Below are 62,911 nucleotides of genomic sequence, written 5' to 3' on the forward strand. Positions count from 1 at the left end.
TCTGGACGAATCAAATGTTCCAAACACTTTTCCTTGCACGGATTACGAACCACTGTGCTCCACCAATATGTGGTGGGAGGAATTGGCTTCTCTTCTTATTATTTTATTACTTTCCTTCTTATAAACGAACATATATTTACTACTGTGACGAGGACGAGAATACTCTCAATTCCGTGCTTTAAATAAGACAACTCGAAGGTCAATTTGATTCACAACATTTAATTATTACACATCCGATGCTTGAATATACTAGACTTAACCCCATATATATACTTCTTTTCTACATCTACTGTTCAATGTTTCCTACACTATTGTCATTACACTGTTCCCTAACTCTACACTTGTACACGTCCTCTCACTACAAATTCTCAACCCCGACTGCCTAGATTCAACTGTCTCCTAACCCTCATTGTCCTCACTTCTTTGTCTTGTCCTTCCAGTCTAACCTAATTTGCATGTCGCCACAGTTCTGGAGTACCTGATTAAAATGTCAGACCCTGCTAATAAACTACCCCCATTACGGTCACCCAGGCCAACTAGTTACGTGTCTGCTACACCTACCCCCCACAATGATGTCGCCCGTAATTACAATCTAATTCTAACCCGTGCTTCGTCGATCGTCTCCGTCACGTACACTGTCTATCCTACACCTGCATCTACGCCACCACAGGCATCCCTGTCTAACTGATTTATCTATTGTGTATGGTTGGGTTATGGTGTTGTTTATTAATAGGTGACTTCGGGCATTTGTATAAATGATTTATATCCAGGTTGTAAAATAATGTCCTATGTTGTTGGCTGCTATTGTTCTGTGTAGATATTTGTGTGCTACTCTATCGAATGCCTTTTCTTGATCTAAGCTAAGTATGAATGCTTGTGTGTTTTGGTCTTGTGTGTATTGAATAATATCTCTGATTTTGTGGTTGTGTATGTTTCTGCCTGTGATGCTACACTGCTGATCTGTGTGTACTTGTTTGTGTAAGAATGGTTCTAATTTAGCTACATGTATTTTTGTAAATATTTTGTAATCTGTGTTTAAAAGGGAGATGGGTCTGTAATTTTTGGTGAATTTGTGATCTGTTCCTGGTTTGCCTATTAGTGTAATGTATGAAGTGTTAAAATTTTCATGTGCTTGTTCTAGTGTGTGCATTTCGCTAAAGGTGTGAAGGAGTAGGGGGCTTAAGTCTGTCGTGAAGGTTTTGTAGAATTCCGCTGTCAAACCATCAGGTCCGGGTGATTTATTGTCGTTTAATTTCTTGATGGCATTTTTTACCTCGTATAGCTGTATGGGTGTGTCTAATTTGTTTCTGTCGCAGTCTGGTAGGGGTTTAGTATAATTCAGGTATTTGTTTTGTCTGTCTGTGTCGGTCGCTTCGTATTTGTACAGTCGTTTATAGTAGTCCGTGAAAATTTATTTGATTTGTTTTGGGTCAGTGGTCTCTGTGTTGTTCTCGTCAGTGATGCGTTTGATTTGTTTTGCTTTCTGAATGCCTTGTTCTATTATTATGTTGTGGTGTGTTGGGTTTTCTGATCCTAACTGGTCTATCCTACTTCTAATCATTGCCCCCCTGTATTTGTATTCCTGTATTTCTGCTAATTCTCTTTCTAGTGTATCTAATTGTTCTATGTTAGTGTTTGTTTCCTTGAGCTTTTGGATCTGTGTTTGTATGTATTTTTCCTTGTAGTTTCTGACTTGGTTGATACTTTTAGCAATTGGTATTGTGTTGTGTTTAATGTCTGTTTTAAGGTCTTCCCAGTGTTGTATTCTGTTTGTTTTAGGTGTGGATTGGGTGTAAAAATTAATGATGTCTCTAATTGTCCTAGTGTATTGGTCATTGGCTAGAAGTGAGTTGTTTAATTTCCAATATGTTTTCCTATCATTAGTCTGTTGATTGTTGTTGAATGATACGAGTACTGCTGCGTGATCACTGAAATGTAGTGTATTAAAAACATGCTGTACTTTGTGGATTTTCATTTCTCGCGGTTGATAAATTCTGTCTAATCTAGATTTTGTGTTATGTCCTTTGTTTGTATGGGTGAATTGGGTTTTTCCTGGGTGGTGTGCCCTAAATGTGTCTATTAAGTTGAAGTGGCTTTTTATGTTATTTATGATGTCTGTGCTAGGTTTATCTTTTCTCATTCGGCTAGTCTGTCTATTTTCCGGTCCTGTAGTGTCTTGTCTGTCCTCTATGTTGTTGAAGTCACCTGCTGGTATAATATTTTGTTGCCTGTAGTTTGTCGTCAGTATTTTTTCCAGGTCTGTAAAGAAGGGTTCGTCCTTTGTGCTGCTGTTTGGGCCGTGTATGTTTACTATTGATATTTCTGTGTTTCGTTGTGTGAGTGTTACTATGTTTAGTTTTCCTTTTCTGACTGTGTATGTATCTGTTATGTTGAAATCTTCATTTATGATGAGTGTTGATGTTCCGCTGCCTATATTTTGTGTGCTTAGGCTGTGGTGTGCTTGTATTGTTCCTAATCTGCGTGTGTATTTGTCTGCTTGATATAGGCTTTGGAAATTTGTTTCTTGTAGTGTGAGAATGTCTATGTTGTATGTGTGGATGAGGTGTCTAATGTACTTTTCCTTGTTGTGTGTGCCGCGTATGTTTAGTGTAAGTAGTGTTATTGTTTCCATGGGTTTTGTTTGGCCTCGGATGTCTCACCTGTTTTGGTTTGCTTGTGATTGTCTGGGCTGTTGGCTTCTTCGTTAATTCTTTTTGTTGATGATCTTTCCTGATATATGAATGTTTTCTGCCCATGGTCACTTTGGCTTTGTTTCTTATCACTGTAGAAGCGTAATTGCAGAGTCGTTGTCTCTGGTTTATTTGTTTCTTTTCTCTGTCGTTTCTTCTCTTTTTTTTTTCTTTTTCTTGCTGGTTGCTTGTACCCATGGTTCCTCTCCTGCTTGGCCGTCTTCCTTTTGTGTTTTTTCTTCTTCTTCTTCGTGTGTAGTCTCAGTGTCTCTGTCCTCGTCTTCTTCACTGGTGTAGCTTCCTTCTGTGCTGTAATCTTCGATTTCCACAAACCTTCCCTTTCCGTCTATCTCAATGTTATCTCTCTCCCTTATGAATTGACTTCTACATGCCGCAGGCCCATGTTTAGTAGTGCCACAAAGAGGGCAGACTGTTCTTCTTCCATTTATTTGTAACAGTAGAGTGTGACTTTCACCGCCTAATTCTACATCTAGGAAGTGGGGGAGGTCTTCTGTTTTTGAAATTGGCTGGAAGTCGATCAACCACCGTTATCGGTTCCTCTGCTACGCTTATTGATTTTAGTATGTCAATGACTATTTGGGATGTGTAGGTTGGTGGCACCCATTTTAACTGTCCTCTTAGCCCTTTTTTGTCGACGTGTGTTAGCAGAATACTGGCGCAAAGGCTGGTATTGTGTGCTATTTCTCTAAGATGCAGAGATTTGTATAACAGTTCTGATTTAAGTGTCGTATACCATTCCGTGGGCTTCCCTAGGTTATATACATTCACAATCTGATCTTCTTGTAATTTTAACTCTGTACACAAATTCTCTTCTATTAGAGTTTCATCAATCCTAATGTTTTTTTTACCTTTTATCACACATCGGAGTGTGTTTGGGGGGTGTTTCCCCAGGGGTGTTGCGATCTTTATTTGTATTCTGCGGAACAGAGTTCCACTCACACTGTGTGTTTCACTGTTGGAAGTTGCGGTGGTCTGCCTGACCTGTTTCAACATTTTTTCCACTTCCTTGAACCTCTCTTGGACTTTTATTACTTCTGTTTCTAGTTCCATTTCGAATAACAGTTTCTGAGCCCCGTGGGGGCACGTTTGTATCCCACGAAAAACAGTAGTTAGGCACAATACACAAATGTCACAAACATTTTTAACTTTTTACAGTTTTTATGCAGGACTGTTCGTAATAATCCAATATTGAATTTTTTTTTCCTGTGTTGATGAACAATTTTTTTTTTTTTTTTTTTTTTTTAGGGTTAATTTTTTTTAATGAGGTAGATTATACAAAAGCTAAAATGTCTAGCTGCAGTGTTATGCTTAAACAAACCCACCCTATTGCACAACCCCTTAGCAAAAATGAAATCATTTTTTCCCTTTCTTAAATGCTACTAGCTAAAACGTATGCAATAGGGTGGTCACTGCATTAACATAAAATATGTCCACAGTGTGGGCACTCTTTAGCGACTTGGTCACTTGGGCTAAAGGTAACAGCTTTTCTGTTACTCAAATTACTGCCATCATCCTGTCTTCCACGTCTTTGGCGCAATTTCATATCATCTCTTTCTCTTAATCCGCCACTCCTTTTTTCTTGACAAGCTGAACTGCTTTCAACTTCTTCCGCTGGGCTTGATGCAGGCCTCTCCTCCTCACTTTTTATTATCTCCTCAATAAACAAACGTTTTTCATCCAGGGCAGTGAGAAGGGTGTTTAAAGTATCACTCTGTGCCTGTGCAGATGTGACAAAATTTCTGCTGGACTTGTCCAAGAAATAGATGGTGTTTTCTAGCAATATAGACCTTTCTAAGACAGCATCCCTTGTATATTCAGAGAATTCATCCTTCAGCTCAGTTAAAGCCGTAACCATGCTTTGGCACTGTCTGTCCACCAGTAAAGCTGTTGTTTGTTTCTTAGCGACTGCTAACAGCTCTGACTGCTAACAGCTCTGACGTGTCAGCATGGTTTGTATCTGAACCTATAGATATATAAGACTCCACTTTTCACCCAAACTGCATGATCAACTCTGCCATCCATGATTGACAATTTATCTTGCATGAGAATGCTATGATTGTAGATCCAACCCATAGGTAATGACATAAGCAAGCTCTACACCAAATTTTAAGTACTTTACTTATGGTTTCACAAAATTATTTACAAAAAATGTAGAAATGTAATAAAATATTAATAATTTTTTTTTTTAAATTGTTGCTATACATATATTCCTCAAATTAAATGCTGTATTATATCTAAAGAAACATTTCAGGGTTTAAAAATTTCAGTTTTGGGATTGAGTTTTAGGATATGATTCACTTAAAAAATGAGTGACACCCCTAAAAATTGTCTGCTTTTTTGTGGTTTAATTAAATTTAATTTGACATGTTTATATTCAATGGTTATGCATGTTGAAATTTATATGAAAAATAGCAGGGAATTTCTTTGAATAGCAGGGAATTTTCTGGTCAAAAAATTGTGGGAACCCTGGTTTCTGTAATTCTGTTAGAACTATCTTCTAATAGAAGTTCTATAGAAGTTCTATAACTGAGCTCACGTCTAACATTAAATTGTCCATCTTTTTCTGTGGATCACACGTTTCTGTCCACTGGTTCGCTATATGAATGTGTTTTGGGCTGATGGCTTCTTACTTGTGTTCTATGATTCATGTCATTCTCAACTTGAAATTGTTTGACACCTCTGATGTTGCCTAGGATGAGATCGTGTGGACCATATCTGAAAATGGCAGCTGCTACTTTTCTTGTTGCTGCTGGCGTACTGATCTGAATCATGGCTGTTGGCCAAATATATGTCATGCCTCGTGAACTCTGGAACATGTTCTGCCTGTATATTGGTGTCTTCTAACAAAGGAGCTTCTAACCGCCATTTTTGAGCATTGTGTGTTACTTATAGATCGTGCAAATCTGTTGTTAATCATGGCTGTAAATGTGTCTTTCCTGTTGCTGGCTTCACTGAAAGATGTAATGTATGCTGTTCTATAGAATGGTCTACTGTATCGACGTCTATTATGTAAGCCCTGCTAGGGGGGGGGGATCACTAAAATCTATCTACCCTTCCCTAGGCTTATCTATTACTGTCCGGTCCGTGCAAGTCCGGTTACCCAGACTGGTTAATCCTTAACCTTAGTCTAAATTTAAAAAACAAAAAAAAACTTTAACAATTTAATAAAATTTATTGTACACATTGAACCAATGATAAAATTGAATAAAAAAAGAATAGATAAAAAAACTACTGACACAAAACCAAACAATTTACACACAACAACCAGAACTTAAAACAGAATGTAACAAAACAATTTATATACAACAAAACAGAAACAGAGCTCAATGAAACAAAACACCCAATTTCGGACCACCGTCCATACACCACATAAATGTGACACAGAAACTCTTCATCACACACTGGCCTCGACATTCCAGCAGAATGTCCCTCCCTGTCCACACACCACATTCACGAACAAAAAAACCAATACTACGCACAAGAAAATAGTCCCTAATGCAATAATAAGTAATATTCAGGACTTAAAGCAAAGTGGAGCCACACTCCTTAAACAACGACACACTAGATCCCCTTGTTTTGATCCAACACGTATTCACCCTTTTGTAATAAAATAATTAAATAACTCCCCAGCCCCTTACAATTATACTGTACATTCTGCTGTAGTCTATCATAATATAATTTCCTACAATTAACTTTTATGTGACCAAACACCCAATTACGGACCACCGTCCATACACCACATAAATGTGACACAGAAGCTCTTCAACACACAGGCCTCGACATTCCAGCAGAATGTCCCTCCCATCGTTGAAACGATAAAGAGGTACGTTCTACCATAGATCTGTCAGTCGAATGAACCTGTGCTTTCACTATTTATTTACAAGATTTAGTTACTACACTGTTCTTTCCAGCACAGAAGTTCAGCATACGATTCTCTTTACCAAGTCGGGTTTATATGAGTCTTCATAGCACAGTCTTTGAGGCTAACTGTTGTTGTTTCGCTGCTCCATCAAATGTTATGCCTGCTATATCTTAATACTTGATTACATATACGGCATCACCCCAAGACTACTAGAACAAGACTCCTTTCTAACTTCTTCCCCGGGAACAACAAACTAAAACTAAAACATCACTTTCTTGCATACCGCTCTTTGCGTACCGCGTCACACTTTCACTGGTTCAATATATGGCCGCATCATCAATCATGCCACCAATTTGCCTAGTGAAACATACAGCATAACACCTACTATCTTTTTTGGAGCTTAATAAGTTCCAAAAGGTTACCTTTATTTAATTTAATTTCTCCTAAGCCTTGAGATGCATGATGGCCCCTAATCCCAGTTTTCCCAAATATAGAACTGCATACTTTCTAGTATTACTCTTTTTTTTTAATTTCCATATTTTTCTACTGTTAAAATGTCACATATTATTGTTCTGTCTTTATAAAGTGGAATTTTGTAATCTTGTGATTTTCAGAGTTTTCATGTTTGTCAATTTTGTCGGGACATTTTGCAAAGTTCTAACAACCCAATTTTGGATCACCCCAAGTGTCTGACTTATGTTTAAAAAGCCAACAAGCAAAACAAATCATATTATTTGCCTTGAACGAATATACTAGTCAGTGTCGTATTATTTTCTGACCCCATATCGTTATTTTCCTTTACCAATAGGCACTAAAATGGTGTGACCAGTTACATTTGTGGGAAAAATCTTTAAAGATATCTTTGAGACTTGGTTGACAAGGATAAAACTCTAGATCCGGTGTTACGTGTGTATCACAAAACAAAAATAAAAAAAGATTTGTAGGATTTTCCAGATTTGTATAAATAGCATTAAGTTTGACTTGCTCTGTTTTTTGTCAGCATCGTCTTCTAAAATCTCTATGGACTATACCTTAATGTCTTGAGTCTCGACAACTTGATTCTGCATATGAGATGATGTGGTTGCCTGTATATTTAGTGCTCGGGTACTTTCAGACACGTTGACTCCTGGTTGTGTTGTTGAAGTTGTTGCAGCTTGAAAAATATGTCTGCAATTTGGCCCATTTGGATGATGCTTTTTGGCAACCTGAAATGTCTTTCAATTTCTTCCTCTCCCACCCTCAATTTCCTTTCTTTATTGGTTTTCTTTTCATTTAATAACCTTAACTAACGAATACTAAGTGCCACTGTTGTCTTGGTCGCAATATATTTAGTTTGACACACCAAAGAATTTAAATGGGGCAATTACCTTTTGATATTTACTCACTATTCAAAACTAATAATTAGCCGATAATCAGCTATGCGATCAGTGTGGGTTTAAGTTTTTTTTTTTAAATACAAAATATGCCTTAGTCATATTTAATCTAGTAAAATAAATATTGGCAGTTTTTAGCAGAAAATTGAAAGTCCTGTTGCACCAAGAAGACCATCCCTTGGAAACCATCTGACAATTCTCCACTTTATTTAGTTAAACCCAGTCTTAAAAGTAAAAATCACTAGTTGAAATGTAGCAGCATAAGTATTATAACCACATACATATTATCAGTTTATGTCGAATATAATTTTAAAAACACATGAATTAATAATAAACCAATGTTATTAATAAAAAAAAACTTAATAATTTAATAATAACACCCTTTAGTGTGAGCTACAAGAAATAAAATAAAATCAAAGCTTAATAATTGACATGGTTACAAATATTCACTTCTTTTAAGGCGATTTTCTTTGACTTTTATCCTCTTCTGTTTTCTCCTCTCTTTTTCTTTTTCTTGGATTGACTTCACCTTGTGTTGATGTACCAGATTGTGGTGGAACATCCTGATCAGTAGTATTGGAAAGACGTGCCATTGTCTGTGATCTTGTGGAATATCCTGTCTGATTCTGTACTTGTTGTTGAACCAGTGTTTTCTTTAGTGGCCAGCCAATTCCGAAAGTCCTTTTTGATTTCGTCTAGAAATGATCCATACGATCTGAACTGACCCATTCCACTATGCCCCAACAACCCAACCTGAGCATCAGAACCTCTCACTGAAAATTTAACCCTGAGGTTCGGTCCAAAGGCAAACCCTAAATGACACTGCTGGCAAACGTTAGTGAGTGTGCAAATCACCTGTTGCCTATTGTTGGACTTTTCCATCAAAAGAGTAACAGGCGAGCCATCATATGGAGAATTACAAATATTTACTTCTTTGAAGGCGATTTTCTTTGACTTTTACCCTCTTGTTTTCTCCTCTTTTTCTTTTTCTTAAATTGACTTCACCTTGTGTTGATGTACCAGATTGTGGTGGAACATCCTGATCAGTAGTATTGGAAAGACGTGCCATTGTCTGTGATCTTGTGGAATATCCTGTCTGATTCTGTACTTGTTGTTGAACCAGTGTTTTCTTTAGTGGCCAGCCAATTCCGAAAGTCCTTTTTGATTTCGTCTAGAAATGATCCATACGATCTGAACTGACCCATTCCACTATGCCCCAACAACCCAACCTGAGCATCAGAACCTCTCACTGAAAATTTAACCCTGAGGTTCTGTCCAAAGGCAAACCCTAAATGACACTGCTGGCAAACATTAGTGAGTGTGCAAATCACCTGTTGCCTATTGTTGGACTTTTCCATCAAAAGAGTAACAGGCGAGCCATCATATGGAGGATTACAAATATTCACTTCTTTGAAGGCGATTTTCTTTGACTTTAACCCTCTTGTTTTCTCCTCTTTTTCTTTTTCTTGGATTGACTTCACCTTGTGTTGATGTACCAGATTGTGGTGGAACATCCTGATCAGTAGTATTGGAAAGACGTGCCATTGTCTGTGATCTTGTGGAATATCCTGTCTGATTCTGTACTTGTTGTTGAACCAGTGTTTTCTTAAGTGGCCAGCCAATTCCGAAAGTCCTTTTTGATTTCGTCTAGAAATGATCCATACGATCTGAACTGACCCATTCCACTATGCCCCAACAACCCAACCTGAGCATCAGAACCTCTCACTGAAAATTTAACCCTGAGGTTCGGTCCAAAGGCAAACCCTAAATGACACTGCTGGCAAACGTTAGTGAGTGTGCAAATCACCTGTTGCCTATTGTTGGACTTTTCCATCAAAAGAGTAACAGGCGAGCCATCATATGGAGAATTACAAATATTCACTTCTTTGAAGGCGATTTTCTTTGACTTTTACCCTCTTGTTTTCTCCTCTTTTTCTTTTTCTTGGATTGACTTCACCTTGTGTTGATGTACCAGATTGTGGTGGAACATCCTGATCAGTAGTATTGGAAAGACGTGCCATTGTCTGTGATCTTGTGGAATATCCTGTCTGATTCTGTACTTGTTTTTGAACCAGTGTTTTCTTTAGTGGCCAGCCAATTCCGAAAGTCCTTTTTGATTTCGTCTAGAAATGATCCATACGATCTGAACTGACCCATTCCACTATGCCCCAACAACCCAACCTGAGCATCAGAACCTCTCACTGAAAATTTAACCCTGAGGTTCTGTCCAAAGGCAAACCCTAAATGACACTGCTGGCAAACATTAGTGAGTGTGCAAATCACCTGTTGCCTATTGTTGGACTTTTCCATCAAAAGAGTAACAGGCGAGCCATCATATGGAGGATTACAAATATTCACTTCTTTGAAGGCGATTTTCTTTGACTTTTACCCTCTTGTTTTCTCCTCTTTTTCTTTTTCTTGTATTGACTTCACCTTGTGTTGATGTACCAGATTGTGGTGGAACATCCTGATCAGTAGTATTGGAAAGACGTGCCATTGTCTGTGATCTTGTGGAATATCCTGTCTGATTCTGTACTTGTTGTTGAACCAGTGTTTTCTTAAGTGGCCAGCCAATTCCGAAAGTCCTTTTTGATTTCGTCTAGAAATGATCCATACGATCTGAACTGACCCATTCCACTATGCCCCAACAACCCAACCTGAGCATCAGAACCTCTCACTGAAAATTTAACCCTGAGGTTCTGTCCAAAGGCAAACCCTAAATGACACTGCTGGCAAACATTAGTGAGTGTGCAAATCACCTGTTGCCTATTGTTGGACTTTTCCATCAAAAGAGTAACAGGCGAGCCATCATATGGAGAATTACACTTCTTTGAAGGCGATTTTCTTTGACTTTTACCCTCTTGTTTTCTCCTCTCTTTTTCTTGGATTGACTTCACCTTGTGTTGATGTACCAGATTGTGGTGGAACATCCTGATCAGTAGTATTGGAAAGACGTGCCATTGTCTGTGATCTTGTGGAATATCCTGTCTGATTCTGTACTTGTTGTTGAACCAGTGTTTTCTTTAGTGGCCAGCCAATTCCGAAAGTCCTTTTTGATTTCGTCTAGAAATGATCCATACGATCTGAACTGACCCATGCCACTATGCCCCAACAACCCAACCTGAGCATCAGAACCTCTCACTGAAAATTTAACCCTGAGGTTCGGTCCAAAGGCAAACCCTAAATGACACTGCTGGCAAACGTTAGTGAGTGTGCAAATCACCTGTTGCCTATTGTTGGACTTTTCCATCAAAAGAGTAACAGGCGAGCCATCATATGGAGAATTTAAATCGATGACGGCTGAAACCAGGTAACATCCTATGGCACCTGTTTTTAAATTCCTGGGATTTTGAACAGTGACGTTCAACAATGTAAGGGGCATAGCATCAGCATGGTACAACACCATACTGGAGGGCTGTCAGCTACTGTAGGACAGCTATTCTTGTGTGCAGACTTACTGTACGGGATTCTAGATTCTAGATCTAAATGGATTCTAAATTCTACGTCTGAACATAATTTGACTACATTAGTTTGTTTTGTAAAAATCAGTTTTATTTTATCTCTACTATCATCATCATCACTCCTTTTTGGCCCCTGGGGAGCAAAGGGCTGCAACCACACATCTCCAGCGGACACGGTTTTGGGCTGCTCCTCTAATCTGTGCCCATGAGAGCCCAGCTGTTTTCGCCTCCTCCTCAACCGTTCTCTTCCATGTTTTCCTTGGCCGGCCCACCCTCCTTTTCCCCTGGAGATTCCAGTCCAATGCATGTTTTGCGATGTTTTCTTTTTCTTTTCTTAACAAGTGTCCGATCCATCCCCATTTACGGGCCTTAACCCATTCAATCCCGGCCACTCCGAAATATTATACTCTGAAATCCCAGCCAAAGGGGAATAACTCCGCACTTTACACTGGTTGGTTCAGGAAAAAATTGATAGCAACTCTATCTTACACCATAAATACAAGAAATAAAGTGCATTGTATTAAGTATTGAATGCTCCACATGAAAGATTATCATTGGATAATTTTGTTTTGCATTAATTTATGTGCCAGTCAATCAAATGATGTAATGACAGAAAAAATTGAAGTAAAAAGTCACATAAACCTTTAAAGAACATTTTTGTTATAGATTATTGTGGAATATAGCAAAGCAATGTCCTTTACACAAATGTACTTTGCAGAGGAGGCATCCATTAGAGGTTTCTATGGGCCTATTTGTGGGGGTCTTTCTTTTAGACCTAGAACACTCGTAGCATGTTTTTTTCCTGCCGAACATTCTGTTTGGCTGATGTTTTGTGTTGTCCAGTGTGGTTGTGCCAGTGGCTGCAGGGATGTCAGTTGCTGCACGTTGCCGAACAGAAGATCCAGCCATGAGCTGATGACAAAGATCAAGGCGAAACTCTAGGTGTGTCTTAGGTTTCTGCCCAGGATGTCTCTGCATAAACTGTTTTTTATAAATTATGTAAGAGTTTATTGTGGCAACCTGAAGTAAAAACCACACCAGAGACCTCCACCATTTCCTGCTTCTCCTGCCAATGGGATAGTATGATCTCAGTTGATCATGTAGATCTACACCACCCATACCCTTGTTGTATGTGAATACTGGTGTAGGTATCTGCACATCCACACGTCCACCAGCAGTGGTTCGCTGTGTTGTTGACATAGTGGGTTGTGCATTTGTAGATAAAACCTGCACTGGCCTCTTGTCATGAAAAAAGCAAGCAACTAGGTTTCCTATTTGTCGAAACCGGACTCCAGTTTCAGTTGCTGACTTTTTTAGCTTGAGGTTTTTAAATTCTTTAGGCCAACCTTTTCGTGAGGGTCTAATGGTCGCACACGAGTAAGTGTCTCTCTGAAGCAAGTCCTCAGCTAACTTGACACTTGTGAAATAGTTGTCATAGTAAAAATGGTGGTACTTGTCTAGGAAAGGCTCACCCATTTTAAAAACAACATGATAACTCAGTCCATTGGGCATTTTCACATTTGATTTCCCCATGTACACATCAAAGTTATACAAATAACCAGAATGTGGATCAGCAGCGCACCACAACTTGATACCCCAGGGACTTGGCTTATTTTTTATGTACTGTTTGAACACAAGCCTTCCAGTGTAGGCTACCATTGCTTCATCAATAGAAATATCCTTCTCTGGCTTCAAACTTTTAAGAGAATTATTGAGGACAGTGTCAAAGAGTGGTCGGACTTTGAAAATAGGATCATGTCCAACAGTCCCCCGAGGTATAAATACAGCGTTGTTGTTCAGGTGAAAATACTTAGCAATTGCTACGTATCGATTCCTTGACATAACTTTGGACACTGCTGGAACATTTAGTAGGTCATTTGTAGACCAATAGAGTTTATAATGGGGCAACTGATGAATGCCAAACATAAAGTTTATGTACATGAACAGTTTGATGTCTGCAATATCCACAGGCTTCCATGTTGTATCTGGTTTTATAAGAGCTCGTTCCAATGCATAGCGGTTTGTTTCAGTAACACAGTGTCCATAAAACTCTTCAGGAATAAATACTGAAAAGTAATCAAATGCTGTGAAAGAATCATCAGCATTTATTGTAGTACAAGGTCCAACATGTTCAACGAAATCGTGAAGCTGTACCTCAGTCAAAATCGTTGACCAGTCTCGATCACCATCTTCATTGAATTGTTCATTCCTTCTTGGCCTAGTGCCCTCACCATCACTACTAGAACTAGCATCATCATCACTAAAATGCACATTCCCACTTTCTTCATCATTTATTAATTCATAGTCTACATCAGACTCTTCATCGTTATCAAACTGATCAATATCCTCATCCAAATGAGAGGGTCCAGCGCCATCATTTATCAAACTTGTAAGAAAATTGAAAGCCATTTTTTAAAACTACGATATCTCCGAGATGGATCAATGTAATTGAAATTAAATTTTTTAGTAATCTCCCCTGGCCTCGTCTAGTCTCGCAGACGTGAGATTTCGTTTTTATAGGCTACAGTTCCGTAGCTGTTTATCAACGCCTGAGCCGTGTATTTTGCGGCCGGATTTGGCCGTTGCGGGATTGACGCGGTAGCGGCCGGATACGGCCGTTATGGGATTGAATGGGTTAATATCATTCTCTATTGGCTGTTGTTTTAAAATTTGCCACAGGTCTTTGTTTGGTATTTTGTCTCGCTATCTTATTTTGAGTATATGTCGTAAGCATTTGTTTACGAACGCCTGTAGCCTATCAGTATTTGTCTTCGTAACCCTCCAGGTCTCCGAGCCATAGAGTAGCACTGCCTTAATATTCGTGTTGAAAATCCCAATTTTGCTCCGGAAAAGACTCCTTAATCCCTAGTCGGTCAAAAGAATATGAACCATAAAAGCTTTGTATAAGTAATGGTGTCTCGTGTTATGATTATTTGTATGTTTTTTATTTATATTATTAATTTTAAATACATTTCCTTTTTATAAAATGTCATTCTTTAGTAAGTACTTTATAAAAAAAATAACAATTGAGAGAAATAATTGCTTTTTAATTTATTTTGGTACAAATCTATTAAAAGGAGCTTATGAGCGCACCCCTATTTGACTATTTGAAAAAGTAAAATAATTCATGGAAGTGGCTTGAACGTTTGCTTATCTTTGATAAGTTTGATTGTAGGAGAAAGAGGTTCGGCTTTCAGAGTGGTTTAAAAAAAACAAAGGGAAAAAGAATATACAAGTGCGTGGGGTGGTGTCTATAGAATAAAGATAATCCAACCGCAGCTACGGTAATCTTTTTTACAAAACAATCATCAAGTCAAAAATGCAAGAAAATTTTTTTTTTAACTATAAAAAAATTATTATTGTCAGCCGTGGGCCCCTAAATGGCGTGGGCCCCTCCGCATAGCGGGGTCTGGCAGCACTGTAGTTCCGCCCCTGACTCAAAATGAAGCTTTATTGTCTAAATATTTTATCATATAATTGTATGTATTATTAGAATAACCTTGATACATAACTACTTTTCCGATAATATTATTGGGGAAAACAGCGGCTTAGAAAAAAAAGTTTGATTCCAACCTTCACTAGATATTCAAAATCCTAAAAAAGATAAAAAAGATTTTAGATGAAAAAATTTAAATTTTTCCAGAAAGTTGACTTACAGTCCCCTTTTAATAACATGATAATTTCACATGAAATCATGTTATTAAGCCATGAAAAAAAACCAAAACTTTTTCACCTCTACAACACAGAAACACATTAGATTTCACACAATGAATTTGGCAGCTTCCCTTAAAGCTCTCAATCTTGCTCTGCTGGCCTAATCCCTTTACTGAGACATCATCATAGTCACCAGCAGTAACATCTTACATCAGAAGATGGTCTGTGAATGTCTTGCTCTTTTGGGGTAGTATATATTTCCGTACCACCAACATTATCATCATTAATTAATCTGTGGGGAACGGCATGAATTTATCAATGTATCAGCTACTTTATTTCTAAAATTGAAAAAAAATCCAAGATTTCCTTTCTTAGTGTGACATTTCTTATCTCTACATTTGGGTACTCCAACCATTGACCAGAGTAGAATCCTGACCAGAAACTTCCTTGTTTTAGCCTTTATTCTGTGCATAGATAATCAACAAACCATTTTGCTTATTCCTTCTATGTATTCATTGCCCATTTTGACACACTTAAGCCTGTCAACTCAAGTGAAATCTTGTTTGGCTCCACTCCATCAACGTAATTGGTCTTTATTGTCCACTTTAACCAAGTTAGATGTTAATGTAACCTAACAGTGTTTGTGAATTGATAAATGTTAGCTTCTAGTGTAAATGTTTCAAATAAAACAGGTGAAAAATATTGTGTAAATTATTGGGATGGTATATTGAAGCCATGGCTTAGAACTTTGAATTTCTCATTAGTATTCTTAAGCTTGTGCATTAATAAGTTGTCTAAATGCATCTAACACAACAAAACCATTCTTCATGTTGCATGCATTCACTCAGAGTTCATTGAAAATCAAAGATGACGTTATCAACATGCACATTATGTGCAAGTAGTAAGTTCCGTCCTTTGTCATTATATTCTTAGATAATATGTGCTTTGACTTTATACTGTATGTGATTTACACTTAAACTTGTAATTTAAATGCATTGATTCTTTTCCTATAGCTATATTAGCATAGGTGGATCAAGTGGCACCTAGTATCCCAAAATATTTGGAAGAATGTATTAAAAATGTCATTTTGCTGTACTAAATACTTTTTCAAAAAGTGCACAGTATTCTGACAGTTAACTATTGATTTGTAAGTGCAACTTTTTGCACCCTCATTTGCACACAGTTACTAGTTTTTAAATATTGTAAATACAAGTTATCATATTTTTTATTAACCACAACACTTGAATAGTGTGAGGATGTAAAAAATCTCATAAATTGTCAGCCATCTTTATATTTGAGAAAAATGTATCTGTATAGATATATATGTCAATAAATCAAATTTTTAAGTACCAGTACTTAATTTGCAATAAAATGAACCTGTTTACTTTATTGGTTCATGAACAAAACATGTATTTAAAAAAATTGTTTGACACAATAAACAAACCTAAATTGTTTTGATTTGTTTGTTATTTTAATCATTCATTGATCTTGATCTAAAAACAGCATTTCAAAAACTATCCCAACAAACATCCAAGTGGTAACTATTTTAAGGATTTTTTTCTACTTTAATAAAAAAATATTTTTTTTGGTTTCTCATTTGAAGACAAAGAAAACTCACTAATGTGATATCTTTAAATCAGTAAACCAACCAGACTATAAGTAAACAATTTTTCCTATGTTAACCCATTATAGAATCCATTTCTCTTCCATCCATTTCCTCCTTGCTCTCCGTAGTGTCCATCCTTGTTTCTTTGCCAATCATAATAACATGCTTATAGTTTGGCATACCACACCTATCTTCATTGTGCTGACGCTCTGTGTAGTCAGTTATAACCTGCCAATGTTGATATAGCTATATGTTAACTACTGCTAACACAAAGTTCTACTACATGGCTAAATTCTTATATATATCTCAAATATCTGTATAGGCAAGTCTTGCCTTAGGTTGTTCTTGTCACCTGCTCATGTCTGTTCATGATTTGTTCTTCGTATATATGATGATAATGTCTCACCTGTATATGAATGTCTCACCTTATTGGTCATGTGTTTGATCATGTTTACATTATTAATTATTGATTTTATGTCTGATCATCGTACCTTTTAGTTAATATCTCACTTTATTGGTGGTAGGTCTGATCATGTCTCACTTTTTAGTGAAATTCTCACCTTTTTGTGAATGTCTGATCATCTCTCAACTTTTTAAAATGTCTCACCTTTTTAAATGTCTCACCTTTTTTGAATGTCTCACAAGTTTGTGAATGTCACCTTTTTGTGAACATCTCACCTTTTTGAGAATGTCTCACCATTTAGTTTGTACGTCTGGTCATGTCTCACCTTTCTGTGAATGCCTCACCAGTTTTTTTTAATGTCTCACCTTATTGGTTGTACGTCTGATCATGTCTCACCTTATTGGTTGTACGTCTGATCATGTCTCACCTTATTGGTTGTACGTCTGATCATGTCTCACCTTATTGGTTGTACGTCTGATCATGTCTCACCTTATTATTGTCTCACCTTATTGGTTGTACGTCTGATCACGTCTCACCTTATTGGTTGTACGTCTGATCATGTCTCACCTTATTATTGTCTCACCTTATTGGTTGTACGTCTGATCACGTCTCACCTTATTGGTTGTACGTCTGATCATGTCTCACCTTATTGGTTGTACGTCTGATCATGTCTCACCTTATTGGTTGTACGTCTGATCATGTCCCACGAGAACTTGACGTCCTCTGAGTCCGTGTACCGCCCAGCGACGACAAACCTCAGCCAAAACTTGTACCCGATCCTGGCGCCGGTCATCTTTATCACAGCCGTTTTGTTGATCTGCTTGAGGATCTCGTAGTTGATGTCGTTGTTGTCAGGGCGCTGTAAAGAGTGGACACACGAGCTGGTAACATTCATAACATGTAAATGGTTGTACAAAGTGTTTCTTACAGGCGACTAATCCCCCCCCCCCCCCCCCCCGAACATAATAGAATTTATATAGAAAATACACTTTTTACCAGTGAGTGTGTCATCCCCCCCCCTTCCACAAATAATTAGTTCTCCCCCATCCCCCCCCCCCCCCCACGGAGAAAAAAAGTCTGCCTGAAAGAAACACTGGTTATACAACGGATAAAGTAGAAGTGCCATACAGTAGTTTAATGAACCTTTCAATAGTCGAGTGCTAGGGCAACACATGTGATTCTAAGATGACCTGAACTATCACCGAGGTTACCTTACAACGAAATGGTATGACACCGAACATGACGTCACCCAGTATTTCAAAGCGGTGATCTTCTCCAATCAGTTTTTCCAGCTCTTTTGCTCTTCTCACATCCTTTAGAAATAAAAAAAAATACAACAAAACTTTATAATAATAATCTTTTAAATGCACTAAACTGAAATTATAATTTAAAAACTCTTTATTAAAGCATTAGTCGCTTAAAAAAACTAATTAAGCGATTTTTACGAGCGACTAATAATATTAAAGAAAGCTACTTTTTAAATTTTATTTTCCTTGCATTTAAAACTAAATAAAAGCTTATAAAATTAAATCGCGTAAAAGTAAATGAATACAAAACTGATGTTACATAGCTGACTGTACAATCTACAAGATTTGGGATATTTGAGTCAAAAGCTGAGTCGTCGGGGGACCGGGTGACACCATTTAGGGGGGCGACACCAAGGCAAAAAATATGGCCTATACTTTTTTTCTTTGTGGGGGGGGGGGGGGGGGATGACACCATGAGGTGCCGCACCGGGTGACACCCGACCTAGCAACGCCACTGGTCAAAAGTAAAAGTATACTCTGTGTCTCAACGTCGCCGCTTAGCAGTGGTTTAGTTTGTACATTTTAAAAATAGAAATGATAGGTTAATACTAATGGGTATGCCCCGCAAACTGATACTTTTGCAAACTCATTTCACAAATACTTCTTCTTCTTCGTTCTTAATTGAGAATATAGTGGAGGATTTAGACAAGTCCAACTTCGTGAACAAACCGGACTGTGTTCTTCAGATCAGCAGGTTCCCCATATAATTTTTCCCTGAGTGGGGTGAGCAGGGGCCAGTGTCTATACAAAGAACATTCCTGAAGGACGTTCTCCGTATTTTCCGGGGCCTTGCCACAAGGGCACATTTCGCCACACCCAACCTTTAGTTTTTTATGCATGTGTTGATTTAGTCTGTTATGGCCTGTTCTAAGTCGAAAGATTATGTATTGTTGTTTTCGTGTCAAATTATAATATTCATCATCTATATTGTAGTGAGGGTGTGTGTCAGACCACATTTGTGTTTGTTTGTTTTTTATTATTCTTTTTTATTTCTTTTGGGTGTAGCAAGATTTCCGGTTGTTTTTTCTTTCCTCCAATTTTTGCCAGCTGGTCCGCAATCTCATTACCCTGGATCTGGCAGTGGCCCGGGATCCACTGCAGCACAATTCTGCTGCAGGTATTTTTTAGCCTCTCTAGTGGTCCTAAGCGATTGAGTATAGGACTAGATTTTTTAGGGATTGCAGGACAGATTTGGCATCTGTAAGAAATACTATCTGTACTATTTGGAGATTCAGGGTGTTTTGACAGGAGGTTTGCTGCATGCTCTAAAGCTTCCTTTTCTGCCATAAAATTGTCGGATAGGCTGCCTGTGGCTATTGACTTTTCCAGGCTTTCTCCGCTTGGCCATTCAATAAGGACGCCAGCCCCGCCATTTTTTGTGGCATCTTCAGCTGAGCCATCTGTGAATACTCTAATCCAGGTATTGCCGGGGTACTGATCCTTAATGTGTTTATTTGTTATTTTCTTAAGTTCTTCTAGATCATAGTCAGATTTTTTTTCTATGGTGTCTATTGAGTCACTTTTTTTTTTTTTTTACAGGTAGTCATACAAATTTAATGGCATAGAAAATTTCACATATTATCTCAAAAATGGATCTGGTCGATTCTTTCTCATGACAAATTCAATCTTTCTGCGCATTTCAGAATCATAAATTCTCCGACATCTTTCATAGGTCAGGCGACTTCTTTTAAGAAATGGTTTCTCATATCTTTCTTTTCTTTTGACATCAGAGAAAAAATGTTCCTTTCTCAGAATATTATCCAAAAGTCTGTATGCTGGTTCTATGTCATTATTTTTTACAAGTACAGTTCTTGCTATAAAGCGCAAATGATTTGAGGTCATTTTAAAAATATTTGTCAGGCCTAGTTTAGATGGGGAAGGTTGAAGAAAATGACAGTTATCTTTCCTTTTCATAGACACGAATGGTTAGATGACAGTGGGAAATCCAAGGCGGGGAGATGTTTTGAGTTTTGATTGCTTCAGGAATGGTGTTTTCGATTTTATATTTCTTTTTTAGATTCTTTGCTTCTTTGATGAAACATGTTTTCACAAATACAATTTCGTATTTATTTTAATTCGTAATATACATTTATTTTTGTAAAGCATTGTGTTATGTATAGGCTCACTCATGATATATTAGATTATAACCTCTCTGGGATGTCCATGACACCAACCCAAGGAAAAGGTTGGTGTGAACTACGCGTTACTGTGACACACAGCATATTGTTTTCTTACCTCCCTTATTTTCTGCTGCAGTCCCTTGACGCCATACAGTTTAAATACGACCCAGAGTTTCATGGCTCGAAATCGTCGTGTCATTGGCAGACTCCACGACTAGAATTAGAAAACCGCAAGTTATTTTAATTGCGTGTGGAAGGGGTGAAGGGTTGTGAGACAGTCACAACTAGATTACTTGCTGAGTTGCCGAGAATGAGCAGTCACAATGCCAAAAGAAATACAACAAAAGGCTTGGGTTAACACAACAAGGGAAGAGATAAACAGAAGAGAAAGCAGACAATAATAAAACTACAATAAAAACTTTAACAATTACAAGCTTTTAATTGCGGTAATTACTAATAAAAAGAGATTAAACACACATTTTCTTAAAGCTAAATGTTTTTTCATGAAAGGAATGATGAATTTTATGTCACTCCAATAATATTTATATCTTTATGCATTAATACAATTGGCCAGCACTATTTTTGTTCCCCCCATTAAAGCTTACTATAATTTTAATAATTAATTTAATATCTGAGTAAATAGTGCATTAGATGGGAATGACGGTGCTTTAATAATAGATCGAATTCAAGTTACAAGATTTGACCACAAGCTTACCCGCACGTAAACATTGCAAACTGAACTAAATACCCGAAAATTAAAAGCTTGTTATTATTAAAACTAACGCGAGCACATAGACAATGGTAATTTTTCAAGTGAAAATGTTACATAATAATTTAATAATAGACAAGGTTAAACCATCATATTAAGCATGAGCGTTTGATAATGAATTCGTTTTCTACGACCGAAAATGAGACAATTTACATGCAGGGTCTCACCCTGTAATCAGCCATGATGTTTTTATCGTCTGCTGGTATGTACAGTGGACCCTCAGGATCTTCACAAGCAAACGTCTGCGTCAGATGTGACGTTTTCTTCACCCTAAGACATGATTAAGCTTAGTTTTATTAAAGGGCGCCATCGTATCAGAAGGCAGTGTTTCTTCCTTACTTTTTTTCCTCGGATGGGGGGGGGGGGGGGGGGCGGACTCGGGACACTGGTAAAATTACATATTTTCTCTATAAAATCTATTTCGTTCGGGGGCGGTACACGTGTCCCCCCCCCTCCCCAGAAGAGATGCCTGAAAGAAACTGCCAGAAGGTTGTACATTAGGTTCCATGTAAAAGAATATTTCTTTTTCACTTCCTTATTTTAATACATTGCCAGATTTAGAAGAAAATGTTTTAACTTTTTACTTTCCAGTATACAGAGTATATAGGAAGTATTGTAATTGTGCACACAAATCATATGAAATTTTGACAGTTTTCATCGTTTGACACCTCAGTACTTCATCATATACGGATATATATCTGCAGATGTATAAAAAATCTCAGCGTCCTATGCGTAATCGAGTCGGAAAAACTGGGCTTTGCAATTCTGTCCGTATATCTGTGTGTATGTGTGTCTATAAACACGATAACTTGAGTACCGATAGAGCTAGGTTGATGAAAATTCATAAACAAGTATTATACCAAATTTGTAGTTCTGCATCAACTTTTCAGCGATTTCCGGTAACCGGAAGTGGAACTTATTCTACATTTGGTTTTTCAAAAGCCTATAACTTGACTACTATTTCAGATAGATAAACAAAATGTAACAATTAAGTAAAAGATCTAATTCTCTGCCTTTTGTCGGATTCTGAGTAACTTCCGTTAACCGGAAGTAATAATTTACGCTATTTCCGATTTCTCAAAAAATGAATGTGAATTTATAAAGTACTAATAGTATTCCGCACTATTATACACGGATTGTTTGGCGTTTACTTGGTGCCCAATTCTTTTTTTCTACGAGATTTTATTCTATTTTAAAAAGTTTAAGTAATTAAAATCCATGTCTATATCCCGAGGTACAATCCCCCGTAGTGTTATATAACAATATTCGAGAAACTTTAGGGGAGATCACTCCCGGTTTATTTCTGTTGTTGTCTTGTGCGTGACTAGCTATACATGAACATTATCAATGAAGTGACCACACCAAAGTGACAGAAAGCCTGATACAATAACATTCATAGTGATTAAAGGAAGGCAACATGGCCGCTACCTACCAGAGACATGCGCAGTCCATGTGTACCGGCATCCATTTGTGAGCGGACATGGAGAACGAGTCGGCGTACTGAGGAGGATATGATGGGAGAACATTCGTTAAAATTTATGTTGCTGGGAGGGGAGGACGGTGTTTCATCCAGGCATCTCTTCTGGGGGGCTTAACCCCCCCCCCCCGAAGATAGTCTACCGCCCCACCCCCAACGAAAACCAAATTTATATAGAAAACATACTTTTAAGTGTCCGCCCTACCCCTCCCCCCCCCCCCCGAAATATATTCAAGTGCCCACCTTCCCGGAGAAAAAAGTCTGGAAGAAACACTGGGTGAGGAAGGGGTGGGGAGGGTGTATGGCCTCACACCCGTGGCGTTAACAACCTAAGGGGTCGAGAAAGAAAAAAAAGCGTCTGAAACTGTTTGAAGTCTTTTTTTTTCTTTCTTAGTTGACAATTTTTTTTAAAGAAAATATCCTGCTTTAAAAAAATAAAAATATTTGGACTTAAAATTAATTAAGGAAACCCCATTAACTATAGTACTACTGAACATCATTTTGTAGGCTAGAACTACAATAAGCAAGTTCGAAATTAAACTCCACCACATTTTTCAAAAGATCTTCCAGGTACTGAAATTAATAGTGAAACACCAGCCTGATTGTGTCATTCGTTTAAAGAACACCTCAGTGCGCTGTTGCCACAGCTAGCGACCGTCCATTGGTCACCCGTTTTTAGATCAAACAACTTACATCTATGGCGTGTAGCAGGGGACTGGTACTCAGGTTATTGACCACTGGTCACGTGGGGCACACCATTTTAAAATTAAGCAACTTACATCTATACCGTGCAGCAAGGGCTGGTACTCTCGACAAATGAAGGAACTTCCGGCATACCCCGACTCGATGTGGAACCAAATCTTTGGAGACTCCGCGTCCACTAGAGGGGAATATGAACACATTGTCAGCATGAAGTAACCATTGGACCTTGGGGTCATCCATATATGACGTCACGATTATTGGACGATTTTTACCCCCTCCCCTCCGTCACACATAGTCACAAAAAGCCAGCCCTCCCCCTAAAATGACGTCACACCTCAGCCTACAACCCCCCCCCCCCTCATCACACACCATCACAAAATCATGGACCCAGCTCCCCCCACGAATGTGACGTCATTTATGGACGACCCCCTTATCAACATAAAGTAACCATTGGACATTGTCAACATAAAGTAACTCTTGGATATTGTCAGTGTAAAGTAACCATTGAACATCGTCATCATAAAGTAACCATTGGACATTGTAAACATAAAGTAACTCTTGGATATTGTCAGTGTAAAGTAACCATTGAACATCGTCATCATAAAGTAACCATTGGACATTGTAAACATAAAGTAACTTTTGGATATTGTCAGCGTAAAGTAACCATTGAACCGTGTCAACATAAAGTAACCCTTGGATGTTGTCAACATAAAGTAACCCTTGGATATTGACAGCGTAAAGTAACCATTGGACCTTGTTAATATAAAGTAACCATTGGATATTGTCAACATAAAGTAACCCTTGGATATTGTCAACATAAAGTAACCATTGGACCTTGTTAATATAAAGAAACCCTTGGATGTTGTCAACATAAAGTAACCATTGGACCTTGTTAATATAAAGAAACCCTTGGATGTTGTCAACATAAAGTAACCATTGGATATTGTCAGCGTAATGTAACCATTGGACCTTGTTAATATAAAGTAACCATTGGATATTGTCAACATAAAGTAACTATTAAAAATTGTCAACATAAAGTAACTATTAAAAATTGTCAACATAAAGTAACTATTGAACATTGTCCGCATAAAGTAATAACTGGGGTAGATTCTACTCATGTTAACTAGAGCTATAGTTATCTACTAATTATTAAATGTCGCAGTATGCCAGAAAAAAATGACACTAATTCAATATCTAAATAGCCTAACATTTATAATAATTTATGTTCATAAAACACTAATAGTATCAAGCTACTTAAGTCCTTGACTAAACTATCCCAACAGCTAGAAGCTAGCAATGTCTTACGTATTGGCCCAATTTTTCCGATTTGATCAACAGAAGTACAGGCAATGGTCCCTACAGTGGCTATAACCTGTAGGGATAGAAAACAAAGTTTAGGCCTAAACAACTTATTTTTCGTTATTTTTCTCATTACGCGTTTCATTGTTTGCTTATTTAAATCTGCCCATTATTTTCTGCATTATATCCACATTATGTAAGCCTTTGTTATTTGTTATTTTTTTTTTTAAACTGTTAGTAGTGTTAAGCATCAGATGATAGGGGTCATCAATAAATGGCGTCACGCTTTATTTGACGATTTTTACCCCCCCCCCCTCCCCTCCGTCACACATCGTCACAAAAAGCCAGACCCCCCCCCTAAAATGACTTCACACCTTAGCCTACAAACCCTCTCAAAATCGCAGTTGAATTTTTCTTAAAACATCGATATTTTTCAAAAATCTTGTCTGAACTCTGTATTTTAATCAATTCCTATTGCACTTTATTAAAAGTTGTCTAAAACGCGAAATAACGTCTAAAATTCGTTTTCTAACATTGCTTTTTTATAATGCAAAAGTGTGACGTCGCATCATCTGCCCCCCCCCCCCCTCCCCCTCGTCACACACTCACAAAATTACGGACCCCCCTCCCCCTGTGAGTGTGACGTCATTTATGAACGACCCCATAAGTAAATCTAAATATTATTGTAACCAAATATTAATAATATAAAATTTATTAATAATGATTCGATCTATATATCAATATTTTTACTTAAAAGTTACACTTAAACTATTATTAGTAGGCCAATCGGTGTAGTATAGTTTAAAATAGAAATATAAAAAAAAACTTTTAATAAGGGAAATAACTAGGATTCCCTACCAGAAAAGGGTGATATCCCTTGCCCTTATCTTTCTCCACAGCGAACCTCAAAGTGTCGCCGTGCATAATACCCTGTCTGTCAGTCCAAAGGCGCTTGAGGTTGACTCCAGCTATTTCACACACTCGCTCCATGCTAGGGTGTGCCTAGAGATCAAACGTCTTGTTAGTATTTTCATTATTAGTATTATTATTAATACCCATGGACGTAAAGGTCATTTAAGTGTCAACAACCATCAACCTTCACAATGTCTGGACTTTCCGAACTACTCCAATTTCAACCTCGACCTACAAGCTCAGAACAGTAGACCATGAACTTTTCCGACTACTCATGTTTCGACATTGACCTACCTTCTCAAAGCAGTAAACCATGAGCTTTGCTGGCCACACCGATTTCGACCTTGACCTACCTGCTCAGAGCAGTAGACCATGAACTTCTGCAAGAGCTCCGCCTCTGTCTGTTCCGGGAAGCTGAGCTTCAGCCTCTCCAACATGACCCTCTTGGCAGCCACAGTCACCGTGAGAAGGGCATCCGTCGTGGTGTTCTGTGTACAAGGCAAAATTTGTGTACGTATTTCTTTAATGGGCGTAGCTAGAGGCAGAGGCGTAGCAGGGGGGGGGGGCGGGGGGTGCGGACCGCACCGGGTGACACCATTTAGGGGGTGACACCATTTAGGGGGGTGACACCGTTTAGGGGAGTGACACCAAGGCAAAAAATAGCAAAATATACAGAGAAAAATTTGAGGGGGGTGCAAATCGAAAGTTTGAGGAGGGGGGGGGGGTGCAAATCGAAAATTTGTCCCTGGGAAGGGTCGCTACGCCTCTGGGGGGGGGGGGGGTGGTGACACCATTAAGTGCCGCACCGGGTGATACCCGACCTCGCTACGCCACTGGCTAAAGGGGGTGCTTTGGGGCGTTTACTCCCCATACTATTCTTTTTTAACAGATCATTATGTATAAGCATAAAAACAGCACCGAAGCGTTCTACTAATCCTTTTTTACTTTCTCGTATATACGAAGTATAGAGAAAGTCTTGTAATCGTGCAAAAAAAAAATCGAGATTTTTACAAATCTCGACGTTTTACACCTCACTGATACGGAAAAACATAATTTTGCAATCTTGTCCGTATGTCTGTGTGTCTGTCTGTGTGTCTGTCTGTCTGTCCGTGTGTAAACACGATAACTTGAGTACCGTTACAGCAAGGTTGATGAAATTTCATATATAAGTATTTTATCAAAATCGTAGATCCGTATCAACTTTTGAGCGATTTCCGATAACCGGAAGTGGTACTTTTCCTACTTTGAATTTTTCAAAAGCCTATAACTTGAGTACTATTTCAGATAGATAAATGAAATTTCACATGTAAGTAAAAGATCTAATTCTCTACCTTTTGTTAAATTTTGAGTAATTTCCGTTGACTGAAAGTAGTAATTTACGCTACTTCCGATTTCTCAAAAAACTAATGTAAATTTTAAAAGTACTAATAATATTGCGCACTATTATGCGCTTTTTTATTTGGCGTTCACTTGGTGTGCAATTAATTTGTCTACTAGATTTTATTCTATTTTTAAAACTTTAAGTATTTAAAATGGATTAAAAATAATGTCTATAGCCCGAGTTCCCATCCCCTGTTATTTTATATAAGAATATTCGAGAAAGTTTAGGGGAGATCACTCCCGGTTTATTTTAAATAAATAATTGGACACATTTTTATTAGTCATTTAAAGATAATAATTTGATAAACATGCTTTATTAAACGTATAGACAAAGATTTTAGTTTAGTAAATTCGGTTAATATTGGCTAAGGTTTAGAACAAGAAGCAGGCCCCCCTCCCCCTCACCTGAATAATTCCTCCACCACCGGACGCCGAACCTTTGCCGAAGAAATGAAAGTCTTTGGGCAGATCCATGAGGTGGGCCAGCCAGTTCATGATAACCATCTCAAGCTCTGTGGCCGCTGGGCAGTCTGCCTATAGTCAGGACACATTTCATACTTAATGTATAGGTGGGTGTAGGGCCAGGACACATTTCATACTTAATGTATAGGTGGGTGTAGGGCTAGTCTGCCTATAGACAGAACACATTTCATACTTAATGTATAGGTGGGTGTAGGGCCAGTCTGCCTATAGACAGGACACATTTCATACTTAATGTATAGGCGGGTGTAGGGCTAGTCTGTCTATAGCCAGGACACATTTCATACTTAATGTATAGGTGGGTGTAGGGCTAGTTTGCCTAGAAGCTTGGAGACATTTCACCAATAAGATATAGATCTAGTTAGGTGTATGCCCAGTCTGCTTACAAGCCATGAAGCCTAAATGTAAATTAACATGATGCAAAAGAATATGACAGTTCTATTTCTGTTTGGGGATTGACTTTCCCACCTGTCCATTGAATGAGAATGTACCTCCGTGCTCAGGGACTCTGGATTTAAATACCCGTGTGTCCATAGACTGACTAATCAGTGTGTCCTACGGACTGAAGATGTACACACTAGCCCAGGTATTGACCTACCCGTGTGTCCCAGGGACTGACCCGCGTGACCCAGGGACTGACCCGCGTGTCCCAGGGACTGACCCGTGTGTCCCAGGGACTGACCCGCGTGTCCCAGGGACTGACCCGTGTGTCCCAGGGACTGACTTACCCATGTGTCCAAGGGACTGTAGATGTACACACTCGCCCAGAGACTGACCTACCCATGTGTCCCATGGACTAACTTAGTCCCACGGACTGACTCACCCACGTAAAGCCGACACACCCTAGACCGTCACACAGCATACTGCCCAGTAGACTGGCGTAGGATCCCCCGGCTGGCAGCAGAGAGTGGTGTTTGGGACTTTGCCATTGAGGGATCTGCACGGGATGGACAAATGTATTACTTAACTCGAGCTGTCGGGCTAATGTTCATGTACAGCTAGACAGGCACTAGACAAATATTGGTTGCAGTGGGGGGGGGGGGGGGGGGGGGGGGGCACACACGACACTTGAAAATTTCACGGTGGATGGACTAAATTTTCCGGAGCACTAGTAAAAGTATTTATTTTCTATATAAGTTCTATATTTCGTTCGGGTGGTGGGGGGGGGGGGGGGTAGACGAGCTTGAGCAGTGCCCTTCCCCCTCCCCCACTCCGAAAAGATATATGAAAGAAGCACTGATTGGAGGTTTTGTTTATATGATTATATTTTTGGTTGTTAATGAGTAATAAAAACTAGAAGCATAGGTTTTAAAGAGATACAAAATGTTGTAAAACTAGAAGCATAGGTTTTTAAGATATACAAAATGTTGCAAAACTAGAAGCATAGGTTTTAAAGAGATACAAAATGTTGTAAAACTAGAAGCATAGGTTTTTAAGATATACAAAATGTTGCAAAACTAGAAGCATAGGTTTTAAAGAGATACAAAATGTTGTAAAACTAGAAGCATAGGTTTTTAAGATATACAAAATGTTGTAAAACAGCATCAATGTATCTTACAATGAGCGTAAGATCTGTATCATTTAATAACACGTGGCCAAAATTGCGTGCATCCAATTAAGGATAGTCACGTGTGTTAAGTTTTAATTAACCTGTATAGAAAAGTAAAAAAAAAAATACCTACCCCTGGAAAAATAAGTTCCCTGATGTCTTTGTAGACATCGTCCATGTTGACGGCTTCTTTTGGGGGAATTTTTGGCATTTTCTTGAACAGAAATCCCTGGATGGCCGAGTGGTTCACCTGATGAAATTGTGTAAAGGTTGAGAGTACTTGCAAGATTTCTAATCAACATTATATCAACTACCCTCTAGCTGGGTAAAGGACTTACCACCTAGGTGGTCTACCATATTCCAACCACTGGTTATTCACCTACCCAGATACCACACTACTTGTGTGAAGTAACAATCTACTGGCTTCTGCTACATGAGTACAATAGCCACAGTATGAGTAGCCCATGAGTAACCAAATAGCCACACTATGGGGAGCTTTAACCAGAGTAGCAAAATAGCCACATCATTGATAGCTATAACCAGATTAATGTTTCCAGAGTTTCTTTCAAACATTCTGCTTGGGAGGTGGGGGTGTCATTCGAAACTTCTAGGAGGAGCAAGGGAGTGAATTTTTAAAATGTTTTTAAAAAAATTTAATATTAATATTTTTTTTACTTCTTGCGCAGGGGGTGTGGTGGGCAGGGTACGTGCCCTAATTACTGTACTTAATTAGTTCTCTAAGATAATTTTTATTTTTATTTAGTTTAAGCATCATATTATCTTATTAAACCTGTCCCCTGCATCAGGCTTAGCATTCGGCAAATGGGATTCAAATTAAATAAGCTTTCTAAAGTAAAGTTCCCTTTTCAAGTCTGAAGGGCAAGTGAAGTAGAGTTCACCTGTTTCTGTGACCTCGACATATAAAGAGATAGTGTGGTCAGCACTACGCCCAGCCGCCTTTACTTTTCCAAACGTGAGTTAGGTACCCATCTACTAGCTTGAACCCGGATTCGAACTCCAGACTTACGGGTTAGCAGTCCAGCTCTCTACCACTCAGTCCCCTAAATAAACTTTCTGCCAATATTAAAACCTGCCTACAGTTACTGCCCATTCCACTACGTCACTCACCGGCCTGTCCCTTGAACCTTCCAAATAATCAGCGATAAAATCGACCAACTCCTTCCCGCGCTTTCTGAACTCAGCAGGCGAGAGATCAGCAGACGGAAGAGCAGACGACGGCCCCGCGTGTTTTTTCTTTTTCTTCTTTTTCTTTTCTTTCCCGGCCGACTGAAAATATTGTGCGGCCTGCACAATTGATAAAATCCACAGTTAACAATGAACTAGAGTAAGTAATACTACTGTAATACCTCAAATAAAACGCAATCAGAGTTTCTTCCAGGCATCCCCCCCCCCGTAGAAAGTCTACCCGCCCCCCCCCCCCCCCCCCAACGAAATTAAATTTATATAGAAATTATATACTTTTAACAGTGTTTCGCCCCCCCCCCCCCCCCCCCAAAGAAAGTCTACCCCCCCCCCCCCGAAAATTTCAAGTGCCCCCCCCTCCCGGAGAAAAAAGTCTGGAAGAAAGATTATATCATTTGATACAACACGCATGTGTAATTGTAATTTTAAAAGTGAAGTATTAGACTAAAGGCGAACTTTGAGATGAGATATGACAAAAGTTTCTGTACAAATTTGTGGCTCTCCGTAAGTAGTTAGGTTTATTAGCTCAAAGACCGAATTTCTTGTGTTTGATACCTCATAATAAACGTTGCTAAATACTTTTAGCCCCCCTCCTCACCCCACTAAATTACCTCTGGTAGACCCTTCTCCTCACCGAAATACATTTGCTAGACCACCTCCACTGAATCAACTTTAGTACCCCCCTCACTAAATAATCCGTGGAAGCCACCCACCCCCTCTACTCACTAAAATACATTTGCGAGCTTCCCCCCCCCCCTCCATCTAAATAAATTAACTTTCCTAACCCCACCCCCTTTCCCCCACCAAACGGATTTACCGTTGCTCCTCCGCCTCAATTAATTAACTCTCCAAGCCCCCACCCCTCCCCTACCGTCCCAACTGATTTACCTTTGCTGCCCCCCCACCCCCCCCCCCCCCCAAACTGACTGACCTCTGCCCCTCTCCAGGTGTTACGACTGACCTGTGCGAGTCCAACTTTGGAGCGACTCATGAGGTCCTCATCGTCCCCGTCAGACGACTCGCTGCTCTCGTTCTCGTCGGAGAAAAAGTCCTCGATGGTGGCCCGCCCCTCCTCGGTCTCGTTCTCCACCGACCGTATGGTCCCACGATGGTCGTTATTCTACAAAATAAACGTACGATGGTCGTTATTCTACAAAATAAACGTACGATGGTCGTTATTCTACAAAATAAACGTACGATGGTCGTTATTCTAAAAAATAAACGTACGATGGTCGTTATTCTACAAAATAAACGTACGATGGTTGTTATTCTACACAATAAACGTACGATGGTCGTTATTCTAAAAAATAAACGTACGGCCCAAAGATGGTAGTTATTCTACACAATAAACGTACGATGGTCGTTATTCTAAAAAATAAACGTACGGTCCAACGATGGTTGTTATTCTACACAATAAACGTACGATGGTCGTTATTCTAAAAAATAAACGTACGGTCCAACGATGGTTGTTATTCTACACAATAAACGTACGATGGTCGTTATTCTAAAAAATAAACGTACGGTCCAACGATGGTAGTTATTCTACACAATAAACGTACTATGGTCGTTATTCTAAAAAATAAACGTACGGTCCAACGATGGTAGTTATTCTACAAAATAAACGTACGATGGTCGTTATTCTACAAAATAAACGTACGATGGTCGTTATTCTACAAAATAAACGTACGATGGTTGTTATTCTACACAATAAACGTACGATGGTCGTTATTCTACAAAATAAACGTACGATGGTCGTTATTCTACAAAATAAACGTACGATGGTCGTTATTCTACAAAATAAACGTACGATGGTCGTTATTCTACAAAACAAACGTACGATGGTCGTTATTCTACAAAATAAACGTACGATGGTCGTTATTCTACAAAAGAAACGTACGAGGTCTTTATTCTACAAAATAAACGTACGATGGTCGTTATTCTACAAAATAAACGTACGGTCCAACGATGGTAGTTATTCTACACAATAAACGTACTATGGTCGTTATTCTAAAAAATAAACGTACGGTCCAACGATGGTAGTTATTCTACAAAATAAACGTACGATGGTCGTTATTCTACAAAATAAACGTACGATGGTCGTTATTCTACAAAATAAACGTACGATGGTTGTTATTCTACACAATAAACGTACGATGGTCGTAACGCACGATGGTCGTTATTCTACAAAATAAACGTACGATGGTCGTTATTCTACAAAATAAACGTACGATGGTCGTTATTCTACAAAACAAAACGTACGATGGTCGTTATTCTACAAAATAAACGTACGATGGTCGTTATTCTACAAAAGAAACGTACGAGGTCTTTATTCTACAAAATAAACGTACGATGGTCGTTATTCTACAAAATAAGACGATACGATGGTCGTTATTCTACAAAATAAACGTACGATGGTCGTTATTCTACAAAATAAACGTACGATGGTAGTTATTCTACAAAAAAAACGTACGATGGTCGTTATTCTACAAAATAAACGTACGATGGTAGTTATTCTACAAAATAAACGTACGATGGTCGTTATTCTACAAAATAAACGTACCGATGGTCGGTATCTTATTCTACAAAATAAACGTACGATGGTCGTTATTCTACAAAATAAACGTACGATGGTCGTTATTCTACAAAAAAACGTACGATGGTCGTTATTCTACAAAATAAACGTACGATGGTCGTTATTCTACAAAATAAACGTACGATGGTCGTTATTCTACAAAATAAACGTACGATGGTCGTTATTCTACAAAATAAACGTACGATGGTCGTTATTCTACAAAATAAACGTACGATGGTCGTTATTCTACAAAATAAACGTACGATGGTCGTTATTCTACAAAATAAACGTACGATGGTCGTTATTCTAAAAAATAAACGTACGATGGTCGTTTATTCTACAAAATAAACGTACGGTCCACGATGGTCGTTATTCTACAAAATAAACGTACGAGGTCGTTATTCTACAAAATAAACGTACGATGGTCGTTATTCTACACAGTGGCGTAGCGAGGGTCGGGTGTCACCCGTTGCGGCACTTAATGGTTTCACCCCCCCCCCCCCCAGAGGCGTAGCGACTCTTCCTGGTGACAAACTTGTTTGCACTCCCCCCTCCCCCCTTAAACGTTCGATTTGCACCCCTCCTCCCCTCAAACTTTCCATTTGCACCCCCCCCCCCCCCCCCCCCTCAAATTTTTCTCTCTATATTTTTTTTGCCTTGGTGTCACCCCCTAAATGGTGTCACCCGGTGCGGTCCGCACCCCCCCTTCCTCGCTACGCCTCTGATTCTACAAATTAAACGTACGATGGTCGTTATTCTACAAATAAACGTACGATGGTCGTTATTCTACAAAACAAACGTACGATGGTCGTTATTCTACAAAAGAAACGTACGATGGTAGTTATTCTACAAAATAAACGTACGATGGTCGTTATTCTAAAAAATATACGTACGATGGTCGTTATTAAAATAAACGTATGATGGTCGTTATTCTATAAAATAAACGTACGATGGTCGTTATTCTACAAAATAAACGTACGATGGTCGTTATTCTCCAAAATAAACGTTACGATGGTCGTTATTCTACAAAATAAACGTACGATGGTCGTTAATCTACAAAATAAACGTACGTTGGTCGTTATTCTACAAAATAAACGTACGATGGTCGTTATTCTACAAAATAAACGCACGATGGTCGTTTTCTACAAAATAAACGTACGATGGTCGTTATTCTACAAAATAAACGTACTGTCCCAACGTGATTGGTAACCTATAGAATAAACCATCCAGCCTGTCTTGTTTCGATGTAAAAACTTGAATTTTCAATAATTTAAAAATACTGTAGTCTCATCCAATAATTAAGGACAAAGAACAGAACAACTAGAAATACTACATGACGGTTGGGGGTTAGTCCATAAATGACGCCACACTTCTAAGGAGAGGGGTCGAAGTTTTGTTACTTTGTGTAATAATAAGAGAAGGGAGGGGAGGGTGGGTAGGAAATCGGCAAAAAAGCGTGGCGTCATATGAATGACCCCCTATACAATATGTAATGTAGTTTTTGAGAGAGAGAGAGAGAGAGAGAGAGAGGTAAGAGAAATTTTCTACATTCTACGACCCTGAGAGTTAGGTGTATAAATAGAGACATAGTCCTAAAACAGCATAAAGAATCTCACAAACACGTATGTATAATCTCAAGTGCAAATGGACAGGAACATCTTTGCTACCAAAATCCACTGACTGACAGTACCCCAGGCTCACCTGTTGAATCTTTAACTCCATTGGTGCGATGTATAGTGTGTAGCAAAATCTAAACTTGTTCAATCGTGGCTGCAACTAGTCACTTGATACATTCCACACCTTAAATAAATAGACATTACACGTTCTTTAGGCCAGACTTTAAAAAAGATATCACACTATCTTGAGGCCAGACTTTAAAAAAGATATCACACTTTCTTCAGGCCGGACTTTAAAATAAATAGATATCACACTATCTTGAGGCCAGATTTAAAATAAATAGATATCACACTATCTTGAGGCCAGATTTAAAATAAATGGATATCACACTTTCTTGAGGCCAGATTTAAAATAAATAGATATCACACTTTCTTGATGCCAGATTTAAAATAAATAGATATCACACTATCTTGAGGCCAGATTTAAAATAAATAGATATCACACTATCTTGAGGCCAGATTTAAAATAAATAGATATCACACTATCTTGAGGCCAGATTTAAAATAAATAGATATCACACTATCTTGAGGCCAGATTTAAAATAAATAGATATAACACTATCTTGAGGCCAGATTTAAAATAAATAGATATCACATTATCTTGAGGCCAGATTTAAAATAAATAGATATCACACTATCTTGAGGCCAGATTTAAAATAAATAGATATCACACTATCTTGAGGCCAGATTTAAAATAAATAGATATCACACTATCTTGAGGCCAGATTTAAAATAAATAGATATCACACTATCTTGAGGCCAGATTTAAAATAAATAGATATCACACTATCTTGAGGCCAGATTTAAAATAAATAGATATCACACTATCTTGAGGCCAGATTTAAAATAAATAGATATCACACTATCTTGAGGCCAGATTTAAAATAAATAGATATCACACTATCTTGAGGCCAGATTTAAAATAAATAGATATCACACTATCTTGAGGCCAGATTTAAAATAAATAGATATCACACTATCTTGAGGCCAGATTTAAAATAAATAGATATCACACTATCTTGAGGCCAGATTTAAAATAAATAGATATCACACTATCTTGAGGCCAAATTTAAAATAAATAGATATCACACTATCTTGAGGCCAGACTCAGATATCTGTTTCTTAATGCCAGACCTAAAAAAATCGATAACACTTTCTTCAGACAAAAAAAAACACACCTATATCACACTTTCTTTAGACCAGACCTAAAATAAAACGATATCACTCTTTCTTCATGCTAGACAATAACGAAAATGTAAATGTCACACTTTTTAAAGGCCAGATATAATAAAAACCGCTATCACACTTTCTTAAGGCCAGACCTCATTAAAAAAAAACCTAAAAGAAGCGATATCACTCTTTCCTGAGGTTAATAAAATCTTTAAAAAATATTAATTTCAAATTGTATAGTTGTTTGCCTCTCTAACAAACAATGGTAAAAAAACAGGGGTGTAATGATTTTATATTTGACATCTATTTAAATATATTAGTCGAATATGTTTAAATCACTAGATCTAACAATTTTGTTTTGTCTAACATTAATCTAGAAAATAGAATAATGCTTAAAGCTAAATCTAAAGCAGTGGTTCTTAACCTTTTTGGAGGTACCAAAAAGCACCAGTTACATATGTAGTGTTTCTTACAGACTTTTTTTCTCCAGGGGGGGGGGGGCACTTGAAATTTTCGGAGGGGGCGGACACTGTTAAAAGTATATATTTTCTATATAAATTATATAAATTTCATTTCGTTCGGGGGGGGGGGGGGAGATACCTGGAAGAAACTCTGTTCATATGCGTATTCACTGAACACTTATATAATCCATAATGACAAAATCCGATTCTGAATCATAGGAGTCGGGGGGGGGGGGGGGGGGGAGGCATCGAGACATCCGCCGATCCACTGAGAATGTCTCACCAAACCCCTTGGGTTCTATGGAACCCAGGTTAAGAAGCACTGATCTAAAGTTTTATTTGTACTTTATTTGTAACAAACTTGCCGATATGTGTTTATGAGAAACCTTTCTGAATCTACATCCGGTCTCTTGTTTATTGTTTATTCATGCCAGCATGTGCCTAAACACTGTTGTGGGAATTCCCGATTTCATGCGATTTTTTTCAAGTTTTGAAATAAAACAAAATGCTGGTGAGTTGTCTATAAACGCTATTAGTCAAGAGAAAAGTGTGTGTTTGTGTGTGTGGGTTTTGGAAAGGCGGTTAAGGGGGTATTATATTTCTTTTGGCATTGAATTTCTGAATTTCATCCACAAAGAAAGAATGTTCACTTTTCTCGGGGGGGGGGGGGGGGGGGAGGGAAGAAAGGGAAGGGGTAGGGTGGGGACGGGGAGTGGAGAGGAGAGGAGGGGAAGGGGATGGTACGGGGCGCTTGAAACTTCTGAGGAAGGGTGTACTTGTGGGGGAGGGGGTGCTGGATTTTGGTTAAAGTATATATTTATATATACATTATTTTATTTTACTATTTCATCTGAGAGAGCCATGCGTGCTCAGCCTCCCCCCCCCCTTCCAACCCCGGAGAGATGCATGAAAGTAACTGCTGTAAAGAAATATGACTCAGCATAATGTATTGTAAGGGACAACCTCGCCCAGCGGTAGAGCACTAGACTGCTAACCCGAGAATCTCGAGTTGAATGCGGGTTCAAGCCAGCAGAATTTCCCTGAGTCCACTCAACTCTGATGGGTACCTAACTTAAGTTAGGAACACTAAAGGCGGCTGGGCATAGTGCTGACCACACTATCCCTTCTTTGGCCGAGGTTACTGAAACATGAACTCGTCTCCATGTGCCTTGGGCAACAACGGGGAAAAATGATGATGATGTATTGTATTTTTTTAAAAGCAAACATTTCAAAGGGTGCACGAATTTCACTCTATGCTGTATGTCTGTATGCTGTATGAAAATGGACATATAAGTCTACATACCTTTTTTTTTTACAACACGTCAAAAAAAAAAAAAAAAAAAAAAAAACCACAACGATGTTTAGCAGATTAAAGCAGATTTAATAAAACAAGAAATTTCCCCCCACATTTTAAGATAAAAAGTGCTGGATTATATATATATATATGTATGTAATGAGACCAAATAAGCTTAGGAGTTCCCTGAGGTCTAAACAACGACCAAATGTGAACATTCAGCATAAAGATAAACAATATTAAAATACATAAACATTTGTGATATAAAATATACTTAATATAAGTATAAATTATGAGAAAAAACATTTGACAAAATTGTATAAGAAAGCAGTTTATAAGAAGCATAAATGTGTAAGATAAAAATGTATAATAAACTTTATTGTAAACAATTTACATGAAATATTTATACATAAGATAATAAGTTATTAGACGCATAAATATATAAGACAGTATTTTGGGAGATAACATTTAGTATAAGGAAAACAACATCATTACCGGAACTGAAAACTTCAAATGTTTGAAAAATTCAAGAAGTCAAAATTGACAAGCCATTATAAAACCTGCTAAAACCCATATCACAGCAAGTGGACTTGATGTATGAAGAAAGAAGATTTTACAAACAATATCTTACAATACAAAATAGATGGATTATGAGTTGGGTAAAATAGAGAGAGGCTAGAACTGTATGGAGAATTCTTTGACGAAAACCTACTGCTAGCTTAGGGGGAGACTTTAATAGCTATGGCCAAGTAGGACGACAGACTTTTATAGCTATGGCCTAGTAAGACGACAGACTTCTGCTACTAGGTATAATAGGATGACAGGCTATTAGCTACTACTATGGTGTAGTTGAACGACAGACTTTTGAAGCTGTGGCCTAGAAGGACGACAGATTTCTGAATCTGTGGTCTATTAGGACGATAGACTTCTACAGCTATGGCCTAGTAGGACGACAGACTTCAACTTCTAGCGTAGTTGAACGACAGACTAATGACTACTACTAAATCTAGTCATACTTAAACTTACACAAACTTTCCTAATGTAAAACTAAACGACTCTACTTCAACTACCGTGACTTGGATTTCAGGTTAGCTTTAATATGAACATGCAGAGGTCACAGAAACAGGTGAACTCTACTTCACTTGCCCCATGGACCGTCAACTTCGAAAAGAGAACTTTACTACAATATGACCATGGTTAGGATCTCACGTGAAAGAAGTACAACAAACATCTCACCAATCAAACTCTGTTTCAAATACCATCTTAAGATACATTTACTTGGTCAAATTAACATTGTTATCTCTACTTATCTGTTGAATATACATCTACATCTGTAGGACCAGACGTATATGTTCTTATCACATACGTTTTAATTTGGCAGATAAAATATTCATGTAAAAAGGATTTACTGTTATTTTTTTAAAATCACAACGTCCTTAAGTTTTCTAATGGAGTGATTGCATATTTTTATATATAGATAACATGTTTGTGTTTAAAATAAAATGTGTTGCCTACGTGATTTAATAGTCAAAAGATGAAAAAATCAATAAATACGACAACACAAATTGTCGGTTCGAAGATCGAACGTTCAGTCAAGCAAAGTAATTCAAAGATCAAACAATCATACACATACCAAATGTTAAGAAGGAATAACAACCAGTCGAACAATCCTGTTTCAGAGTACGTACGCGTAATTGAAAAACCCTCAGGATCAAGTTATTTTGTTTCAAATTACGAACATCTAATCGAAAACCCTCCAGAATCTGGTTATCCTGCTTCGGAGTACGTACACTTAGTTGAGCAACCTTCTAGGATCAGATTATCCTGCTTCGGAGTACGAACACTTAGTCGAACAATCAACAGGATCAGGTTATCCTGCTTCGGAGTTCGAACAACACTCCAGGATCATGTTATCCTGCTTCAGAGTACGAACACCTAGTCAAACAAGCCTCCAGGTTCCGGTCTATCCACCAGTGACCTATCCGACTCCAGATCCCTCTGAGAACGAACAAACTTGTACCCAAGTTTCGAATACAAGTGCCCACAGTTTCTATCCGTGACCTTAACGCTGGCAAACCCCGCCCCGTAGCGCCAACGGTTCATGGCCAGGGTCGAGTTATTCTTCACAATGCTGTAAGCCTTTTGTGTCTGTTTAACATCCGCTGTGGAGTTTGTGATGTTGCGTATGTAATCCAAGACCGCCTCGTTCAGATCGAGGCCCAGGAACTCGTAGATTCTCCGGGTGTAGTTGTAAGGGTCCATGGCGCCTTCCTCGTACCGAATGGCCTTGACCCGACCTGGGTACAGCGCTGACAGACGTTCTGCTTGGCTCAGGTCTTCCTCCAGGACCTTGCAGTGTCCAGTAGAGACGTTGTGGACCTCAGTTTTCCAGTCAAAGTCCCGGAACACTTGAGACTGGGAGTACAGGGTCGCCCGCGGGTCTCTGGAATAGAAATACATAAATAGATGGTACATAAATAGATGGAACATAAATAGATGGAACATAAATAAATAAATAGATGGAATATAAATTCATAAATAGATGGTACATAAATAAATAAATAGATGGAATATAAATTCATAAATAGATGGAACTTAAATAGATGGAGCATAAATAGATGGAACATAAATAAATGGAACATACATAAATAAATAGATGTAACATAAATCAATAAATAGATGGAACACAAATAAATAAATTGATGGAATACAAATAGATACATAGATGGAACATAAATAAATGCACAAGTGGAACACAAATAAAGCAGGAATGAGCTCCCCTAAACTTTCTTGTGTAGTATTATTTAACATCCAGTGTTATGATGACAATGCCAGTGAAATCGGGATATAGAAATACATATTTTTTTGGCAAATCAGCTCGTTTTGTTTTAGAATAACTCAAAGAGTCGAAAAGTTCTTAGAAAGTTTTTTAAGGAAAATATGCGATAACATTATCGAATTCTAACGGTTTTTGAGAAATAGGATATGCTTTAAAATTTCCATTCAGGATCTGAATTCTTCAAAATGTTGATGATAGAAATCTCCAAATAAGAGCTATTACCTCTATGTGAAATTTCATCCACCAAACTTAAACGGTATTTAAGTTATCGGTATTTTAGAAACTGGAAAGTTGACACTTCCGGATGTCGGAGGTCACTTAGAAATTTAAAATAATCGAAGTATAAAATCTTAATCTAATCTTTTAGATTTCGTCCACCCAATTGAAAAAGCACTTACGCTATCGAGTTCCCATGGAAATTGAGTAAAGTACCACTTAAAAACGTTTCAATATTGATAGAAAGCTGAACAAACAATCTCATAATCATCAGTGTTCCCTCTAAGCTGCGCGGCTGCGCGGCCGCGCAGTACTTTAAAATGTGCCGCGCAGACATTTTCTGACCCCGCGCACAGATTATCAGAACGTCGGGCTAGCCTGATTCACAAGGAAAATTGTGGCCAGTGGTTTGAATTAAGCGACATTTTTAGTGCCTGTTTTGTTAAACGAACAGTCTTTGTGTTTTGGGGTATAAACATTGACTGGAGGGAGGGGGTGACCTCGGTTGTCATAGCACAGGTCTAGTTTATGACTTAACTCTCACCTGAGCGGGGCTGTGTGACACTCCCATTGCTTGATTTAATGGTTTAGCCGAAAACTGACCGGAGCTGACATCTAATACCTGCATTGTATTGTGAATTGAAGCTGACCCTGCAAGTTTTTTTAATCGTCGCTTGCCCCCGCCCCTCCCCCCCCCCTCCTCCTCATCTTGAAACTTTGACGATTAAGCCAAGTCAGATTCAAGTTTTACGTTGCTTAAGGTGGATGTTTTTGCTGTGTTTGGTTTAAAGATTTATATATTATATATCCGATTCTTGGGATTATTACGTGCATGTGGATCGAAATGTTTTAGTACGCACACACTGCTTTGGTAAATCAGAAATAAATGTCCACAACTGTGTGCTATTTGAAAATGTTGGGGAAAAATGTGTGTAACAAGCAGTACAACAATGTGGCACAAAAAAAAAAGCGATAGATTCGTTTAAACTGGAATGGCTCAAAGTTAAAGTAACAACCGATACGCCAGATCAAAGAATGTTTCGGTTGAATTAGAAAGCATCTACAAATATTCCGATGAGATTGGACTGAAGTGTAAGTTCTGTGCTGCTACTACTTGTAACAAAAGCAACAAGAGCAACGAATTGGTCACAGGAACGGATAATGTTCTTCTTACCATAAGGATGAACGCCTCGATGCTGTCGGTACAACTGATTCATAACCACATGGGGAAGTATGTTTCTATACCAGACAGTTGGCGAAGTAAGAAATACGCCTTTGAGTTTGTTCAAGTAATCAACGAGGTTGTTGTAAAGAACATACTGACAGAACTTCGAGCAACATCATTCCACACGCTTATAGTTAATGGCATAACAGTACATAAAATGCTAATCCTTTATTTTAAATTTCGTCCAGTCAATTCTGTATTCTACAAAATCGTATTTAGTGGAATAACTCAGCTCTGAAAACAGCCGTAATAAAGCACTACACTGAACATTAAAACCAAGAAAAGTGTGAGTTAAACGAAAGAATCGACACAAGGCAAACCACACAGTACAGCCAATCAGTCTGCGACCATTTAATGTTAGGTTTCCAGGAGATGAACTGCAGTTTTGGATATCTTATTTTATTCTACAGGTTTAAAAAAATGCATTTGAGTTTGGCGTCAAAGATATCAAACAACTGTGCGTAAAGTACAAAGACCGGTTACGTACAACAAATGATCAGTTAATTACCACCCAATACAACGACTCCAAATTTCGATAAAGTGAAAAGACTCAAATCTGTTTCTGTAAATTATATGTCTGAATATGCAAGATTTGTCAAACAAAGAACAATTTAGCTCACTTGCAAAGTTAAGTGACATTATTGTACCTTCCAAGCATGCAGTGCTGTTTACGAACAAGGTTTTAGCCTTATTAACATAATAAAAGTGCAAGCACGAAATAGACTTGAAGCCACACATTTGGAGAATCTAATGCAAATTAAATTATATCTCAATGCTGAAGAGGATGTGGATTTAAACAAAGCATATAAGGTGTGGAAGCAATGCAAGGCTAGACGCGAGAAATTGCAATAAATGCCCCTGAAAGGTTAGCTAATATTTGTTTTTAAGTCCGCTTTATTAAATGTTGCATATGTTAAACTATTGTGTTTGTATTACCGTTATGGTATTAGCATTATTACCATAAGCCTGTCTTACTTAACACAGTAAGTCGACCATATAACTTGTTGTCTAAGTATAACTCTGAAAGTTTTTATTATTTATTTTTTATTTTGATGGTATTCGTATCTCCATTTAATTGCATACGTTCCATTAGTCACACATATTATTCCATTAATTTATCAAAATGCATGCCTTCATTACTCTGCTTAATTGCAAGCCTAAACATACATATAAACTGGCCCTAGTCATTTTTAGCACCGCGCACACAACATATTTTTTGCACACACACTCTTGGTCCTTAGAGGGAACATTGATAATCATATGAACTTTTGTTCATCTAATTTAAACTTCCGGAAATTGCTCAAAAATTGAAAGAAATTAACACACTATACTAAAGTTATGAAATTTCTTTAATCTAACTGAAATGTTACTCAGTTATCGTGTTTACATACACAGACAGACAGAAGATATTGCAAAACAAAGTTTTCCGAAAACATCGGACGCTTGCCTGCGAACCTGATAGTCTCGAGTTCGAATCCAAGTGAGTAGAACGTTTATCCAGCTCTGATGGGTACCTAACTCATGTTAGTGAAAGTAAAGGCGACTGGGTATAGCGTTGACCACACTATCCCTTCATATAACGGGGTCTCATCAGCTTTCACTTTACCTGAGTCAGGTACCCATCAAAGCTGAGTTGACTCAGGGACGTATTTGGCCAGAATCAAAACTCGAGACTTACGGGTTAGCAGCCCGAGCACACCAAAACTTTGAATGAAATGAAACTTTTTCATTTGTTTTTCTTACCGGACCAAAAACAGAAGTTTAAAATTTGGACTGTTCTCCAGGAACCACTCGGCCCACTTGGCGCGGAATCGGATGGTTTTTACAAAAGTTGTCTTGTGGTTCTGGCAGGTTTTTAAAAAGTGGAGGAAACAGGCAAGGTGGAGGACGCCATCTTTCTGAAACAAATATTTTTGACATTTCATTTAGCGCTTGCTAATTAATTTATATACTATTTTTGAAAAATGGCATGTTATATAGCAAAATATCACTAATACACAATATTCTACAGGCCTACTAGATTTTACATTTGGATTTAAGTCAACAGTTTAGAATTAGGTTCATGTTTATGTTAAGCCATATACGTATTATTATATTATTCAACGAGTGTAAAACAAATAAACAATTTTACAAAAAAATTTTTTTGGACGTAAACGCAAGTAGAACATATGAACAATTTTACATCTAAACTAATGAACAATAATTTCACAACTAACTTTTGCACGTATTTAACGAACAACTTTACAACTAAACAACTTTACAAGTAACTTTTGCACGCAATTAACGAACAAATTTGCTTATAGAATTAATGAACAGTTTTACAACTAAACTAATGAACAGTTTTACAACTAACTTTTGCACAAAACTAACGAACAAATTTGTATATAGAATTAATGAACAACTTTACAACTAAATTTTGCACGTAACCAACGAACACATTTGCATAAACAGTTAATGAACAATTTTACAACTAATTTTTGCATTGCACGCAACTAACGAACACATTTGCTTATAGAATTAATGAACAGTTTTACAAATAAACTAATGAACAGTTTTACAACTAACTTTTGCACGCAAATAACGAGCAAATTTGCATATAGAATTAATGAGCAACTTTACAACTAAACTGATGAACAACTTTACAACTAATTTTTGCACGTAACTAACGAACAAATTTGCATATAGAATTAATTAACAAGTTTACAACTAACTTTTGCATTGCACGCAACTAACTGAAATTTGCATACAGCATTAATGAGCAACTTTACAACTAAACTAATGAACAACTTTTCAACTAACTTTTGCACGTAAACACACGTAGAAATCTTTAGTGGCGTCACTGTTCTTGTGCTGGGCGTTGTCTAAAGCATAGATATCTTCCAGTTGAAATTTACAGTTTAGGAATGCATTGATTATGGCCCTTGATTCTAGCTCTTTGTCATTTCTGAAATGTACACGAATACAATAATGAAGAATAATCGCTAATATGAATATTTTTTAAATAAAATGGGATGGTTAACCGTATCAAAATCTCTACTGGTTCGTATTATGTTATTTGTTTTCTGTAAATAATATTTTTGGTGATAGTTACAGTTAGGAAGATATAATGGGGAGGTAACTAAAATTTGATAATATAATATTTAAAATAAATACATTTGATACAAGTTAAAAGAGAACGATGAATTAGGAAATAGTGAGTAAATAAAGTAAATTATTAAAAACATGCTGTTAAAATTTAAATACCTTTTTTTCAAGAACATATCTTTTAGTCTAAATTCTAGGAAACGCTCAATTATTGTGTATTACTATTAGAATTATACCGTTTTAGAGCTTTGGAAATCTTTTAGGTTTTAGAACGGTAGTTAAACGGCTGATGTACAACCAAAAAGAATCGGCAGGTATTTTTCTGCTGTGTGGCTGTTGATGTGTGACTGTTGTGTGACTGTTGTGTGACTGTTGTGTGACTGTTGATGTGTGACTATTGATGTGTGACTGTTGATGCGTGACTGTTGATGTCTGACTGTTGATGTGTGGCTGTTGATGTGTGACTGTTGTGTGACTGTTGATGTGTGACTGTTGATGTGTGACTGTTGATGTGTGACTGTTGATGTGTGACTGTTGATGTGTGACTGTTGTGTGACTGTTGATGTGTGACTGTTGATGTGTGACTGTTGATGTGTGACTGTTGATGCGTGACTGTTGATGTGTGACTGTTGATGCGTGACTCTTGTGTGACTCTTGTTGTTGTGTGACTGTTGATGTGTCACTGTTAATATGTGACCCTAGTGTCACTGTTTTCCGACTGTCCAAATCACACCAAGCGACCGCCACCTTTGTGATAAACGAAAAAGCACAATGGCCTTCACCTTTACGACTAACAACAACCTTCACCTTAATTCTAACGTTAAAAAGACAGCTTCCAGAAAATAATTAAACAATGAAGCACAAACACAATAAATTTATAATAGAAAGTAATTTCAAATGTGATTTTAAAAAAAAAGTATTGTATAAAAATGAATGAATCAGTTTAAACTTTATCATAACAAAATTTTCTTTAACATTCTTGTCTTAAAGTGTAAACAGAAAACTTGGTTACCCGTTTAAATTATACACTACAATTTTTCATTCCGTTTTTCTTATATTTATTTTCCCCAAATATTTTGCCTGAACAGGCAGTTTAAATCAAATGTAGATCTAGTTATTGACATTTTAAAGCCAATTTTATATTGCTTTAATTAACCTGTAGTAGTTTTTACTGATTTAAATGAAATATTTTCTGTAAATAAAACATTTTTTTTCCCGAAACGATATTGTAAACTCCACTTCAACAGAGTTTTTACATGGAGTGTCAAATCCCCACCCCCCCCCCCCCCCACCCCCAACAATGATGCAAACTGGAAAAGTCTAGCAGTCTAAAATGTAAACTAGAAGCGACAACGAATTTTACTTAGCAAATGTACGTAGTCGGTGCCATCCCCTGCTGAGGAAAGTTTACAATTGGAGTTAAAGTAAGTTTAGAAGTTTACAATTGGAATTAAAGTAAGTTTAGAGGTTTACAATTGGAATCAAAGTAATTTTAGAATTTTCAATTTTAATTAAAGTAACTTTAGAAGTTTACAATTTGAATTAAAGTAACTTTAGAAGTTTACAATTTGAATTAAAGTAACTTTAGAAGTTTACAATTTGAATTAAAGTAACTTTAGAAGTTTACAATTTGAATTAAAAAAACATTATAAGTTTATAATTAGAATTAAAGCAACTTTAAAAGATTACAATTGGAATTAAAGTAAGATTAGAAGTTTACAATTTGAATTAAAGTAACTTTAGAAATTTACAATTTTAATCAAAGTAACTTTAGAAGTTTCCAATTTGATTTAAAGTAACATTATAAGTTTACGATTTAAATTAATGTAACTTTAGAAGTTTACAATTTTAATTAATGTAACTTTAGAAGTTTACAATTTGAATTTAAGTAACATTAGGCTGTAAAATAAAAGTAACATTCCTGAACTTAAAGCAGTGTTTCTTTCTGACATTTTTCTCCGTGGGGTGAGGGTACTTGAAACTTTTGGGGTATACTGGGGGTGAAAGTGGGACTTAAATTTCCCGGGGAGGGCGGATAGTGGTTAAAGTATATACTATGTATAAAAATTTCGTTCGCGGGGGGGAGGGTATGTTAGACTGAAAGAAACACTGACCTAAGTAGTCGATAATGTTTAACTTTTGTCTTAAAATACAGAAACCACCATCTTTTCAAATATAAAAATATGCACACATTTAATAATTTACTAAAGACGTTTTCATGTTTTAAATATTCTTTAGCGTTTTGCCACAAAAATTTGGGTCCATAAGAAACCACCTTTCCTCCCGTTTAGTAAACACAGGACTTAATAATAAAGCTAAGACTAGATCATGTGTCTATAGAATTTAACGTAAGCTACATTTAATAAACATTCGATCAATTTTCAATTAAACATATTGCTAACACACCACAAGTCAGCAATGGCGTCACTAGGTCGGGTGTCACCCGGTGCGGTAACTGAGGGTGTCACACCACCCCACAACAACAAATTTGCATTTTCGGTTTGGTCCCCTAATATTTTTTATTGAACTGGATAAAACATTGTTTTGACAGTAAATTTTACTATTTTGTTTGTCGTAGTGCCACCCTTTAAATGGTGTTACCCGATGTGGACGCCCCCCCCCCCCCTCCGCCTTGTGACGCCACTGCATGAAGGTGTTACATTAACACATCACGTAGTAATGCACGTAGTAATACATTATTTTAGTTAGTTACATCTGGGTTAGCATTTATATAAATGTATCAATAGTATAGGATGGTTTTTACCTCCCTTATGTATAAGCACTACTTACACGAAAGCTCTCACTTACATGAAAGTCCCACACACATGAAAGCCCCACTTATACGAAAGCCCTACTTACACGAAATCCCCACTTACACGAAAGCCCCACTTACACGAAAGCCCCACTTACATGAAAGCCCAACTTACATGAATGCCCCAACCCCCATTCACACGAACCCCACTTATATGAAAGCCCAACTTACACGAAAGCCCCCCCCCCCACTTACACAAAAGCCCCCCATTTACACGAACCTCCCACTTACAAGGAAGCTCCACTTACATGAAAGCCCAACTTACATGAAATCCCCACTCACATGAAAGCCCCACTTTTACGAAAGCCCCACTTACACGAGAGCCACACTTAAACGAAAGCCCCCACTTACACGGAAGCTCCACTTACATAAAAGCCCCATTTACACAAAAGCCCTACTTACACGTAAGTCCTACTTACACAAAAGCCCCACTTACACGAAAGCCCCACTTACACGAAAGCCCCACTTACACAAAGCCCCCCCCACTTACACGAAAGGCTTTCTCTGTTCAGCCTCTATCTGCCTCATAACGACATACAAAGGTTCAAAGGTGAAGAAAACATCGGGGTGGTGGCTAATGAGGGCAGAGGTGAAGGACGAGCCGCTCCGGCCGTAGGTCATCAGCAAGACTTGGAGTTTGGGTGGCCCCACGCTCACAGTTGACCCGCTGGGGGTGGGGGATGACGTCATTGGGTGCGGCGATGACGTGTTTTCTATGTAGATAATTTTGTAGGTCAGCCCTGGAGGAAAAAAACATTTATTTTGAAATCAGGGCTTTGGAGGAGGTAGGGCAAGTATGGAGTCATAATTTTTTGAGCGTGGAGCCAGTGTTTCTTCCAGGCATATCTGAAAGTCTACCCCCACCCCCCAGAACGAAATGGAATTTATATAGAAAATATATACTTTTACCAGTGTCCGCCCTCCCCCCCCCCCCTTGGAAATTTTAGTCCGCCTCCTCCTAAAATTTCAAGTGCCCCCCCTCCCCCACCTCGGAGAAAAAAGTCTGGAAGAGACATTGAGTGGAGCGTTGGGGAAATGACAAGAATAAGTTATGACAAGAGTGAGTTGTGGCAAGAGTGAGTTGTGGCAAGAGTGAGTTGTGACAAGAGTGAGTTATGGCAAAAGTGAGTTGTGACAAGAGTGAGTTATGACAAGAGTAAGTTATGACAAGAGTGAGTTGTGACAAGAGTGAGTTGTGGCAAGAGTGAGTTGTGACAAGAGTGGGTTGTGACTAGAGTGAGTTGTGGCAAGAGTGAGTTGTGGCAAGAGTGAGTTGTGACAAGAGTGAGTTATGGCAAAAGTGAGTTGTGACAAGAGTGAGTTATGACAAAAGTGGGTTGTGACAAAAGTGGGTTGTGACAAGAGTGGGTTGTGACAAGAGTGAGTTGTGACAAGAGTGAGTTGTGACAAGAGTGAGTTCTGGCAAGAGAGGGTTGTGACAAGAGTGAGTTCTGGCAAGAGAGGGTTGTGACAAGAGTGAGTTGTGACAAGAGTGAGTTGTGACAAGAATAGGTTATGACAAGAGTGAGTTGTGACAAGAATAAGTTATGACAAGAGTGGGTTGTGACATGAGTGAGTTGTGACAAGAGTGAGTTGTGACAAGAGTGAGTTGTGACAAGAGTGAGTTGTGACAAGAGTGAGTTGTGACAAGAGTGAGATGTGACAAGAATGAGTTGTGACAAGAGTGAGTTGTGACAAGAGTAAGTTATGACAAGAGTAAGTTATGACAAAAGTGAGTTGTGACAAGAGTGAGTTGTGACAAGAGTGAGTTGTAACATGAGTGAGTTGTGACATGAGTGAGTTGAGACAAGAATAAGTTATGACAAGAGTGGGTTGTGACATGAGTGAGTTGTGACATGAATAAGTTATGACAAGAGTGAGTTGTGACAAGAATAAGTTATGACAAGAGTGAGTTGTGACAAGAATAAATTATGACAAGAGTGAGTTGTGACAAGAGTAAGTTATGACAAGAGTGAGTTATGACAAGAGTGAGTTGTGACAAGAATAAGTTATGACAAGAGTGAGTTGTGACAAGAGTGAGTTGTGACATGAGTGAGTTGTGACAAGAGTGAGTTATGACAAGAGAAATTTATGACAAGAGTGAGTTGTGACAAGAGTGAGTTGTGACAAGAATAAGTTATGACATGAGTGAGTTGTGACATGAATGAGTTGTGACAAGAGTGAGTTGTGACAAGAATAAGTTATGACAAGAGTGAGTTGTGACAAGAATAAGTTATGACAAGAGTGAGTTGTGACAAGAATAAATTATGACAAGAGTGAGTTGTGACAAGAGTAAGTTATGACAAGAGTGAGTTGTGACATGAGTGAGTTGTGACAAGAATAAGTTATGACAAGAGTGAGTTGTGAAAAGAGTAAGTTATGACAAGAGTGGGTTGTGACATGAGAGCGAGGAAGAAGAAGAAAATATCTTTCAGTATTAAAATTAAGAGCGAGGAAGAAGAAGAAAATATGTTGCAGTATTAAAATTAAGAGCGAAGATGAAGAAGCACAAAATAGCAGAGCCTTCACCTAAGACCAGGCCACCACAAGTCCAAGGCACTCACCACTGGAGTTGTTAAACCACAAAGTCCCGACCGAAATTGAATTTATATAGAAAATATATGGTAAAGTCTTGAAGAAACATTTAGTTGTGACAAGAGTGAGTTATGACAAGAGAGAGTTATGACAAGAGTGAGTTGTGACATGAGTGAGTTGTGACAAGAGTGAGTTGTGACAAGAGTAAGTTATGACAAGAGTGAGTTGTGACATGAGTGAGTTGTGACAAGAGTGAGTTATGACAAGAGAGAGTTGTGACATAATGAGTTGTGACAAGAGTGAGTTGTGACAAGAGTAAGTTATGACAAGAGTGAGTTGTGACAAGAGTGAGTTGTGACAAGAGTGAGTTATGACAAGAGAGAGTTATGACAAGAGTGAGTTGTGACATGAGTGAGTTGTGACATGAATAAGTTATGACAAGAGTGAGTTGTGACAAGAGTGAGTTATGACAAGAGTGAGTTATGACAAGAGTGAGTTGTGACAAGAATAAGTTATGATAAGAGTGAGTTGTGACAAGAGTAAGTTATGACAAGAGTGAGTTGTGACAAGAGTGGGTTGTGACATGAGTGAGTTGTGACATGAGTGAGTTGTGACATGAGTGGGTTTACGACCAGATTGGCGCATAATATGTTGATATTTAATACGAAATTGTGTTAGAGAAAAATCTCTTTCAGTATTAAAATATAAGAGCGAAGAAGAAGAAGAAAATCTCTTTCAGTTTTAAAATTAAGAGCGAGGAAGAAGATAAAAATCTCTTTCAGTTTTAAAATTAAGAGCGAGGAAGAAGATGAAAATCTCTTTCAGTATTAAAATATAAGAGCGAAGAAGAAGAAGAAAATCTCTTTCAGTTTTAAAATTAAGAGCGAGGAAGAAGATAAAAATCTCTTTCAGTTTTAAAATTAAGAGCGAGGAAGAAGAAGAAAATATCTTTCAGTATTAAAATATAAGAGCGAAGAAGAAGAAGAAAATCTCTTTCAGTTTTAAAATTAAGAGCGAGGAAGAAGATAAAAATCTCTTTCAGTTTTAAAATTAAGAGCGAGGAAGAAGATGAAAATCTCTTTCAGTATTAAAATATAAGAGCGAGGAAGAAGAAGAAAATATCTTTCAGTATTAAAATTAAGAGCGAGGAAGAAGAAGAAAATCTCTTTCAGTATTAAAATATAAGAGCGAGGAAGAAGAAGAAAATATCTTTCAGTATTAAAATTAAGAGCGAGGAAGAAGAAGAAAATATCTTTCAGTATTAAAATATAAGAGCGAGGAAGAAGAAGAAAATATCTTTCAGTATTAAAATTAAGAGCGAGGAAGAAGAAGAAAATCTCTTTCAGTATTAAAATATAAGAGCGAGGAAGAAGAAGAAAATATCTTTCAGTATTAAAATTAAGAGCGAGGAAGAAGAAGAAAATATGTTGCAGTATTAAAATTAAGAGCGAAGATGAAGAAGCACAAAATAGCAGAGCCTTCACCTAAGACCAGGCCACCACAAGTCCAAGGCACTCACCACTGGAGTTGTTAAACCACAAAGTCCCGACCGAAATGGAATTTATATAGAAAATATATGGTAAAGTCTTGAAGAAACATTTAGTTGTGACAAGAGTGAGTTGTGACAAGAATAATTTATGACAAGAGTGAGTTGTGACATGAGTGAGTTGTGACAAGAGTGAGTTGTGACAAGAGTAAGTTATGACAAGAGTGAGTTGTGACATGAGTGAGTTGTGACAAGAGTGAGTTATGACAAGAGAGAGTTGTGACATAGTGAGTTGTGACAAGAGTGAGTTGTGACAAGAGTAAGTTATGACAAGAGTGAGTTGTGACAAGAGTGAGTTGTGACATGAGTGAGTTGTGACAAGAGTGAGTTATGACAAGAGAGAGTTGTGACATAGTGAGTTGTGACAAGAGTGAGTTGTGACAAGAGTAAGTTATGACAAGAGTGAGTTGTGACAAGAGTGAGTTGTGACAAGAGTGAGTTATGACAAGAGAGAGTTATGACAAGAGTGAGTTGTGACATGAGTGAGTTGTGACAAGAATAAGTTATGACAAGAGTGAGTTGTGACAAGAGTGAGTTATGACAAGAGTGAGTTGTGACAAGAGTGAGTTGTGACAAGAATAAGTTATGACAAGAGTGAGTTGTGACAAGAGTAAGTTATGACAAGAGTGAGTTGTGACAAGAGTGAGTTGTGACAAGAGTGAGTTGTGACAAGAGTAAGTTATGACAAGAGTGAGTTGTGACATGAGTGAGTTGTGACAAGAGTGAGTTATGACAAGAGAGAGTCATGACAAGAGTGAGTTGTGACAAGAGTGAGTTGTGACAAGAGTGAGTTGTGACAAGAATAAGTTATGACAAGAGTGAGTTGTGACAAGAGTAAGTTATGACAAGAGTAAGTTATGACAAAAGTGAGTTGTGACAAGAGTGAGTTGTGACAAGAGTGAGTTGTAACATGAGTGAGTTGTGACATGAGTGAGTTGAGACAAGAATAAGTTATGACAAGAGTGGGTTGTGACATGAGTGAGTTGTGACATGAATAAGTTATGGCAAGAGTGAGTTGTGACAAGAATAAGTTATGACAAGAGTGAGTTGTGACAAGAATAAATTATGACAAGAGTGAGTTGTGACAAGAGTAAGTTATGACAAGAGTGAGTTATGACAAGAGTGAGTTGTGACAAGAAGAAGTTATGACAAGAGTGAGTTGTGACAAGAGTGAGTTGTGACATGAGTGAGTTGTGACAAGAGTGAGTTTTGACAAGAGAGATTTATGACAAGAGTGAGTTGTGACAAGAGTGAGTTGTGACAAGAATAAGTTATGACAAGAGTGAGTTGTGACAAGAATAAGTTATGACAAGAGTGAGTTGTGACAAGAGTAAGTTATGACAAGAGTGAGTTGTGACAAGAATAAGTTATGACAAGAGTGAGTTGTGACATGAGTGAGTTGTGACAAGAGTGAGTTGTGACAAGTGTAAGTTGTGACAAGAGTGAGTTGTGACAAGAGTAAGTTACGACAAGAGTGATTTGTGACATGAGTGAGTTGTGACATGAATGAGTTGTGACAAGAGTGAGTTGTGACAAGAATAAGTTATGACAAGAGTGAGTTGTGACAAGAATAAGTTATGACAAGAGTGAGTTGTGACAAGAATAAATTATGACAAGAGTGAGTTGTGACAAGAGTAAGTTATGACAAGAGTGAGTTGTGACATGAGTGAGTTGTGACAAGAATAAGTTATGACAAGAGTGAGTTGTGACATGAGTGGGTTGTGACAAGAGTGAGTTGTGACAAGAATAGGTTATGACAAGAGTGAGTTGTGACAAGAATAAGTTATGACAAGAGTGGGTTGTGACATGAGTGAGTTGTGACAAGAGTGAGTTGTGACAAGAGTGAGTTGTGGCAAGAGTGAGTTGTGGCAAGAGTGGGTTGAAAAGAGTGAGTTATGACAAGAGTGAGTTGTGACAAGAATAAGTTATGACAAGAGTGAGTTGTGACAAGAGTAGGTTATGACAAGAGTGAGTTGTGACAAGAATAAGTTATGACAAGAGTGAGTTGTGATAAGAGTAAGTTATGACAAGAGTGAGTTGTGACATGAGTGAGTTGTGACAAGAATGAGTTGTGACAAGAGTGGGTTGTGACAAGAGTGAGTTATGACAAGAGTGAGTTGTGACAAGAGTGGGTTGTGACATGAGTGAGTTGTGACATGAGTGAGTTGTGACATGAGTGAGTTGTGACATGAGTGAGTTGTGACAAGAGTGAGTTGTGACAAGAGTGAGATGTGACAAGAGTGATTTGTGACAAGAGTGAGATGTGACAAGAATGAGTTGTGACAAGAGTGAGTTGTGACAAGAGTGAGTTTTGACAAGAGTGAGTTGTGACAAGAGTGAGTTGTGACAAGAGTGAGTTGTGACAAGAGTGAGTTGTGACAAGAGTGAGTTGTGACAAGAGTGAGTTGTGACAAGAGTGAGTTGTGACAAGAGTGAGTTGTGACAAGAGTGAGTTGTGACAAGAGTGGGTTTACGACCAGATTGGCGCAAAACATGTTGACATTTAATACGAAATTGTGTTGGAGAAAAATATCTTTCAGTATTAAAATATAAGAGCGAAGAAGAAGAAGAAAATCTCTTTCAGTATTAAAATATAAGAGCGAGGAAGAAGATGAAAATCTCTTTCAGTATTAAAATATAAGAGCGAGGAAGAAGAAGAAAATCTCTTTCAGTATTAAAATATAAGAGCGAGGAAGAAGAAGAAAATATCTTTCAGTATTAAAATTAAGAGCGAGGAAGAAGAAGACGAAAATATCGTTCAGTATTAAAATTAAAAGCGAAGAAAAGAAGCACAAACTAGCAGAGCCTTCCCCAAAGACCAGGCCACCACAAGTCCCAGACACTCACCACTGGAGTTGTTAAACCACAAAGTCCCGACCGAAACAAACAGGAGAGTCCCCAGTATCACAGAGAACGTCAAGATCTTCTTCTTCTGGAACTTGACATGGACGTCTGCGCACAACTTCCGGCACCAAAACGTGCACGCCGAGCTCCACTCCGGCATGGTGGGAGGTTCGAGTCCACGTCTTGCCTACCCCTGGCTTCTTACACACGTCACATATTTGGGAGTTTCTGGGGTGTAACCTAACTAACGAAAAAAAATTGAAATAAAATATTCTTAATTAACATTTTAAAATATCAATAGAGGAAAGAATACACAAAGAGCGGGTGTAAACAAAATATATTGATGTCCTGTATAATGGGACGGCGTGGCTTAGAGGTAGAGCGCTAGCCTGCGAACCAGAAAGTCTCAAGTTCGATTCCGGGTTCATGTCAGTTGAACGTACTGAGTCTACTCAGCTCTGATGGGTACCTAACTCACGTCGCTCCCTGGATTATCAGGTTTGAAAAGGGGACTTAAATGTATAACATTTCATCTCATCGTTGAACCTCACCTCAATACACAATCACCTCACTTATGAGATAACAGAGTGTACTTAAGATGACATCGCGTGATTTCGTTTCCCTGTTTGTATGTCACGCTGCTGACATTTGATTTGTTAAATACAACATTCCATTTGTTTGTATACAGCATTCCATTTGTTTATATACAACATTCCATTTGTTTATATAGGCCTACAACATTCCATTTGTTTATATAGGCCTACAACATTCCATTTGGTAATATACAACATTCCATTTGTTTATATACAACATTCCATTTGTTTGTATACAACTTTCCATTTGTTTATACACAACATTCCATTTGTTTATATACAACATTCCATTTGTTTGTATACAACATTCCATTTGTTTATATACAACATTCCATTTGTTTGTATACAACATTCCATTTGTTTATATACAACATTCCATTTGTTTGTATACAACATTCCATTTGTTTATATAGGCCTACAACATTCCATTTGTTTGTATACAACATTCCATTTGTTTATATACAACATTCCATTTGTTTGTATACAACATTCCATTTGTTTATATAGGCCTACAACATTCCATTTGTTTGTATTCAACATTCCATTTGTTTATATACAACATTCCATTTGTTTGTATACAACATTCCATTTGTTTATATAGGCATACAACATTCCATTTGTTAATATAGGCCTACAACATTCCATTTGTTAATATAGGCCTACAACATTCCATGTGTGTAGTCCAACAACTACATATCGACACGGTTGCCCCAACGAGAAAGATAAAATTATTGGAAAAAAGAATTTCTTCCAGGCATCTATTCGGGGAAGGGGGGGGGGAGGTAGAAAAAAAAGGGGGGGGGGGGGTTCAGATGGTGCGACGTCACACTTTTGCTTTATAGATAAGAAATGTTAGAAAACGAATTTTAGACGTTATTTAGCGTTTTAGAAAACAGTTTTAATAAATAATAATAGGAATTGATTAAAATACTCTATGTTGACAGAGTTCTGACAAGATTTTGGAAAAATATCGATGTTTAAAAAAAAATTCAACTGCAATTTTGAGGGGGGTTGTAGGCTGAGAAGTGACGTCATTTTAGGGGGGGTCTGGCTTTTTGTGACGACGTGTGACGGAGGGGAGGGGGGGGAGGTAAAAATCGTCAAAAAAGGCGTGACGTCGATGTGACCTAGGGGAGGGGGGAGGGGGAGTAAAAATCGGGAAAAAAGCGTGACGTCATTTATGGATGACCACCTAACAAAGTAACCTCCGCCTTCTTACCTTTTTTTAGTAAAAAAAAACTTAAACCTTTACCCAGTCTGACTATCGACCGGCTATCCATTTTTCCCACCCCAGTAATTAACAACAGCCTAAAAAGCTATCCCATGTTTCCTACGACACTGTGAGGTTATGATAGAAATGGCCACATTTCAACATTTGTAATAAATGGGGGAAAAAAAAAAGAGAATGTCTTCCGTAAATACTTGCGTGACCACACCTCATTATAGCTCTTTATCTGACAAGTTTAATAAATTTAATTAGACAACATAAGTTTAAGAAATAAAAATCATCACAAATTTTTACGTCTTGAATATTAATTTAAGTAAAAATGACGCACAAAACACCTTATTTTGTTAAAATTAAAAAAGGTTTAATAGTTTTATGAAAATTGAGCATGTGATCAGAGAAATCCAATAAGTCCTGCGTAGTATAACATTACTGCGCATACTGCCACTATTAAATACTCTACATCGTCAACCCACACAGGTCCATCTCTTACATATATGCAGACGACAGAACATAAACAGCGAGACAACAACATAAAAAAACCAGTCCAATCAAACGCCACGCTTGAGTGTTCGGTCCAACAAATCACGTGCTTAAAACACGTGCCTCACATCTGATACCCATGGTCGCTATCACCCGCCCCCCGCCCCCCCCCCCCCGCCACACACACACGACATATACTTCCGCTGTCCATGAGAACAAGTCCAGGTTGTGTGTGTGTGTGGGGGGGGGGGGGGCGTAGGGCGTTAATTACGCTTTACACAGTCGTCTCCCCAGAGGCGCAGCGATGGGGGGGGGGGGGGGGCAGGGGGGGTACATATGTCCCCGGGCGCCGACCTTAGGGGGCGCCAAAATGGGTTGTAAAAACAAAATTAAAATGTCATTTCAGCTGCATTTTTGCATTATAAATAGTTTGAGTGGGGCGCCAAATTGAAAGTTTGTCCCAGGGCGCCGGGAAGGGTCGCTACGCCTTTGCGTCTCCCTAAGGGGGACTCCCGGCCCCATTATTGCGAGATACTGGGAGATGTAACGTTAAGATATTTTGTGAGATACTAACGGGGATGGTGTGAAGACACACTAATATACACACACATACATACATACGTACACGCACTTACATACACACGTACACGTACACACACACACACATATATATATATATATATATATATATATATATATATATATATATATATATATATATATATATATATATATATATATATATATATATATATACATGTATATAAATACATACATATAGGCCCTATATATAAAAAGATACACACACACATACACACGCACCCGCAAAAACATACAAATACACATACACACATGTATACACACATATATATGAATATATGTAGGCCTATATATAAATACATAAATTTATATATATATATATATATATATATATATATATATATATATATATATATATATATATATATATATATATAGGCTCTATAAATGAATATACCCATGCACATGCACAGATGCACATACACATACGCATACGCATACACATAGGTGTCTATGCTTGATATGGTTTGTATTTTAGTTGCCAAGAAAAATGGAAAGGCCAAACTCAACTATTTGAAATACATTCTAAAACATCCCTATCTTATCCAGATTTTTTTAAAGTTGTAGTGGCTGACGTCATTGGGGAAAGGGTTTTAAATAACTCGGCACGTGCAGATTATTTAATTCTATCAGTGACAGGCGTGACCTTGACCTCACATTTTTCGGCGCACGTCTGCACGCGAGGGTGTTGACAGTTTCCGTCTGATTTAAGTCTGTCTTTTGTCTGTCTCAGGCTTATCTGTTTGTGTCTGTCTGACATTTATCAGTCTATTTGACGCTAATCTGTTGTTTTTTTTGTGTGGATAAAGTGTCAGGATTTATTTTATTTGTCAAATAAAAAATAAATAAAAAAAATATAAAAAGCCTTTCTTATAAAAAGCTTTTAAATGCACTAAAATAAGATAACAATTTACTTTCTTTCATTAAAGCTTTGGTCGCTCATGTGTTCTTTTACATATTTTAGAAACCAAAGCTTTTATGAAAGAAAGCAATTTAGTTTTATTATCTAATTTTTTTCAGTGCATTTAAAAGCTTGCTATTAGAAATACTTTTTTTATATTTATTTTATTATTTTACTTTTTAGTAATTCATAATTTGTTAATTCGTTATTACCAATCGTGTGACTAAAAATATTTGCTTCAAAACGCTTTCAATACATCGTGAAAGACGCAGTCGTTGCATTAGAAGTGGGCAAAAAAAATGAGTTACAAGATTTGCCACAAACACACAAACAAACGAACAAACAGACGTTGTGAACTAAATAAAAGCTTATAAATACTGGGAGACAGAAAAAGTTTATTCTTAGAATTAAACGAAGGAAACTCTTCCATATTAAGGAAGTATTGCTCATCTATTGCATCTTAGAAAGACAACACAACATACACTTTATAATCCGCCGATTCTTGGCTATTTTATTTTCTGCCTTATATTTCAACACGGCGGAGACGTGGTAGGAGAATAGAGCTAACTCTAAAGTCTCGAGTTCGGATCCCGGGCTCGGTGCTATAGGTTATCCATGAGTCCACTCAGCTCTGATGGGTACCTGACTTACGTTAGGGAAACTAAGACGACTGTGCAAAGCGCAGAGGTTATTGAGACATATGAACTCCACTTCATCTGCCCATCTGTGTCTTGTGTACGAAAAGGGAAAAGACGATGTTATTGTGACTTCGAACGAACCCCCAAAATTCATTACCCCTTTTCCCAAAATACATTGATAATAAGATTTGCAGTGAAAATATTGCATGGAAGAAGCAAATAAACCGGGAGTGATCTCCTCTAAACTTTCTCGAATATTCTATTATAACACTACGTGGGATGGCAACTCGGAATATAGACATGATTTTTTTTTTACTTAAACTTTAATATTATGCACATTTTGTTTTGGCGTTCGCTTAATGCGCATTTCTATTTTCTATGAGATTCTATTATATTTTATAAAAGTTTAAGTATTTAAAATGGATTAAAAAACATAACTATATCCTGAGATCCCATCCCCTGATGTTTTGTATAAGAATATTCGAGAAAGTTTAGGGGAGATCACTCCCCGTTTATACTTTCTCGTATACAGAGTATAGAGAAAGTATTGTAATTGTGCACAAAATTCACATGAAATTTTGACAGTTTCAATTGTTTTACTTCTCAGTACTTTATCAGAAACGGAGTATATGGGACTTATTTTAATCGGGCAAAAATTCTAAATCCAGATTTATTAAAATTTCGGCGTTTTACGCGTAATCTTGTCGGAAAAACTGGACTTAGCAATTCTGTCCGGATGTGTGGATGTGTGTCTGTAAACACGATAACTTGAGTACCGTTAAAACTAGGTTGATGAAATTTCATATATAAGTATTATATAAAATTTGTAGATCCTTTTCAAGTTTTCAGCGATTTCCGATAACCGAAAGTGGAACTTTTTCTAGTTTGAATTTTTCAAAAGCCTATAACTGGAGTACTTTTTTAGATAGATAAATGAAAATTTTACATACAAGTAAAAGATATAAATTTTAATAATGAAATAACACGGTAACAACTACGTTTGTCTTCGTTCAAAAATACGCTATGATAAAATAAAACTGCTGTTACCAGATCAAACTAATCAAGTCTCAATGTTCATGTGCTGTTGATGGAACAGAACACATTCAACTGTAAATATTGGTAACGCTCAATCTATCACTGTAATACAAACTGGGATGCACACCATGAGTCCAGGGACAATGGGCAGGGTTCAGGGCACTTGTATCTCAAGTCATGTGGAATGATTCATTCTTTGTTGAAATAGAAGCATGTCGAACAGGCAAGGTATTAACTATTGCATTCAAATTATAGCAAACCAAAATGGCTATCTGTTTGCTAATATTAAAACTGAAACAAAATAACCTGCTCACAGTTAAACATTGAGCCACTTAATTCAAGACTATCGTACCTCGATTAACAAACGCCCCAACTTCTACTTTAGGCAATCACTTTTATTTTTACTTTCTCGTATATACGAAGTATAGAGAAAGTCTTGTTATCGTGCAAAAAAAATTTGAGATTTTTACAAATCTCGACGTTTTACATCTCACTGATACGGAAAAACATAATTTTGCAATCTTGTCCGTATGTCTATGTGTAAACACGATAACTTGAGTACCGTTACAGCTAGGTAAATGAAATTTTATATATAAGTATTTTATCAAAATCGTAGATCCGTATCAACTTTTGAGCGATTTCCGATAACCGGAAATGGTACTTTTCCTACTTTGAATTTTTCAAAAGCTTATAACTTGAGTACTATTTCAGATAGATGAATGAAATTTCACACGTATGTAAAAGATCTAATTATCTACTTTCTATCCAATTTTGAGTAATTTCCGTTGACCGGAATTACTAATTTACGCTATTTCCTATTTCTCAAAAAACGCATGTAAATTTATAAAGTACTAATAATATTGCGCACTATCATGCAAATTTTGTTTTGGCGTTCGCTTGGTGCGCAATCCTTTTTTCTATGAGATTCTATTCTATTTTTAAAAGTTTAAGTAATTAAAAATCATGTCTATATTCCATGTTATATAAGAATATTCGAGAAAGTTTAGGGGAGATCACTCCCGGTTTATTTTTCTTGTAATGTTGGAAAGGATTCCCTCCAAAATAATTGTATACGTATCAATTTGTTATGCACCGTATAGGCCGCTGACTCTGATTTCACCCTGCTTTTCTTTTTTGATTTGCTACTATAACCTACGTCCACAAAACAGCATTTTTAAAAAAAAAAATTGGAGTTCTTTCCCCTAGATGTGTTGCCTTCCTTAGCTATCGAGCCTCATCTGTCCTGGGTATCGAACTCGGGACTTTTCAGTTGAGTAAACATGAGCTTTACCGACACAACCATCCCGATCTCCCCCTTTCCGTCGATTTTCTCTCAACGTTAAAAAAGTACGGACATCTTTAAAATGACGTCCTAATCCAACCAATCTAAATTATTGATTTAAAAAAAACATTTTTTTGTTTTAAGACAAATTGCTATTTCTGAAACATCACACACATCATACAGATAATAGTCACACAGATAGTAGTCACAAAGATCATAGTCACAAAGAACATAGTCACACAGATTATAGTCACACAGATTATAGTCACAAAGAGCATAGTCACAAAGATCATAATCACACAGATCATAGTCACACAGATAATAGTCACACAGATTATAGTCACAAAGAGCATAGTCACAAAGATCATAATCACACAGATCATAGTCACACAGATTATAGTCACACAGATTATAGTCACAAAGAGCATAGTCACACACATCATAGTCACACACATCATAGTCACAAAGATCATAGTCACACAGATCAATAAGATCATAGTCACACAGGTCACACAGATCATAGTCACAAAGATCATATTCACAAAGATCATAGTCACAAAGATCATAGTCACAAAGATCATAGTCACACAGATCATAGTCACACAGATCATAGTCACAAAGATCATAGTCACAAAGATCATAGTCACACAGATCATAGTCACACAGATCATAGTCACACAGATCATAGTCACACAGATCATAGTCACACAGATCATAGTCACAAAGATCATAGTCGCACAACTCAGCCTGACCCCAACTCCTCATGTCGTCTTATACTAAGAGCCATAAGATTTCTCCCCCCCCCCCCCACCTCTTGTAGGCGATTTTGGAACCCGTAAATCATTTTAATATTTCCCTTTACCAGCTGTCCTGCGGGTAGCCCCTCCCCTCACCCCCCACCCATGCCCACCCCCACCTCATAATAAACCCCGCATCAGCGGTAATTTTCTTTATTTCAACTGTATGAGTCGTGCTCAGGAATTGAAACACATACCTAACTGTATGATTCATTGGACGACATGGTTAGACTATAGATCGCACGAGTCCACCCAGCAGAAATGGGTACCTGGCTCATGTTAAGTATGTGCGGCTTGGTATAGATAGTGCCGATCGCACTATTCCCCCTTCAGATGCGGAGGTCACCGAAACAGGTGAACTCTACTTCACCTGTCGCAATGGACAGCCAGGTTCGAAAACAATAACTTAACTAGCTGCATAACTCAGACACTTACTTTGTTATACTGTCTAGTCCACAACGGGTTGTTCAGTATTATAAAAATTAATTTTATTACGTGTTTCTATGATAGTTTTAGTATTAAAAATACTTTTTTTTGGACACAAGTGAATCAAAACAGAAAGAGTGAGCATGCGATTGGTTGGGCAAGGAGGCGAGGGGTATTAACTGACAAACTGTTATCTTTTAAAATAAAAAAAAAGCGATCTTTAAATATTTATTTCAAAGTAAGTAGTGAAATAACATGTAAAATCCATTCGAAATAACATTAATTTTTCATTTGTTATGAAAAAAAAACCCACTATTCTAGAGCAAAAAAATTATTTACTGTAATTTAAATTATTTTCGTGTTGCTTGCATAGCAATTTTAATATCTGT

At 37.6% G+C, this 62,911-nt stretch overlaps 3 protein-coding genes across 4 annotated transcripts; all 3 read right to left on the bottom strand.

The window, feature by feature from the left end:
- Positions 1-12,067: 12,067 nt before the first annotated feature.
- On the bottom strand, positions 12,068-13,816 carry LOC131942495 (piggyBac transposable element-derived protein 4-like). The gene has a single exon (XM_059302398.1). The coding sequence runs from the start codon at positions 13,814-13,816 to the stop codon at positions 12,068-12,070; it is 1,749 nt and encodes a 582-aa protein (XP_059158381.1).
- Positions 13,817-16,540: 2,724 nt separating this feature from the next.
- Positions 16,541-34,641, bottom strand: LOC131942506 (aromatic-L-amino-acid decarboxylase). Its single transcript, XM_059302409.1, has 16 exons — positions 34,542-34,641; positions 31,230-31,388; positions 30,194-30,370; positions 29,199-29,315; positions 28,340-28,453; positions 27,442-27,570; positions 26,010-26,144; positions 25,603-25,746; positions 24,751-24,817; positions 23,523-23,623; positions 22,699-22,766; positions 21,434-21,536; positions 20,613-20,711; positions 18,282-18,383; positions 17,747-17,929; positions 16,541-16,895 (listed from the first exon to the last, which is right to left on the bottom strand). The coding sequence occupies exons 1-16, from the start codon at positions 34,560-34,562 to the stop codon at positions 16,740-16,742; spliced, it is 1,875 nt and encodes a 624-aa protein (XP_059158392.1). The 5' UTR covers positions 34,563-34,641; the 3' UTR covers positions 16,541-16,739.
- A 4,627-nt stretch (positions 34,642-39,268) lies between these two features.
- Positions 39,269-54,759, bottom strand: LOC131942509 (carbohydrate sulfotransferase 1). 2 transcript variants are annotated; one of them, XM_059302412.1, is made up of 6 exons: positions 54,546-54,759; positions 48,108-48,357; positions 46,169-46,198; positions 44,521-44,665; positions 43,465-43,619; positions 39,269-39,884 (listed from the first exon to the last, which is right to left on the bottom strand). In XM_059302412.1, exons 1-6 carry the CDS (start codon positions 54,700-54,702, stop codon positions 39,377-39,379), a joined length of 1,245 nt encoding a protein of 414 aa, XP_059158395.1. In that variant the 5' UTR covers positions 54,703-54,759; the 3' UTR covers positions 39,269-39,376. The 2 variants fall into 2 exon arrangements, with proteins under 2 accessions (XP_059158395.1, XP_059158396.1); XM_059302413.1 differs by lacking the exon at positions 46,169-46,198.
- Between the last annotated feature and the right edge of the window lie 8,152 nt (positions 54,760-62,911).

Source organism: Physella acuta, unplaced genomic scaffold, assembly GCF_028476545.2.
Source record: "Physella acuta isolate Inbredline_101_S28 unplaced genomic scaffold, ASM2847654v3 ptg000409l, whole genome shotgun sequence".
Classification (NCBI taxonomy): Eukaryota; Metazoa; Mollusca; class Gastropoda; family Physidae; genus Physella; species Physella acuta.

What these genes read in the sequence shown, in the direction of transcription:
- LOC131942495 (XM_059302398.1), bottom strand. Translation starts at nt 13,816, where the DNA reads ATGGCTTTCAATTTTCTTACAAGTTTGATAAATGATGGCGCTGGACCC.
- LOC131942506 (XM_059302409.1), bottom strand. Translation starts at nt 34,562, where the DNA reads ATGGAGTTAAAGATTCAACAG. An exon ending in AGGGATATCACCCTTTTCTG is followed by an intron (nt 24,818 to 25,602) that starts GTAGGGAATCCT and finishes CTATCCCTACAG; the next exon opens with GTTATAGCCACTGTAGGGAC. An exon ending in TCATACCATTTCGTTGTAAG is followed by an intron (nt 17,930 to 18,281) that starts GTAACCTCGGTG and finishes CACTCTTTACAG; the next exon opens with CGCCCTGACAACAACGACAT.
- LOC131942509 (XM_059302412.1), bottom strand. Translation starts at nt 54,702, where the DNA reads ATGCCGGAGTGGAGCTCGGCGTGCACGTTTTGGTGCCGGAAGTTGTGC. An exon ending in CGACTACGTACATTTGCTAA is followed by an intron (nt 44,666 to 46,168) that starts GTAAAATTCGTT and finishes TGTACATTTCAG; the next exon opens with AAATGACAAAGAGCTAGAAT. An exon ending in ACGTGTGTTTACGTGCAAAA is followed by an intron (nt 43,620 to 44,520) that starts GTTAGTTGAAAA and finishes TATTTGTTTCAG; the next exon opens with AAAGATGGCGTCCTCCACCT.